At 35.8% G+C, this 56,611-nt stretch overlaps 2 protein-coding genes across 2 annotated transcripts; both read right to left on the bottom strand.

Moving 5' to 3' along the window:
- Positions 1 to 10,949: 10,949 nt before the first annotated feature.
- On the bottom strand, positions 10,950 to 12,899 carry LOC136231288 (transcription factor MYB1R1). The gene is made up of 3 exons (XM_066020625.1): positions 12,388 to 12,899; positions 11,937 to 12,145; positions 10,950 to 11,617 (listed from the first exon to the last, which is right to left on the bottom strand). Exons 1-3 carry the CDS (start codon positions 12,656 to 12,658, stop codon positions 11,204 to 11,206), a joined length of 894 nt encoding a protein of 297 aa, XP_065876697.1. The 5' UTR covers positions 12,659 to 12,899; the 3' UTR covers positions 10,950 to 11,203.
- Positions 12,900 to 35,138: 22,239 nt separating this feature from the next.
- On the bottom strand, positions 35,139 to 43,223 carry LOC136231280 (pentatricopeptide repeat-containing protein At1g74850, chloroplastic). The gene is made up of 4 exons (XM_066020613.1): positions 41,207 to 43,223; positions 37,664 to 37,978; positions 37,474 to 37,581; positions 35,139 to 35,901 (listed from the first exon to the last, which is right to left on the bottom strand). Exons 1-4 carry the CDS (start codon positions 43,042 to 43,044, stop codon positions 35,565 to 35,567), a joined length of 2,598 nt encoding a protein of 865 aa, XP_065876685.1. The 5' UTR covers positions 43,045 to 43,223; the 3' UTR covers positions 35,139 to 35,564.
- Between the last annotated feature and the right edge of the window lie 13,388 nt (positions 43,224 to 56,611).

The raw sequence follows: 56,611 nt of genomic DNA, 5'->3' as shown, positions 1-56,611 counted from the left end.
ATTAAGAACACAAGCTCTCATCATATCCTCTAAGGTCTGAATAGTTCTTTCTGATTGTCCATCTGTCTGTGGATGAAAAGTTGTACTGAAATGCAATTTTGTTCCCAAGGAGTGCTGTAAACTGCCCCAAAATCTAGATGTAAATCTAGGATCACGATCTGAAACAATAGATATAGGTACTCCATGCAATCTCACAATTTGTTCCACATAAAGTCTAGCCAATTTATCCATCGAGTCTGTCTGTTGAACCGGTAGAAAGTGAGCAGATTTCGTAAGTCTATCCACTATCACCCATATACTATCGTGTCTATGCCTTGTTCTTGGTAATCCCATCACAAAATCCATAGTGATCCTCTCCCATTTCCACTCTGGTATGGTTAAAGGTTTTAGTTTTCCCACGGGAGCTTGATGTTCGGCTTTAACCTATTGATATGTTAAACATTTGGAAACAAAATCAGATACATCTTTCTTCATTGTAGGCCACCAGTAAAAAGGTCTCAAATTTCTGTACATCTTTGTCATTCCTGGGTGCATAGCATAAGGAGAATTATGTGCTTCCTGTAGAATTTCTGATCTTAAATCTGCTACATCTGGAACACATAATCGACTACCTATCATCATAGTTCCATCATCTTCCACAGAAATATCAGGTCTTTTACCTTGTTGTACACGATCTCGCATTTTCTGTAAATAAGGATCATGCCATTGTGCTTCTTGGATCCTTTCTTTCAAATCTGGTTTTACCCGTAGTGTAGCCATCAAACCTGTTACTTCATTTACTTCTAACTGCACATCCATGGCTCGCATCTCCACTAGTGAATTTAAACTATAACTCTTCATACTAGCCACAATATCAACACTCTTTCTACTCAAAGCATCTGCAACCACATTAGCTTTTCCTGGATGGTAATCTATTGTACAATCATAATCTTTTAATAGCTCAATCCATCTCCTTTGTCTTAGGTTCAACTCCTTTTGTGTAAAGATGTACTTCAAACTCTTGTGATCAGTGAGAATCTGAAATGTCTCCCCATATAGGTAATGTCTCCATACCTTCAATGCATGGATGACTGCTGCCAACTCTAAGTCGTGTGTGGGGTAATTCATCTCATGAGGTCTCAGTTGCCTAGAAGCATATGCAATGACTTTCCCATTTTGCATTAGAACACATCCCAAACCTTGTCCCGAGGCATCTGTATAAACAACAAAGCCACCACCTTCAGAAGGTAACACTAACACTGGTGCAAAAGTCAATCTCTTCTTTAGTTCCTCAAAGCTTTGGTGACATTTATCATTCCATTGGAATACAACGCCCTTTCTCAGCAATTTAGTTAATGGACCTGCAATCAGAGAAAACCCCTCTACAAATCTCCTGTAATAACCAGCTAACCCAAGAAAACTCCTAAGCTCTGTAACGTTCTTTGGTGGTTCCCATTCATCAATGGCTTTAATTTTGGAAGGGTCGGGTTGAACCCCTTCACCTGACACCACATGACCAAGGAATACAACTTCATCCATCCAAAATTCACATTTGCTCAGCTTTGCATACATCTGATTATCTCTCAAAATTCTCAAAACAATTCTCAAATGTTGTTCATGCTCACCCACAGTTCTTGAGTACACTAGGATATCATCAATGAACACCACAACAAACTTATCTAGATATGGCTGAAAAGTCTTGTTCATTAATGCCATGAAAGCTGCAGGAGCATTAGTCAAGCCAAAAGGCATCACAAGAAACTCAAAATGACCATACCTTGTGCGAAAAGCAGTTTTAGGTATGTCAGCTTCTGCAACTCTCAACTGCCAATAGCCCGATCTTAGATCAATCTTTGAAAAATGACGAGCTCCTCTAAGTTGATCTAGCAAATCATCAATCTGAGGCAATGGATACTTATTTTTCACTGTCATTCTATTTAATTGTCTGTAATCGATACACAGACGCATACTACCATCTTTCTTCTTCACAAATAATACAGGTGCTCCCCACGGTGAAGTACTAGGTCGTATAAACCCCTTCTCAAGTAGTTCTTCTATTTGTTTCTTCAATTCTTGTAATTCCATTGGAGCCATTCTATATGGAGCAATTGATATAGGAGATACTCCTGGCATGGTCTCAATAGGAAAATCAATCTCCCTATGAGGTGGTAATCTTGGTAGTTCATCTACGAATACATCTGCAAAATCTCTCACCACTGGAATATTCTCCAATTTGCCTCCATCCTCCCTAGTGTCCACAACATGAGCTAAATATCCCTCACATCCATTTCTAATCCATCTGATTGCTTGAATTGCAGATATTAAACAAGATGGCACAATATTTCTCTCCCCAATAAATAACACAGTTGATTCTGAAGTAAAATGTAACACAACTTCCTTTGAACAACAATCAACTTTAGCTTCATATTTACACAGCCAATCCATTCCCAAAATAATATCAAATTCTCTAAACCCCATAACTACTAAATCTATAGGGAACTCACTTCCCCTCACTTTTATAGGACAATCTCTCAGAACCTGATTTACAATAACATTATTTCCAACTGGCAGGATAACTCCCACATCATATCCTAATGGTTCTACCTTCCCATTTATTTTCAATATAAACTCAGGTGTTATGTATGAATGAGTGGATCCAGGGTCAATCAAAACAAAAGCTATGGTATCAAGGATAGAAATTGTACCAGATATAACTTCTGGTGCTGTTTGAGCTTCACCCCTCGTCATATTGAAGGCTCTGTTTCGTGGTAAATTTTGTGTCTGTCCACCCATAGGAGCATCATGTCTACCCCCTCTACCTCCTCCTCGACCTCTGCCTCTGCCTCTATCCACTCCAGCTGCACCACCTCCTATATTGGACTGAGGTTGAACTCTCTCTCCTCTATCAACTAGTAAGGGACAATCATTACGATAATGGCCTGTTTCTCCACACTCAAAACATGTACCCTTCTTAAATGAACCATAACACTCTCCTGTGTGAGATCGGCCACATCTACCACAAACCAGGGAAGGTCCCCAACACTCACCTCTGTGTACCCGTCCACATGTCTGACAAGCTGGAAAAGATGTTGTCCTCGCTCCTCTTCTATACCCACTATTAAACCGACCACCTGAAAATCTCTTACTACCAACGGATGGAGCACTACTCAAAACATCTCCAAATCCGCCCCGTGATCTAGTCCCACCACGATGGATACTACTACTACCACCTCTAAATTGTTGAGAATAGCCTCTAGAAGAAACTGAGAATCCACCTCTCTTTGTTGGCCTGCTAGACTGGCCCTCTGTATCAAATCTAGCCCTTTTGGTTACAAAAAGTTGTTCTCTATCTTTCACAATTTCCTCAGCTCTGAGTGCAGATTCTACTAACAATCTAAAGCTAGTTTCATGTGCATGAATCCCAATTCTAACATCTGGGTGTAGACCATGTTCAAACCTACGACATTTTGCTTCTTCTGTAGCCACATTTGCAGGTGCATATTTGGCTAAAGTGTTAAACTTAAGCTCGTATTCAGCCACAGACATATCCTCCTGCATAAGGGTCAAAAACTCTGTTTGTTTCCTATCTTTGTATATCATTGGCATGTACTTATTAGTGAACAACTTCTTGAAAATATCCCATGTTATTTCAGTTCTAATTCTTGTCCTTTTTATAGATCTCCACCATTCTAAAGCTTCATCAGTGAAAAGATTAGAAACATATTTGACCATTGAATCTAGTCGACATTCTGTGTTCTCAAGTACATCTTCAATCTTGGCCCACCATTTATCAGCTATATCAGGATCTGTACTACCCTCAAACTCTGTTGCGCCCATCTTTTTAAGCCTTTCAAAATTTTTATCAAAGACTGGCGCATCTCGACGAGCTTGAACACGTGGCTGAGGCTGACCTTGAGCCAAATAGATTCCCATCATTTCTTCAAACTGGTTGTAACCCTGTGGATAACCTGCATGTCCTGAAGCTCCTACATGTTCTGAGCCCCCAGACTCATGAACATGACCAACTGAACCATGACTAGACACATTACCGGATTGTCCATTCTCACCATCAGACTCCATAACCCTACATGAAACATGACCATGTTAACATGCTTTAGAATAAGAAAACATGATTATGTGGTCTTAACCTAGGAATCCAAAACAAGTCATACACAACCTAATCCCTAGGAAAGTAGACCCGCTCTGATACCACTAAATGTAACCCCCTCACTTGGATCACATGATATCTCACACAATATCAGTTATATACATGCTTTCAATTCTCAATCATATAAACTTCAATCTCATATAAACTTTACATATTATACATAAGAGAAAGCATTTACAATTTACAATACACGTTTAAGTCATTATCCTACATAGAGGATTTACAAAACAAAAGTATGTCACAAGACTCCAAAATGCCTAGATGAGAATGGACTGACACTGCTGGTGCGACCTTAAGCAAGAAGAACTCCACCTAACCTGTAAAATCTGTTGGCAAGGGGTGAGTTGCCTACTCAATAAACATATTACGCATATATGTATATACAAAAGTAATGTAAAGAGCACAAATCAAAATATATCATCAATACCAAGTTAGACTTTATTCACCTGTTTCACTTATTATAGTAATACTTATTTTAGAAAGGCCTTGCTGTACTTAGACAATATATATAAAATGGTCCTTGGGCCCAATCTGTATTCCGGCTCACTAAATTCGGAATACAATCATCTGTGCTATGGAGGAGTTACACTCACTCACGTACTCATATATCTCAACACATGTGCTTCCGGCTCACAATATTCGGATAGCACTCTCAACTTGGACCATTTCACATATCCATCTAAGCAAGCTCATATTCATTTATAATCCAACCATTATTCAGTTCCAGTATGTGCACAAGGCTTAACATGCCGTATTTACGCATAACACTGCAACATACTCAATCATAACACTTTCTTATCAATCATGACGTATCATAAACACTCAAACATTATCCACATCATTCACATCAGATTCAACCACATCTCACACTCAACAAGTCACAAGGCACAATACAGTCATACACATATATAAGCAATATGCTTACCGTCGCACTTGGTTCGATCTATTCAACATGATCGGGTGTGCGTTCAATTGCACCTTGCCCTCATAATGTCACATAACATTGATCCAATTAGCCTTAACATAAACTTAATGAAAATATAAACTAAGGAATGCTATATGATTTACAAGACACTAATGCCACAAAGTTCATGCAATCTAATCCTTTTGTCTTAGATCATCACATGACCTACTTGCACACATTCTTCCATAACTCTCTCTATATAAATCCAAATTCCCTGATTCTTGAACCTACTGAAACTCGACATATATGGGTATAACATATCCAAAATTCATGTGAAGATCACTTCTACACAATATATGGCATGCAAAATGATTCTGTCCTGTTTCCTGCCAAGAAACAGACTATCCAGATTTGCATCTACCATAATTCACTCAACCTAGCTCACACTAAACACAATGGATTGTCAAATCCTTTTACATACATATACTTCAAGTAGTTAGGAAAACTTTTGTATAAAGGAACTTTCTCAAATTATGACTCTAAGGTCCTCAAAATGCTACATCAACATGGCTGCCTCACATGACATTCAATTTCGAGGCAGTCATGTTCCATCTAGGTTTTCTTCATCTATATATGGAATTAAAGTCCCATATTTTACAGAGGGTTTCATAACACATATAGAAACATATGTTATTCTTTATTTATCTTCAAATTCGAAGAATATCAATATGAAAAACATGCTCCAAAATGACTGAAAGCAGTACCCTAGATTTCTATTTAGGGCACTTGATACATATCTTTAATTTGGACAGCCTATAACCACTTTAAACAACACCAAAACTCAACAAACTCCATCACAACTCATCCACAACAAATCCTATGATCATACCTAGGTATTTCAGAATCTCAAACTCATAGAAAACAAGCTAAAACAACATACTAACCTTCAACTCGTGTCTATCACCTAGTATGCTTCCTAACTTGACTTGTTTGACTCGAAAATTGAAGAAATTGGAAGAGTTTTCTTTGGAGAGGTTTAGGATATGAACAAGGAAGGTTTTGCTGAAGCTTTGGTCGAAATTGTGGCTGGAATAGATAAAGAATGAGTTGTGCACATCATTTGGCAAATGAAGAGGTGTATTTTGTCTTAATATTGGGGTGACACCTCGTGCTTGCTCACAAACCTCAAATTCAGCCCTCCTAAAGTGTAACTTAATCAATTTAGGACATATAAATTCATTCATTCATTCATTTAAGTCCTAACTCAATTAACCAATCGTTACATCTTAACGATACACTAATCGTCTACTAATCGCACGGTAATCGCATTATGCATATAAAACTTCTAATGACAATGCGATGAATCTAAAATGTATGTATTCAATCATGAAAACATATATGAATGTGGGAAGATGTATATGTTAGGGTTTTAGGGATGTTACATATCCGCTCCTCCATCATTCCCTTGCCTTGAAGCCACCCTTAACCAAGGACCCCATTCCTTTTGTAACAACTTCCTATCCTTATCTATAGCAACTGGGCAACTACTTTCAGTATGACTCAAACAGCCACAAAGAACACAAAAAAGAATCAACCTCTCATATTTAAATTGCACCACAGATGAATTCCCATTCGGGACCTTGATTTTCTTCCACCTCTTTAAAGGAACCCTAACATCAATCCTCACTTTTATACGCATATAAGTATTCCAAATCCCCGAATTATTCGTGCTATCATATTCTAAAAATTCCCCCACAAACCCCCCCAACTGAAGACCTATTGACTCAGCCATAAAACCAAAAGGTAAATCATAGATACGTACCCAAAAATTCACATGAAAGAGCGGAATATGAGAAGGAACATCTCCGCACCTCAACCTTTCAAGAACAAGAGTTCGATTATCAAAATTCCATGGCCCAGCATCCAAAATTGATTGCATATCTTCAATAGAAAAGAATTGGAAAAGAAATCTCTGTTCCCCAATGTCTTTGATACATAAACCCTGAGAAGGATGCCAAATAATCGCTAATCTCTTTTTCATAGACTGAAAATTCACCGCCGTCTCAGTGAGAAGTCGACCAACCAAACTAAGTTCCACCAGATTTTTGCTACCTCCATCTCCATCATCAGGAACATCAAGCACAAATTCTTCCTCCTCATCATCTAGTAACGATAACTCTGAAAAGTCTTGATCCATCTCAAAATTGAAAACGCAATGACAAAACCACGGGAAAGAAACTCCAAAATTCGACAGAGAAAAGCCAAAGGGAAGCGAAAACAAGATCAATGGAAAAGAACCGGCAGATAACAAGATCGATCACCAGAAAAAACCAGAGAAAAAACCAGCGGAGAAGACTCCAGAACTCAAAAAAGAGGAAAACCAAAAGCTCTCAACGAGGAGAGAGAAATCCCATACAAATTTTTAATTAATTCCAAAGATGGAAGTTAAGGGAGAAGGAAACATAAATAAATGAAATATAATTATTCCTCGGAATCCAGCGTGGCAAATATTTCATTACAAAATTTCTAAAATTGAATAATTACTTCCATAGAAAATGTGAATGAAAGCTAAATGGAAGAAAAATATTTAAAACATTTGCAGTTGATTCTACTGAAATGAGATTAATTGAGTACAGTAAAACATTTATAAATTAATAATGTTAGGATTATGAAATCTTATTAATTTATAGAGATATTAATTTATCGAATATTAATTTATTGAACTGACCCAAGTTGAGACCAGAAAAAATTATTATTTTAAAAAGGTTATTAATTTATCGAATATTAATTTATGAAGGTTTTATTGTATACGAAATATCAAAATGATAAAAATGATTCATTAACTAACTTAGATGGAGAATTTATTAAAATGAAATTAAACTAAATTAAAATGAACTTACAAAAAAACAAAAATGAATTCATTCACAAGAAGTATAAATAAATGTGTCGTAATTAGATCTATGCAAATCCTGATTAGTAGTGAAGGGAGATTTCATACCTTTTCTTCTTCGAAAGTGACCCATCTCTCCATATTTATTTGTACTTTGCATATTTAGCGCCGATTATATGATAAGGAATTCCACCAGTAGTGGAAAATTAAAACCTATTCGGATCTGTCATGAATCCCCTATAGTTATTTTTTTTTCCATTCTTAGAGTTGACGTCATCTTCAATTATTTATTCTATTTTAAATACTCTATCTTTAAATATAGAGTTACTATAGTAAAACTTCTCCAACCATCTACTCTATTTATAACACATAAAAAAATTATTTTCAACAAACAATATTTTATTATTATTATATTAGTTTTTCGAATAACATTTATATTTTTTATATTATTAATCAAAATATCTCCATTTATTAATTTTTATCATGTTTTAGAACTTAATGTTTTTATTTTAAATTAAATAATTAAATGATAGTTCTAAAATAAAAACATTAAGTTCTAACGGTTGAAACAAAAGATGTTCTACTTCACTACGAAGAAGGTTGCTTCTGTTCTCACCACTAGATGACCTGGCTTCCAAGGGTGAAACAAAAGATGTTCTACCTCACTACGAAGAAGGTTGCTTCTGTTCTCACCACTGAATCTGTTGTTCCTAAAAACGCTACTAACACATAAACACGTGCCGCTGAAAAATGGTCAGAGATCGATTTCCTGTGTAAAAACTATATCCTTAATCGATTGGCAGATGAGCTATATGATTATTACAATGTTGAACAAAAATCTGTCAATGACATATACGATGTTATGCAAAACCAATATGACACAAAAGAGGTTGGATCGAAGAACTATGTTGCCACCGCTACCTCAAGTTCTAGGTGACCAATGAAAAATCTGTGGAGACTCAATCACATCTTTCGAATTACACTAGCTCACCAATGAAAAATCAGTGGAAGCTCAATCACATCTTGCGAATTACACTAGCTCACCAATTTACTGCGTAATCTCACAATCACCTCTACAAATTCATATTTGCTCTTTTCGGATAAGACATTTGCTTTGCACATAACATAGAATCCAGTCTTCCACAAACGCACAAAGCACATTGACTGCCATGTAATCATAGAGAGGGTTCAGTCCGGCATAATAAGTTTGATGCCCATTCTATCCGCCTTGCAATTAGCTGATCTCTTCACCGAAGCTCAGTATTCCCCATAATTGAAATTCCTGTTAACCAAACTTGGCCTGTTCAATATTTATCAAGTCAAGTTTGAGGGAGGGGAATTTACAAAAAGATTTTTAGGGTCAAAATCCCTACTTTTTCTGCTCTATTTTCCCCAATTTTCAATCACAAGAGTAACTTAGCTTTTATCTTCTAGAAACATTACATTGCACCAGCTATGCACTCGAGTCTTGCCAGATTCTTTCCTCCACGCCATCAACACCGTTCATCTTGCCTTGGGCTGTCCACAATCATGCCGCCTTGAATCTATAGATGATAAGCCGCCACATCAGCATTCTCTTAGAATTTGTTATAATTGTTTCATCCTTTTAATCTTTTTTTTCTTAACTGTAATTTCTTATAATGAATCTATATATTGTGTGATCTTGTTCAGTATTATTATGCAATGAGAGTTTAGCAAGAATTAATTCTATTCTTTATTCATCTTCTCATATTCCTTAGTTTTATCCGAAACTAGGGTTTCTAAAATGTAACGTGGATACAACTGTTTTTCATAGTGACGATTTATGTGGTGTTGGGACTGTTATTTGTCAAGATAATGATTGTTTTTGGGTTTACTGCAGTTCAAATATTGAAGATATCCATTAACCTTAAACGGAATAAATAATATGGTAGATTCACTTTTTTTACTTTACAGCATTTAATGGAAGAGTCCAATGGAAAAAAAAAACATGTTTGATCTTTTAGATTTGAAAGTGAGGATTATTGAAGCTATTACGCTTAAAAATAGTATTGTATAGGCTATACTGCTGAATCTATCCAATGTTTGTTTTTGAAATGGATGCTAAAATTTATCCAATGTTATAGGCAATAAAATTTAAATGTTAATGTTTGAAATGCCTATGCTAAAACTGATGTGGATAGTGACAACCAATAAAAAGAAGTTGTGTTCTCCAAGACTACAAAAACCTTATCAAGAACCGCTCTAATTTTTTGGTGTCTTTTTCTCCCAAATTATCAATTACTTTTTATGCTAATGTGTTTAGGGTTTATATATTTTAAGTCAGTCACAAACTAACTAGAAGTTCTATGGTGGACCAGAAGTTCTATGCACGACCGGAACTACACCATAAGTAATGTAATACATGTGAACAGTAGACTGATACGACAGTATATAACAGCTGAGTGAACAACACCAATACTAATCCCGGCTCATTGTAAAAGTTTAAATTGTGAAAAAGAAAAAAAAAAATAGCATTAATTTTAAATTCACAACAGAAACCGTTTGTTCTGCTCATTGCTACTCGATTTAAAACTTCAGTTAGTTGGTCTTCTCTCTTAAGTCTATGGTTTTGCTCAGCCTGTCCCATAAGGATGACAATGTAAAGGAATCTAAAAATTCAAAAAATTTAATTATACATTCACTGAGAATAACCAAATATTGCATATGTTTCTTGAAAGCACTCAAAAAAAGTTCATCATGGACTGAATTGAAGATATTATCAAATTCTACCAAAACAAGAAGATATTATCAAATCTGAATAAAAGTACTATCCTTCCACCAAATAAATAAATACATTTATTTAAATAATCAGATCAATAAGTGGTCCAATCCAGAGATCTCATCCATTATCAAGATTGAGGAACATATTTTTTTGTCCACTCATCTATTCAAAAAGTGGACCCTCCTCCCTACCTGATATTTTTAGGTGGCAAAAAAAATACAATCTAACTTTTACAAACACAAAATTCAACACAGCAAGCAGAACGAGTCATCAACAAAGTACTTTGGCTTATTTCTCAGTCATAATGAACAAACTACAAACAAAACAATGGTAAATACCATAACAAACCAACACCACCAACTACCAATAGATGATGACGATTGCCCCTTTTTTTCATTTTTTTACCGGTCTGTACATCAAAGAAACGATTAATTTTTAGTCATCTAATTTACTTTTAATTTTCTCTAACTCATATTAATTATCTAAATTATTCACCACCATAGTTTATTGTTCTCTTTCTCAAGCAACACTGATCATACTATCTCCATTGCTGAAGCTGCAGGACATCACCTGAAAAGCTGAATACCTTGATGGTGATTCCCTCTGATCAGATGGCAATGACAGCTTAAGCGATAGTGCTGAAGATGAATCCACTGATGAATTCAGATTTAGATTAATATCAGAACGAACAGCAATTGGACGGATGAGATTTATTGGGGGATTAGTGGATGGATTGCCTTGAATCAGTGACATGTTTGCCATTGGATTCTCAACTGCAACGGGCAATACAAGGGGACTGGTAGTGGTCATAGGGAAAGCCGCCATCACAGGGAAGTTGCTGGTTTCAGTCATCGGTGGATGCGATTGAGAGGCATTGTTCTTGTTCTTGTCATGGTGATGGGATTGCTCTTCCTCCATTGAGAACGCCGCAACCTGATTGAATATTGAAGACAGAATACAAAGTCAACGCTATGCTTTGTAAACGAAATCAATCAATAACTCTGCTGTTGAAATCCAGAAAAAGATTTTTGACATAATACAGCAAAAGATTCATATCCAACAAACTAAATCTCCGAATACGACTGGTAAAAACTTTTCCTATTTCAATCAACGAACAACAACAGGATCTAAGGAACCTACATAGTATAGAACTATCATTTTGATTCATGTTAACTATTTCATGTCAAATTTCCTCAAATGTTCTCAGGAGCCAAACAGAGATTCAGATATGGAAATTATGATAGGTTAATACCGTATCGGTGGTGATATCGAAGAGGCTAGATCGGCGACGACGGCGATTGAGATTACTTCGGCGAAGAAAGTATTTCTGAGCATGGCTAGCGACCTGCGTCGGTGTTCGAGTCTTGACGAAATTGCGAGAGATCCCCCTCCAATCTCCTTTTCCTACTTTCTGGAGTCCTAAGAGGAATAGCTTGTGTTCGTCCTCTGTCCACGGCACTCCTGCTCACCATCAACATCATTATCACTTATTAGCAACAACAAATTCAGAGGAATTTATTCATTCAACATCTATCTTGAACAACTTCAGCACAGATATATTTTTTGTAAATGAAAGCAATTAATCATTACATGCAAATCAAATAAGTATATAGCAACAGAAAACAGAGCAGAAATCAATCAAAACGGATTTCAAATTAAAAAATTAAAAGAAAACCTAATATGAGAATCGAATTGTAACGAACCTCGCTTACGCTCGCTACGACTACCAGAGGAGTGGGGAACAGCATCATCGGCAGAGGCATAACCAGCAGTAACAACATCCTCCTTACTAGAATTGTTTGCATCCTTGATCCTATCATCAGAGTTAAGCGGGTTATTCAACTCCTGAGGGTGCTCATATTGAGACAAGTTGTTCAAACTAACACTCTTCCTCATAGAATCAACCACAACTCTGACTCCAAACAGCATAATCTCTCCGGCACCTCCGCCGGCAGTAGAGCCCATGGCAGCCATCAACAGGAAACAGAGGCAGAAGAGAGAGAGCGAAAGAGGGATATGAAGAATTGACGATGAATAAGAGAGAAGAAAGAGAAGCGTGATTCCTTTGAATTCTAATCCTCGGTTTTTTGAGATTGATGAAGAGGTGTGGAGGAATCTGAAGCCGTACAATTGGAAAGATAGGGAGAGAGAAAAATAAAATAAAAATCTCTATCTTAAAAAAAAGTTTAATAGAAAGGGCAAATGAATGGAGTTGGAAAGTGCTGATGTGTGTGGGACTAGTATATATAATACGAGTGTATAACAGCGGATGAAAGGCATTTGGCACCATGTGCGGCCTAGAAGATGTGCTTCTGTCTGTGACTGAATTTCACACGTGGCACCTTGCTGTTCGTTTATCTCCATCATTGTCCTGTCATTTTATCTCGATATCTCTATACCTATCAAGATTGGGTTGATCGCTCAAGTTTTGTTCTGGTGCGACCTAGTTCACCCTGGGATCATCATGATTGTCATTCATCTTGATCATCATCAGCATCACCATCGTCAAGGGATGATAATAATAAGCTCAAGGCTTAATACATCAATTCCCCTAAACTAGAGGTGGCAATTTCTGACACGAAAACACGATTATAGAGCCAACCTGACTGACACGATACGATTGACACGAAAATCATTTTTCTAGCATTTATAACATATAAAACCATATGGAACATAAATATGAGATAACACGATTTTTTTTGACACGAAACACGATAATTGCCATGTCTACCCTAAACTTATCTAAAAGCTTTATTAACCTCTTAAATTAAAGTATATAGAGGGTCGGTCCTTACAATTTAAGGGTCCTAGGTAAAATAAGTAATAAGGGTCCCTTTAATAATAAAAAATTTATACGTAATAAAATAGGTCTTTTAATATTTTTTATCAATTGGGTTTCAGAAAGAAATAGGTCCTCCTATATAATTTTATCACTATTTATATTTTAAAAAATTAAATTTCTTTTTTTTTTATGGAATAAAAAATAAAAAAAAAATTTCATATATACATATAAAGGCTAAAAAAAAAATTTGGGCCCCCTCCAGCCCTGGACCCTAGGCCGGCGCACCCCGGACCTATGTCCAAGGCCAGCCCTGAGTATATATTATCGATATCCCTCAACTTTTATAAAATATTCAGAAAGCTCCCTCAATTTACAGAAAATATAATCAATTAATCACTAAATTGAAAAAAAAAATTATATGCTAATGATGTATTGCATGCACATTAAAATGTTATTATATAATTCAGAGAATGAATTAAAACATATTAAAAATGAAGTTCTTAATTGTCCAACTATAAAATCTATCTTCTCTAATATTAAAATTGGATATTCCAGTTTTTGTTGTTTTACTTTTTTTTTAAGTGTGTGCAATACACCTTCCGCATTTAATTTGCTTTTTTACAACTAAGTATTTAATTGATTACACTTTACGCTAGTTGAGAAAATTATCTGAACATTTGATGCAAGTTGATGGAGCTATCAGGATACTTTAGAAATTTATGGGGCTGGTTAAACTTTTTGGACAAATTCGAAGATAAATATTATATAAAGACTAAGATTAATATCAAAACTTGTACAAAAAGTTTAATTCCCTTATGAATTTTCAAAATATTACATAACTCCGTTAATTTGTTTCCCGTGTCTTAATAGCTCATTCAACTTATTTAAAATAGAATTAATTAATCTCTCAGTTATAAAAAGGTAAATTGCATGGAATGTATGCAAGGTGCACCTTAGAAAAGTCAAAATGAATTGATATGTAAACAACGCGTGGAATTTAAACTGACAAGTATGAGGGTTAGTTATAAAAAAAAATTCATTGTGAAATCCAATATCTACGGTTATTTGAACATGATTTTTGATGTTCCTTGCTTCATCTGGAACAACTCTTTCTCTCGGTGTACCAATTATTAAACCAAGCTAAATGTGAACAATGATATTACTACATAATTCATAAAATTAGGGTTTTACGGTGGAAAATAATTCCTAACCCCTTTCTTTTTTTTTATACGTATCACTCCAAATCCGACGTGTCACTTATATGTTAATTTGTTTGACTTTTTCAATATACGTGTAATACACCTTCTGTATATAATTTACTTTTTTACAACTGATTATTAACTCGCTACATTTTAAAGAAATTGATGAGGGATCACAGGATACTTTAAAAGTTCCGATGGTGAATGAAATTTTTGTACAAATTCTTGAATCAAAACAATGTATTACAAATTTTAATTTTTCCAAATAAAAAATCTTTATTTGTTGTGGTGTGTAAGCCTAGATGACTAATGAATGCATTTTAAATAAGTTGAATGAAACTTGTACAAAATTCAGAGTGATAATTGAAAAATGGTGTGGCACATATTAAGGCTATCATTATCTCATCTTTATTAGATTTTGCTATACTATTACAACTAATAGTCTCTTTTTCAGTTATTTATTTATATAAACTACAATTATTGGGATGGTTGTTTGTTCTGGTTTCTAACTTTTTAGATTGGCATTTGGCATATGCCTCTATTAGTTTTTCTAGAAACTATATTGGGCCATTTATTTTTTCCATTTTGTTGATGATTTTTATGATTTTTTTAAAAATTTGATTATACTGAACTAATAATGAATTTTAATATGTATATGGAATTTTATCAACATAATTAGAATAAGCATAATCGAAAATGTACAATAATTATGAATCTCTTTAATATCATGTAAATATTTCGAAGGTACTCGGTTACCATTCGAAATAAACAAAGATATATAGTGCAAAAAGAGTATTCAAATTAAACTATGCTAGGATAAATAACTATATGTACTAATGAGAGGCATTCTAAATCCATCCTGTAATAAAACTCTTAATTTACATTTAAAATTCAAATATTTCAGTTTTGGCACATTACAAACTACTTAAATTACAGTATACGTTTGTCATTCAGAAACCAACACTTGTCCTTTTAAGGACGCATACCTTAACCCGACTAGGGAATTGCTCCTGGTACCTTATAAATAGAACATGGGGCGTCACGCAGTCAATGTACATACACTCACCAGTTGCAGTTCTTACTTGATTGTTTGTTGCTCGCTTTCCTAAGCTCTACTAAGTGAAGCATCAGAGTGAGTTGTCGGTCACCAGGCCCTCGTTGATCTTTTTTTCTTACTTTAGGCGTAGAAGGAATCTCAATTGTCATCAGAACACTACTCATAAATTCAATCGTATCAAATCGGTACTGTAAGCGTGGATCATACAACACGCATCCATGGATCATCTTGAGAATTTGATGAATCCATCATTCTCGTGACAAATGCAAGAGCCCATAACCCTCATAGATGCTAGGGACAATGTTATGGGAATCCTTCAAATTACTACTGAACTCGATAGACGTATCGAGGAATGTTTGGGTTCGCTCGACCTTACAAATAGGGAATTTATGGACTAAATAACCAAGTAGCTCCTTTACAACACCATAATTGTATAGGAAGCTACAAACCTAAACGTGGCTGCCATGGCACAATTGCAAAAAAAAAAAGGACGCTGCAGATTAGGCATCAATCTTGAGAAATCGCAAGATTATATCACATGCTTTACTGAGCACCATAGTGTCCATAATTATACTAGTGGAAGGGACACATCCCCATATTCTAAGCTGGAAGGCGCAAAGAGGAGATCCATAAAGGAATAATGAAATCCTCACAGGTGCCGAAGTAATCACTTGCGGTCGCTCTCTTCATCTTATAGTGAAAGGAATTGGAAGGAGTCTTACGGGAAGATTACTCCCCTAGACCCTTCTGTGGAAAGGTACGACTAGATCCAGATTCCCATCGTACCAAATAAAGCAAATGAGTCTGAATTCTACCTGAATTATCATAGGCCATTAAGATGTTCAAATAGACCAAAATATCCCTCCACATAAATGTAAAACCTGGAGGTATTCTGACAGATCTTAATCTCCATTAAAGTAGGAGAAAATAAAAAGGAACGCAGCTAAGTTTGGGTCTTGGTCTCGAAGGTCTTCTAAAGATTAATAAAAAAAACTCGTTAAATGTCATTTTCGAATTGAGATGAAGATAAGAGGCATGTGGAAAATGAGACTATGTTTGAGCTCATCCAAAAAGAGATGAGGATTGCCATGGTAGACGCATGCATTGGTGTCAGGATGCCAGAGGCATGAACCAATGCTTCGAGGTTTCAAGTATCCCTTTTTGGAAAAGTACTTTCGAATAGAGATGGAAACTACTACCGCCACAGATGTCATCACGTGCCATGTTTTCCTTACCACCTTAAAAGAGGTAACAACCTATTGGTATGAGCAACTACCTATCAGATCAATTCAAACTTTCAACCAGATGGCAAACGAATTCGCTCAGCACTTCATCAATCTAATACCCAAAAGCAAAATGATCCAAGATCTCAACTACCTAGTTAGGAACCTAAAAAACCCTTCGAGAATGGGTAGAGTAATTTTAGAAAATCAAAATCCAGATCCAACACCTCAGTGTAAATGTTGTTATTTATGTCATGGTGGAAAAATTATCGAAGTGAGGCTTTGTCCTAGAACTAAGAACACAACACCCCAAAACATCCTTTGAACTCATACAACAGGATTGGGACTTTGTTATGGGATGACCACAAACTCAACCCTTTACTAAAAATTGCAAGTCCAAAGGACCGTCTTGGTCTGGATAACAATTTAAAGCTAGGGGTGGCAACGGTGCAGGGTGGGGACAGGTATGCATTTACCACTCCGTCCCCAAATGCTTACGGAACGGTTTCAGGGAATCTCCATTAAATGATTCGGCAATTTTTTCATCCCCATTCCCATACGGTTTCGGTACGGTTTTGAGAAATCCTCATGTCCAATAAATTAATAATATTAATTCTTATATATACAACAACCAAAAACATTAATCTGTATTGCCTATATATATATATATATATATATATATATATATATATATATATATATATATACACACACACACACTAATCTATTATGATACATTGATATAAAAATAAGGGTTAGAAATTAAAATTAATAATTTTATTCAGAGCTTCCCACGCGAATTTATACAATAACGGGGCGGGAATCCCCATGGGGCGGATATAGCAATCCCCATCCCTAATTTTTATGGTTATTCCTCATCCCCGTCGGTTTGGATACTCACAGTTTTTGGATAATCCCCTCCCCATTGCCACCCCTATTCAAAGCAGCTCATCGGGGAATAGACGAGGATATAGGGTAGAGATCGCAAGAGATAAAATGAGAAAACAAAGCACAACTTCATGCCACTTAATGCCACGAGAAAAAAAAATGTTGTATTAGGTAAAAAAGAGTAAGTAGCGCATCAAATACCCCCTGAAGCTCAAACATTCGGGAAGTCAGAGTAATGGAACATATTGTGAGTTCCAGAAAAGAGAAGGTCATGCTATTAAGGATTTAAAGTTATTGGTAATGTAGTTGGATAAAATGGTTGAGATGGGAGTACTAGATCGCTTTTTGAAGAAGTCATCAAAGGCATCGGCCAAAAAACAAAGTAAAGCACAAACCTCGATGTGTGCTCCTTGAGGAATCATCAATGTGATTGTCGGAGGGCCCCTAAGAGGTCATTTGATAAAGATAAAAATAGTGTATGAAGATATGCATAAACTTCAAGAATCTAGTTCAGAATATGTAGGCCAACTCAGCGGGTTGGTTTTGCCCAGCTCGTCGAAACTGCTCCCAGGGGTCCCCGAATCGCGACTTTCCACCATATTCGTCCGCGTCTGATCTGCACACACACGCATTAAACTCCAAAAATCATTAGTCCAAAGGCTAAATTGTTACACCAGTCTTCGAATTTGAGTAAAAACTCCTTTTGGTATGACTTTTAGTGAATCAATCAGTCAAAATAAATAAGGTGGAGTTCAAGTGTGTGGTGTTTTGACGATATTCCGTCTAAAAGCATTTACGCCTAAAAATTATAAAAAAAAAGATGCCAAACCTAGTGCGGAAACTAAATAACTGATACAGATGGATAAAAGTGCAAGAAATGCTTGCTTATTTGTTAAAATTAAAGTAAAACTACTCTAAAAACCGTATCTAAAGATAGAATTTTTTTTACCCCTATGAGAACCTCATATCATACAACAACAGTTGAACGTAAACCCAATTAAGTCATTTTGGCCATTGTTATGGTCGTCATCGATACACTAGCCAAAGTCAGGTAATGCATCTATATCTTTTGTATTTTTAGATAATCTCAACCCAATTCCATCATCTAAAGCGTTGTTAGAGATGATCCTTGCTCCCAAATCTTGGGAATTTGTTTTTCTCAACATTCACCTTTTTGCTTTTATTTGAGGTTTTTTTTGGAGCCACACTATTGGAGTCACTATAGGAGGTTTGATCAACAATAACAGGCGCTTGTTTGGGATAATTTTTCCTTCTCGAAACTTCCATACAACAAAGAGGAAAATCAAAGAAGAAATGAAGATTTTTAAAGCTTGAGCAAATTTGAGAATGAAGAAAGAATGTGGAAAGCTCTAAGAATGAGAGAATGTGTCGCATTAAAGCCTTCTTTTATAGAATCCATTGGCTACATGGTGAAGTGAATCCTTCAAATGGAGATCCCTATAAACAACGCTTCTTGAAACTCAAAAAGTTTTTTGGCATATTTATTCTTAGGTATGACACCTATAGAGACGTATGGAAATGAAAAATAGTGTGGACAATTGCCAAATGAATAACACGTTTCATATAAGTAATGCCATTCTTGGGGAGCACGATGGCACGTCTCACCTACTAGGAAAAAAGGATGAGGTACAATGCGAGCAATACCAAATCGTACTCGTAGAAGCACCCAATTTTTAAAGTTTGAAAAGGTCATCTAGATCACTAATGGTTGAAGCCCTAAAGAACTTCGGAAACAGAAGGGGTGACATCTGATATCATGTAAATATATCAATTATACAAGTATCACCATCCGGAACAAGTAATGACCTATGATGCAATGAGATCATGTGAATCAACCAATGTTAGGATGAGTAATCGTTAGGATACGTATACCAATGGGAGGCATTCTGAATCCACCCCGAATAGACCTCCAATTCATGTCTAGAATTTAAGGATTACGGGTTGGGCACACTACTGCCTAAATTACAACAAACTCTGTCTTTCAGAAGCCGACGTCTGTCCTCAAAAGAACCTAGGACACACACTTTTTTTTTATGAAAGCTGGGATAATACTAAGACTGAGACTGACATCCCAACTATGTTGGCACCCCAGCCGCAGGCTCAGCAAAACCCGAATATATTATATAAAAAATGAAAAGAGTACAAAAACGGAGGAGAGGAGGGAGAAAAACATTAAGACAAATGTAAGTGACAAATATTACATAAATCATCAAAAACCATTGGCTAACAGAAGTCTGGAGCCGTGTGCCACCAATTGATGTCGTTGGCACCGACACCGAAGCGTGCAAGGGCGTCCGCAGCCCTGTTGCCTTCGCGAAAGATGTGAGTGACTATGACTTCCATTTGTGAGGATTGTCGAAGACAGTTGAGCCATTGCTGATGAACTGACCATGGGACGGAATCAGAATGGGTTTTGAGCAGCGTTACCACGACCAATGAATCGGATTCGATCCAAAGGTTGGTCCATCCCTTTTCCCAAGCAATTTCGACGACAAAAATTACTGCTCTAATTTCCGCCAAAAAGGCATTCAGAGAAGGGATTGCAAAGGCAAAGCTCCCGTGTGCGAACCCGCGATGATTCCTGAAAATGCTGCCTGCTCCTGCTGCACCAGTCCCGCTTATAGCCGAGCCATCAGTATTGGCTTTTATCCACCCTACAGGTGGTCTGATCCATCTAACAATTCTGATATTAAGCTCCGGCAGTGGACGGGGCGCTAAGTGAAGATTACTGAGTATGTCATGGTCATGCCTACTGTTACAGCAGCCGCGGCCTATGCCATTCGACTCCTTGATGAGAGTATTGATCGAGTGCTACAGAATTTGGATTGAAGGGAGCTGTGAATCAAAGATGGTGTCATTCCTGGTTTTCCAGATGAGCCAAATGCATCCGACGATTGCCGAGTACCATAAGTAGGAAACTTGTGCGCCAAAACGTACCTCACAAAGGCCTGCAAAAAAAGAATTGAAATCAGAAGTAAATTCTATTAGCACGTTGAACCTTTCTCCGATGCTAGTCCATAGTGATCTGGAAATTGGACAGTTCATGAACAGGTGGTTCAGTGTTTCGCTGTCGCTAGTGCAAAGTGCACAACGCGAGGCAAGCTGCATACCCCGAACCTTAAGTTTATCATGCGTTGCAACTTTCCCGTGTATTACCCGCCAATAAGTGAAAGAGCGGGACAGCGGGATATGGGCTCCCCAAATTTTCAGGTTCCAATTGACCCCGTCCATGCTATTAGAAAGTAACTTGTAAGCCGTTTAAACTGAGTAGATGCCTTTTGGGTCCAGCTCCCAGACGCAGACGTCCTTGTTATCTAGGCCACGACTAATCGACATTACTCTTTCCTGCAACGAGTATGGTAACTGCTGCAAATTTCCCCAAACATTACCCTGAAGGAAACCCGAAACACCGTCATATTTACGTCGCTGAGCCCCCACCGAAAAGCCTAACTGATCAGCAACCGAGGGGCGTATCAAGGGGTCAGTCCAGAAGTTTAGCCTTGTCTCCTCGCTCCCAATCCACCACCGGGAGAGAGATATTATAGAGCTGTAGGTCGGCCTGCACGATGACCAAATTGAAGATGGTGCAATGCAAGGCTTAGGAAGGCCAGAGGCGGATTGAAATCTGGATCGCAGTAAATTAATCACAAAGTCGTTCCCTTGGATAAGGTCCCAGCAGAATTTGCCGAGTAGAGCGGTGTTCAAGTGTGCAAAAAAATTTATTCCCAGTCCTCCAGCATCAAGGCGTTTACAACAAATGCTCGACGGCACCGTAACCATTTTCTTACGATCTATGCACCCCGTCCAAAGAAAATTCCTCATAGCGTGGTTAAGCGATTTTAAGAGGCCTGTCGGCCACTTATAAACCAAAAAAGAATGCACCAGCGATCCAGTTAGCGAGGATTTAACAAGAGTTAAGCGGCCAGCGAACGAGAGGCTTGTACCTTTCCACTTGCTGAAATGCATCATGAATTTATCCGCGATTGGTTTTAGGTACCGTGCCTTTGGTGCGCCCTTGAAGAGAGGAACCCCAAGGTAAGTGAACGTCAAAGAGCCCTGTCTGATCCCGAGGCAGCTTACAAGCCTGTTAGCCCGTGTGCTATTGACCCCACGGCCAAAATAAATCGTTGATTTCTCCCAGCTGACTACTTGGCCGGAAATGCTGCCATAGAAGCGGAGAACCTCTTTTAGTGCCTTGATATTTCTCATGGTTGCATTCCCAAACACAAGGATGTCGTCAGCATATAACAAGTGGGTAGGAAACACGGAACCACCCGAATATCGCATGGCTGTATATTGACCCTCAACTTCAAGCTTAAAGAACCAACGGGAGAAGAAATCCTCTGTAATACCGAAGAGAATAGGGGATAGAGGATCGCCTTGATGAACGCCTCTAGAACAACCGAAGTACCCTTTAGCAGTCCCGTCAATCATGATCGAAATTCTTGCAGAAGCCAAAATATTAAGGATCCAATCCCTGAAGGAAAGTGAGAAGCCGAAGGCTTCAAGCACAGCAAGCAAAAAATTCCAGTCAAGTGTATCAAATGCCTTTCTGATATCAATCTTTAAAGCCATCTTACCGCCAAAGCTACGTTTGTCAAGCATATTTACCCCTTCTGAGGCAGCAGCGATATAGTGGTGAACGCTTCGGCCTTTAATAAACCTAAACTGGTTATCTGATACAATGCGGGAGGATATGCCTGCCAGACGGTCTGCTAGGATTTTTGAAATAATCTTAAAGCTGAAGTTGCCCATCACAATTGGCCTGAAGTTTTCAATTCTATTAGCTTCCGCAGTTTTAGGAAGTAACGCTAATAGGTTAGAGTTGAGCCCGAGGAAGATACAACCCGTCTCAAAGAAAGACTGAACCATGTTGCACACGTCATTGCCGACGATGTCCCAGAAGTTTTGATAAAACAGGCCACCGAAACCATCAGGCCTTGGTGCACTGCCCGCATCCATGCAAAAGACAGTATGATGGATGTCCTCAGGAGAGGGCATGGCCAGCAGGAGATCATTATCTGAAACAGAAACCGGATAGGGGATGGTAGAACTGACTATAGAGAGATCAGCCGGACCCATGTCGTTCTTGAAGAGATTCGAATAGTAGCTGATTACATGATTGGAAATACTGTCAGGCTCAGAAGTCGGTTGATCACCGGAAACAATTAGGGAAGTAATACCGGAGTGCGTCTTCTGGATTTGTGCCACCCGGTGGAAAAAAGAAGTGTTTCGGTCCCCCGCAGCCAGCCAGCAGACCCTGCTTTTCTCCCGGTACATTTGTTCCTGCCGTAGTAACTGTGTGTCAAGATCCTCAGTCGCTTTTTTTTCCTGACGCTGAAGATCCTCTGTTAAGCCATCCCTACTAATTCCGCTTTGAATATCCGATAGTCACCTTTCAGCGGTTTGAATGTTACTGTTCACATCCCCAAATACCGTTCTGTTCCATTCCCGAAGTATAGGGCGGAGAAGCCTGAGTTTGTGACAAAGAACTTGAGCTGGAGGCAAGGAGATTGACGAGGCAGCCCACTGACTAGCAATAACCTCACGGTGTGTGTTGTGCGTTAACCACATTGCATGAAAACGGAAGCGCGCGATGCGCGGTGCCCCAGATTTACAGCGGAGTAGCAACGATCGGTGATCAGAATGGTAACAAGTGAGAGCCGAGCAGGTAACTGAATCCCAGGCGTCTAAGAAGTCCTCACTTACTAGGGCCCGATCTAAATGGCAGTCAACACGAGCATTGCCCCGATGGCAATTCGTCCAAGTGTACTGGAACCCTGCGGTTTGAATATCCAGCAGATCGCAAGAGCTAATGAAGGTTCGGAAGTCATGGCAGGATCCCACGGCAGGGGAGGCCCCAGACTTCTCGTGTGCCCCCGTGATGGCGTTAAAATCACCCAAGCAAAGCCATGGATAACTGTTTGTAATCCGAATCTGACTGAGATCAGACCATAAATCCCTTCTCTGAAGTGTAGAGTTTTTACCATAGACAAAAGCAATCAAATGCACTGAAGTGTTAGAAGCCACCTGTAAAGTCACGTGCTGCGCGTGAGAGTGGAGAGAAATAACACCTGCAGAAGCATTAGGACGGGAAAAGATCCACAAGTTAGCAGATTCATTCTGAGCAGTAAACTGGAGGCCTAGCGAGGTCCAGAAGCGCTCAGGTATAGCGGAAAAAGGAACCATGGGTTCAACAATGCCCAATAAGTCAGGACTGTGTGTCTGGCATAATAGCTTCAGTGCTCTTTACGTGTGGGGTTTCCCGAGACCCCTGCAATTCTAGAAGAGCACAATCATTGGAATTTCAAAGGCAGACGGCTATGCCGCTGAGCACAGGTCTCTGAAGGTTGAAGAGCAGCTCTGCTCTTGCTCTTCTTCTTCTTTCTGACTGTGATCCAAAAGCGATCCTTGTCATCTGGGACTATGGCAATTTGTAAATTAGATTCAGTGAATGGAGTAACTGGTCTTGAACAGGAGGCCTCTCCGGGCAAGAATGGAACCGGATTAACAAATTTCATGAAGTTCCATGTGTCCTTGAGAACTTCTTCTTCTGACCTTTTTGACTCAACACCCTTGAATAATTGAAGCGCCAAAGGTTGAGGAGCATCGGAGTCTGTCTCAGAATCGCCCCCCGACGCACTATAGTCAGCCCACCGCGGGGATTTCCCTTTGCTGCCAATTTCAGGCTGCTGTTCAGCCGTATGTTGAGGCTTAGACCCATGTGCCTGGGCTTGGTACTTCCCCGCTTTCTGATGACTTGGTTTTATGATATCCCGTTTGGGATTTCTTCTGTAGTTGGCTGTGGAGTGACCCACCGAATTGCAGATAGAACAAAGATCTGGGAATCTTTCATACTCCAAGAGAACCCAGTGCATCTGAGTGTCTGTGTCAACCCGAACCTTGTGTTGTAAGGTCTTAGAAAGATCAACATTTATCAGTACCCTTGCAAAATGCCCAAATTCGCCTTCCACAGTGTTTCTGTCGAACCGCAGAGGGACTCCTACAGCACGGGCAATGTTGGACATAATCCGTTTGTCCCAAAACTCCCAGGGAAGATTGTAGAAACGAACCCAGACCTGAGCAGATGTCGACCTATGCGAATCCGGATTAAATCCAGGCGACCAAGGCATGAATCTCATGATATCAGGCCTGAGAGAGATTGCGCCTTGCCCCCAAACCGTCTGTAAATCCTCCACGAAGGGCATAATTATGTGGTAAAATCCCTTCCCGATAGAGATTAGACGCCCGTCAACTGTTATTCCCCAGATAAGATTCAACTTACGTTTCAGTTCCTGGTGTTTCCAAGTAGTTTCGCCCTTCGACAGGGTCACACGGCCAATGACAGAGTGCTTACATAGTAAAAGTCTTTCATTATAAACTGTTTGCTGAACTTTGACAGCTTTAAAACCCCCTCTTCGGAGATCAAAGATCGATCCGATTCCGGTATCATAGGTGAATCTCGTAACTCATTAACCACAGAGGCAAAAGTTCTAGACGTACCTGGGTTAGATTTAGAAGACAGGAGGTTCTGATCCTCTACGATGGATTGCGCGGCGTCTGCAGCTTTCTCAAACACGACTCGCGAGAACAAGTGAGCAATGGCAAAATCTTCAAAAGAGGGTGGCATGGCGGCGCACCATCGGCGGCAGCGGCTGATTACCGAGAACGTGCGGCTAGGTCATCCGGCGGCAACGGCTCCCTAATATTGCATATTTTCAAAAATTAAGTATTGATAAAAAAAACTCTGTTGTCCTTTTCAACCTAGGACACACACTTTAAATCAACTACCGAAATTATATCTGACACCTTATAAAAATAGAACATGTCATCATACAGTTAAGGTATACACATTCACTCAAAGTGATTCTTACTTGATTGCTTATTTCTCATATTCTTAAACTCTGTTAATTTAACATTAGAGTGGAACGTGGATGACCGATGCTTCTTGATGATTTTCTATCTTACATGAGGCCTAAAAGGGATTTCAAATTCCATTAGAACAATGCTCACAAATTCAATCATATCACACTTAATAAGTAATTAATTTAATAAATTCAAATATTATAATTCAAGTTCTATTTTATTTGTAATTACAAAAGTTAAAAATAGTTGAATCTCAATATGCTTTTTATTTTCTTTTTATATTACCACATGCATTACAATATAATTTAATTAATTATCCAATAACTATGCTATGCAATTTGTTGCTTCATAAAAACATAATAAAAAAAAGTATTAAATAATAAAACTCCATAGAAAGGACATGTACTGTCATTTCTATGAGCATATATCAACATAATTTAGGGTAAGGCATATAATATAATCGATAATGTCGACATCAACAACAATTATGAATCACTTAATCGATTAATTAATTTAATTAATTCAAATAATAAAATTCAAGTTGATCTATTTGCATTTATTTATATATCCCCATCTTTAAGAAATTGACCATGACTGAAAAAGAAATTACACTAAAATCCAAAAAAGTAACTAATCTTCAATTATAATCCAGATTTAAAATTAGTACACTATGATGTTATAAAATTATGATAAAATAATAAAGAAGTGTGCTCACATGGTCATCACAATAGGGGAATAAAATTAATTGCACAAGATAGAAAGATAGCTGACAAACGCACATGAAAGTAGTAGATGGAATTTCAAGGAAAATATCTTATCCAATCCTCTTTCTTTTTTATTATTATTTTCTCCCATTTCTCAATGCAGCGAGTCAATTCAACTGTGCAATTGCAAATTCATTTTCTTAAAATGAGCATGTTTCACCCATAATTGCCCTATTATTAATCTATTTAATTAACTATATATATATATTAACATTATCCTAATTATACCAAAACCTACCCACAATCCTGGACATAATTTATTTGCAAAATAAAACAAAAAAATAAAAGGGATGTCATAATAGCCAAATTAAACCCGACGTTTTAAATAAAGTACGTTTTAAATAAAGTGTAAATTTAGTCATAAAATATGAAATTGTGTAAATTTAATCTTAACATTTTTAAATAAAATTAATTTTAATTTCACATTATCGAAAATTTGAAATACTGGTTTAACTGTTATTTAATTGTCACATTGTATCTTCCAAACAAGTTTGTTAATAAATTGAAGTAGTACCATACATTTTTAGACGGTTCGATAAAAACAATTGTAATTAACTTATAGGTAACAGATTTAGTTCTTAGCATCTTAAAAAAAATTTGTAATTTTGATAGTAATATATTAAATACTTTATACATAATTGATATTTTGAATGTCTGAAGTGACATTTCAATACTAATTAAATCAGTTTTTTCTAATTTTTGATAATATAAAACTAAAATTTGATCTTATTCAAAATTAAATTTGTAGCACTTAAAATATCCAAAATAAAATGAAACAATGCCAACCCTACACTAATTAATAAATATTTATTATTATTTATTATTGTGAAAAAGAAGAAGCATATTCTATTTATAAACATATATAGAGAAAGAGAGAGGATATTTTTGTTTACCATTAAAATGGGGTTGTTTTATATCTTGTTTTTGATGCTCACCCTCCATGGTGGGATGTGTCTGTGATTAGGATAAGCCAAGATAAGGTTATGTGGGTCCCACCATTTTATTATTTTTGTATATTATATAATATATGAGCATCACATCACATCACATCATCACTTATTATCACTATAAAATTGAATTTGCATCCATTACCCATTTTGACTTCTAAAAACAAAAAGGGAGAGGTTAAGTTAAATGGGTGTGTCTAGATGCATTCTTCTTTAATTTGGAAATTTATTTACCAATACTCACAATCAAAGGAAGTTCCTTATATAGAAAAAATCAGACCCAAATGGCAACTTTGAGTTGAGGAATAATGGATGCTTTTTCAATCTAAATTGTAATTTCAGATGTCTTTATCATTCTTGCATTAATTTTCAATCCATCATTACAATTAAGTTTTCATGTCTATTCATCTTAGACTATTTTGCAATCAATACTTTGTTGAAAATATTTGATATCATGATCAAATATAATCCACTCTTAGTGAAAATGTACTGAATGAATGTAGATTAAATAGGTAACTTGGTTAAGAATTATTTGATGGATGCCATTACATCCATTTGGATCCCTAAATTAAAAGGTTCACAGTCAATTAAAACTCTAAATTATCAAAATCGCCAATCAGGTCATTGAATTGAGCAAAAACCATCAATTGAGTCATCATTCTATCCTAAAATTAGAAACTGTGATTATTTGATATAGACTGTAATAATCTATATGTTGGTTCAAAATGAGTTTGAGGAAGAGACTCTGGAACTGTTCAACTGGATGATTCACGATAAGACCTCAATTGATGATTTTTGTTTAGAATGGAGACTCAATTGGTGATTTTTGCTTAGTTCAATGACCTAATTGATGATTTTGATAGTTTAAAGTCTTAATTGACTTTGAAGCTTTAGTTTAGGGAACCAAGTGGGTATTATGCCTAAATAGATAGCAACACCCCATAACCTAATATAAAGGCGAAAACTTGGTGCATCTTATGGGAGAGAGAACTAAGTAGTCTCCTCTTCCTATGTTGTTTCTCTCCTCAATCTCAACAGTTGCTCTTAGTTCGTGGATCTATCGCGTCTTCTCCCGATTCATATCGGCGTAGTTGATCCATGACCGGTAATACGAAGATCGTTGTTTCTGTTCTTCTGATGCAACAACCTCAATGAGTTTCTGCAATAGAAGAGGTAACATGATAACCAGTATTCGTATTCGTTTATATATATGATATAAACCTCCATTGGTATCAGGGCTACATATCTCGTGTTCTTTCAGTTTTGATCCACAGATATAAGAAAATACATAGTTTTTACATGATATAACTAATATATGTTTTACATATGTAATTATTGGATATATGTACATGTTTTTCAGATTGTTTTGCTATTGAGGAGATGTTTTCTACTTACCACTAGTTATGTTCTTAACCGAGTTCCCTCCAAGTTTGTCACTTCTACCCCCATATGAGTTACGGGTAGATAACAAACTCAATTTAAGTCAACTTAAATCGTGAGATTGCACCATTTTTCTCATAATACTTCGAACAAGTTTAGTGAAACTACTCTGAGAGGTAAAAGAATATCTTTATAACATATTCAGACGTATCAAAAAGGACATGTCATAGTGGGAGAAAAAGAATAAAGAGTGACAAAATTCGGATCACAATGACGTTGTCTTATTAGAGAACAAGTTCTCTAACTTAGGCGAAATTGACCATGATCTCACTTTATTCAAGAAAATAGATTCAAATGGATTTCTCCATTCGAGTGGGAGAAATTTTAAGGAGAAATGGAATGTTGAATGTTATAATACCTAAAAACGTTATAAATTATCTAGATCCTACCTTATGTGGGACTATGATTCCTAATTCTAGTGGAAGCATATCGAACTATGACGAATATATATGATATGTTTCAGAAGATTCGGAGCCACGTCGCACTAAAAGGTATAAAGTCGAAGATCGACAATTTAGTATTGAAGGCATGACTCTTTTAGTTACTCAAGATGATGTGGAGTCTGAAAATGTCCAATAGCCTCTCTCATGTCCTAGAAAGACAAACAGATTAAGGCAGTGGAAGAAGAAATGTCTTCCATGATATCGAACCATGTTTGACACTTGGTTTGTCTACAAGAATGATACAGAATCATTAGGAACAAATGACTTCTCAAAGTTGAGTGAAAGACTGATGATAGTATTAATCATTGAGTGCTATACACAACAAGAAGAGGTAGACTTTGAAGAGACCTTCTTACCTATCGTGAGGTTTATATCAATGAGAGTAATTCTAGATATTATGACAAGTTTGGACCTAAAACTACACCAAATGGATGTAAAGATTGTCATTCTCAAATGGAGATTAGATGAAGAAATCTATATGTGTCAACCTGTAGGTTTCGTGGAACAAAGGTTGCGAACGAAAGGTTTGCAAATTGAGTAACTCAATTTATGGCCTTAAACAATCTTCTAGACAATGGTATATTCGATTTCCCAATGAGTTGATACCGAATAACTTCAATCTAATTGAAGAAGACCATTGTGTTGTAGTGGTAAATTTGTCATCTTATCATTATATGCTGATGATATCTACATAACTTGAAATGTCATTACATAAGTAAACCAAATCAAAGTTTGGTTAAGTTCGGTTTTAAAATGCATTACATGGGTTAAGCAACATATGTTTTTGGAATTATGGTTTCAAAAAATTGTTGGATTTGATTCAAGAGAGATATATCAACAAAATTAAACTCATAGATAGCTCAATAGGTAAGGGTATGACCATTAGCATTGAAATGTCTCTTTAACATAACAAAAGGATTGAACATGTGAGAAATGTTTCCTATGTTAATACCATAGGTGGTTTGATATACGACATGATGTGTACAAAACCGGATATTTGTCACACCATTGGGATAGTGAGTAGATACGAGTCCAACTCAGCACAAGCACATTGGATTGTTGTAAAAAAAGTACTAAGGTACCTTAAAGTAATTGTATTTATTCTTTGTTTTATCTAAAAGGATATACGATTAGAATAATACACAAATGCAAATTAGATAGAAGACTTAGATATGAGAAAATCCGAGTCTACTTGAGTTTTCTCATTAAAGTGCTATATTAATTAAGTAGTGAAAAAATTGGTGATCCCTATCTGCCATAGCAGTAGAGTATGTGTAATACTCATCTATAATACAATACAAGAGAGACCATGGTCAAATCATTTTGTGGACTGTTTAAGTATTAGTGACTAACAATGATAGTCAATTTGCCATGTGATTTTGAGAAGAAATGGGAAGATTAGTCCTCCATGATAAGAAGATTAGCCTCGAGGAGATTAACTTAAAATTGTCACCTTGGAAATTTGAATGAATCTTGAAAGTTGGAGTTACTCTTCAATAATAGTTTTATAATTATTTAATTGAATTATCAATTGACTATTTAGATAGTCATTCTATAAGTTTGAAAAAGTTAGATAGTATAAATGTCAATACCATTCAAAATGCACCTATATATATAGGCTTAATACATCAAGAGCTTCTTAAACTTGTTCTAAAAGATTGATTGGTCTTCTAAACTTATAAAATTGCTCGCTGTCCCCAAAATAATATTTCAATTGTGAACTAAATTAATAATTCCATTTCATTTTAAGCCAAATATTAATATAGTTCATAAATGAGACATTTGCAAAACCGTGGAAAATTTTAGAGAGAGACTCTCCTCCTTTCTACCTTTCTTCTCATTTTTTCCTTTTTTTCTTCTCAGATCCCGTCCTTCCCGCTATCGTCACCGTCACTTTCTCTATTGTAGCTCTCTAAACAAATCTAGTTAGAGGAGGAAGAGTGAAGTTTGTCTCCTGTTTTAGTTTCAAATTACTTTTTCTTGTTAGTTTGAAATCTATACATCTTCTTGAACTTCTATTTCCGCCAGATCTACAACTGTTCGCTATACTTCTTTCTTTTAGTCTTTTTTCGGTCTTAGCAAGAGCGGAAAAGCTTCATCTTGTCCGTAGATCTATAGATCTGCGTGGTTGTAAAAACAGAAAGGACTCAGATCCGAACGTCCGGAGGAGCCTAAATGATGAAGCATGGATTACAGCGGTTTTTCAACGGGATTTGACTTACGAGAAGAATATGATTTCTATGTTTGTTGTATTTGTACCTTTTATGGTTATTATTGCTCGTTGTAGTCTTTTTATTGCTCTTTGTAATCATTTTTCTTCCCTTTGTGATCTTATATTGGCTATAGCCTGTATGGGTTTATTTTCGTACTGTATTGTGTACCTTTTAAATTAATGAAATGAGATATAACATTTCTATCAAGAAAAAATAGTTCATAATTGAAATATTATTTTGAAGCAAATGAAACAGCAAGCTAACTTAATCCACCAAATTCACTATTTACCAAACAAAAATTAAGATTTGAAGAAAAGAGACAGAACAGAATAAGGCAAAGGATTCAACATATAGCATAATGATGCTCACAAAATGATTCCTGACTGACATGCTCATTTAACATTCTGAGTGTTTGAGGTCTGGCCTCAAAAAGCCACATATCTATCTATATATTCACCAAAAACACTCTTATATTTCCTTGTTACCACAACCACCACAAAAGGGAATGAATGATATAGTAATTCACTCAATATAAACTTTTGACTTTGCTGAACTTTTGGGCTTCATTTTCTAATCTCCTTCCATTATTATTCTCATTTTAAGCATTTTGTTCTATTATTACCTTTTTTCCCCCATTTATGAATCTTTGTCCTAAAAGGGGGTTTTCTTAGTTCCAAAGGCTTAGATTAAAACTTTATAACACCACAAGCATTTTGATTCTTAGCCCAAAAAGCTCTATTGGGACAGGATAAACTATTTTTTTAACACTAACTTTTGGAAAGATTTGTCAAGTTCATATTCATATATAATTAATTCAAAACATCTAAAAGTTAGGACATCATTTTATTATTGTCCTGTGACCTGTAAATATTGCTTTCCTTTACAATTTCTTTTTTGAAATACTAAGTTTACAATAATACTGTAACAAACTCTCAATTTCATTATATATATAATTTTATCTGATTACTAGATTTAATGTTTGTTATATACTATCCTAATTATTTTTTTTTCATATTAGAACTCGAATTCAAAATCTTTAGTTTAAACAATTTAAATCTTTAACCATATGAATCAACTTTAATTGTCGATCAAATCATTGATTCTGATGTTAGTATTATTCAAAAAAAAAAAATTATCAGTATATTATAGTATTCTTTACCTTTTGTTACTTTAAATAATTTGTTTAATGCTTTTCTTGATTTTTTGTTTTATGTTTTAATTTGTTATATGTTAGTAATATTAATACCATGGGATGGGGGATCTCTTTTCCATGGAGGATCTATTATCTTCTCACCTAAGCTAACCATTTCTTGTTTTGGGATCTTGAGATCGAGTAGAAGTAGATTATTAATGGATTTTCCCTAAAATAATGTTTTTTTCAAAGAAAATTCTTCAAATAAGATTCGATTAAAAAATAAAAAGAACTTATAGTATTTTTTAAAAAATTGGTGTTTACAACATCAGTTTTAAAGATAATCAACTTGATGGTTCAATCGGGTTGAATACATAATGATTGAATCATCGAATTCTTTACATTTCAAACCGTTGTTTTAAACATCTTTTTCCAATGTCTTTACTAATGTTTGGTCTTAATAACATGAGGATTTACTAATAATTTAACTAAAACACGATGACTTTACTAATGTTTGGTCTTAATAACGGAAATTATTAGAAGCACTCGATTTTCATGTCAAATGGAGGACATCTCATACATATTTTGACATATGTATTATGAGCCCACACATATTATAAGAAATATCACTATTTTTTTTATTAAGTGGGGTCACAATACACATATCCAAATATGAATTGGAATCTTCTATGCGACATGGAAGACCAAGAGAATTTACTAATAATTTAGTTAAAACATGATTTAATTTGTGTTTGATCAATTTTTTTTAAAGAGAGTTGAATTGTTGTATTGTAGCTTATTATCAAGTTATCAGTTATCAAAGATAGCCAACAATTAGTCGTTTGATAAAAAAAAATCAGGTGTTATAAATTTTTTATATTTTAGTTGAGTGCTTTGGGAGATTCGTTAGGGTGTGCCTATATATAGACACACACGCACACACGTGTTTGTCGTATAAATTCTCAATTGAAATAGGACGGATCTAAAAGGAATTTGAGCATCCATTGGCGATAGAAAAAAATACAACAAAATTGTATTGGAGCTTTAATTTTATAAATATAAGTACCCATATTATAACCACATAACATCTGAAATATCCCTCATGAGTAAATCATGCATCATGATTGTAACAAAATGAATAATGAGAAAATACTTTTCATCATCTCATAATCCTAACGTAAAGGTGACGTGCGGTCCAATTTAGATGAATTTAAAAAGTGTAATTTGTGTAAAGTAAACCACATCCACACACTTAACCAAATGGGTTGTTAATTAATTTTAAAATTGAAGTGCATAAAAAAGAATGATGTAAAAAGATATAATTTGTTGTGTAGATTGGAATATTCTATTGGTAAACTCTTTGGACCTAACAAATATTATGAAAAGCAAAAAGAAGATGCATGGTAATTGGGTAATAGGATAGTGATAGTGAGTGATGAGTGCAAAATATATAGAATAGAAACAAAGCAAAAGCAATGATTCCTTAACCAACTTTCACCGTGTGGGTGGACTCAACACCTCTTTTCTTCATTCTCATCATACTCTATACATGAGAAATAAGGCTGCAAAGTAAGTGCCAAAGCGACTTTATATTATTCACTAGTATATCATAAAATATTCTCTCCATACCCTTGTTTCTTTTCTCTTTTGCTATTCAAATTTCCACAATGTTAGTGCGTCTTTATCAGTCTAATAGATCTCAACTCATATGGGATTCTTCTTACACTGTATTTGCACGCAACTAAATATATATCCTTATTGAATTCAACTATTTAGACTTATAAAGCCATACAACATTATTTGCCACAAAACTCAGTAACCCAGTTGATATAATGCATGATTTTCTAAATTTCCATGTGTTCCTATAGGTTTTCATCAGCATAGAACCAAACATGAGCAGATCATTGCCAAAACCTTACGGAAATACATGGTGCACATGTTTGTTGATTAACCTATTAATTTTCCAATTTCACATATTAAACTATCGATCAATTATAATCATACAATCCCTGATGCCATGTAGGTTAGTAAGCTATAAGCATAACTCGTTTAAAAGAATATTATTCGTTTTATCTGCAATTACATAGTTAGCTATTGAAAACCTCATTTCATATATAATTCCAAACTCATCAAAGCTTACAAAAGCTTCTTTTGTTCCAAACCTGACTAGTCATACCGTTAAACTAGAGTAAGCACTGAAAATGAACTCAAAGCAATTGGAAAATGAGGATTCAGTGTCAGCATTAAGATTTCACAAGAAAATTGCATCTACTTTTGTACTTGACGTCTTCAGGTGCCATTTTACCATATGACAGCATTAAGTCTATTGACTGAATGGTAATTAGTACTTGCATGGAATAATGCATTTGCACAAAAGACTAGAGTAATATTCTCTTAGCTTTGAAGTGCGAAAAAAACATTTTCTAACACGCAACGCAAGACAAAAAGAATGGACTTCAGGTTATAATTGCCTTCACCATTTTGAATCCTCATTTCTCTGCCTTCCTCACTAGCAAACAAATGTCCTGTGTAGTTAGTAATCACCCAATAATACAAGTTAGGTACTCAACTCAGGTGAGTATTGACATTCTAGCTTTTCCTAAAAACAATCAAATAAGGTCCAACTCAAAAATTCCATTTACATGAACTGAAGCTACAAAAATTACAACCATTTCCATCAACTGACCTCTTCCTATTTCATCGATCACATCTCCCCATGACTCAGTCGGCATTTTGGTGAGCTGGTATCCAACTTACTACAACTGTATGTTATGTTTGTTTATCTTCTGCCTAGTTAAAACACCAGAGATATATAACAGCACATCAATCCTTGGTGTAACCTAAGTTAACTGAATTGGGGAGAGAAATATTCCAATGGCCTGAAAAGTGAAAATTTGGTCGTCTATTAAACTGTTGTCATAAGCTCTGTTCTAGTTCCTGTTCTTGTTTCAGAATCGGTATTCTCTCGTTTACTACTTCTGACATCATTTGTTGATGTTCTTGTCCTAGGGACAGAAAGAGGAGAGTTGCTTAAAGGAATAAATCTATCTTTCACGTTTTCATCTGAAATTGATGCTTTGCCTGATAGAATGCGCTTAAGCTGGGAGCGTTGGCATGTAATTCGACCTTTATTCCATCCAGGGACAGAAAATAATGATGAAACATTATCTTGCAAAAACAAATAGACTGACTTCATAATTGGGATGTTTTGGGAAACTGAGCTTTTCTCCATCCGCCCCCGTCTGTTCAGGGAAAACATAATGTCACCATGTCAGCAAAAAAAAAAATGTTTAACCAACCGAATTGACAACTCAACAAAATATAAGATACAGAAACAGAAAATAAAACCCAAAACGATTTACACGATAGCCTTTTAACTGTCTCACCACAGTAATGTTCCAAGTCTACGCACCTACACTCCATAAGCAATCATCTTACACCAACAAAATTTCTGATATTCACAGAGATAAGTTCACTTGCACTCAATCTACACTAAGAGAATATCCAGAAACCCCGTTTGAGATTGAATTCAATTTATTCAATTTTCATGTTTGGAAGCAAAAAAGAATCAAGAGAAATGAATTCATTTACATTTAAAAGTAGCTTGTGATGTGAAAATGGGAAATCATGCCAAAAATGCTTTTCAAACATGAGAAATGTTTTGATAAATGAAATGAATTGAATTCTAGTAAGGAAATTCAATACTTCTCTTGCATGGAATTTGTTCCAAACAATAGGTAAATCTTTTCTGCATCCATATGGGTAGTCTTAATTAAATACGTCCAACTGATTTGATTCTGCATAATCTTTTGCAAACTAAGAAACAGACATTTTTGAACTTAAATGGGTTGCAATCATACTTTTCAAATGCATATGTATTTACTAGATCAGACAAGGAGAAGCCATTTATTTCATTGGATTAAGTGCACATACGGTCACTCAACTATTGGTAATGTTCCATTATGATTGCAAAACTTTATTTGTTGTGCCAATAAAATAGCTGAAGTTTTATTTTGTTTCAATAAAGTCACATTCAGGGGCAGATGCAGGGAGTCATGGAGGACCGGCCGACCCTCTGGCCCGCCAGAAAGCCCCGAGTCAATGTCAGTTGAAAACAATTATGGTGGGTTCTGTGATTATGGTGTTGTCCCTGTGTCAATCTCAGTTGAAAACAATAGTGGAGGATCTTCAATTCCTTGTTCTAATCCAAGGATGGAAACTTCTGAGAGTGGCAGAAATTATGGAGTTATGGAGGGAGGGGTGTGCATATGCATCTCATAACCCTTTTAGAGTATGAGGGAGGACTATCATTGTGGATTCCATTGTGGACAAAATAGAAAGAGATAAGAATATCCATATCGATAATGAGAATACTTTTATGAATAATATGATGAAAGGGAGAAGGAGATTGTTGATGGAAAATGACACTGAAAATAAGAAAGATGTTAATGGCATGAGTTTGAAGGTGAATCTTGAGAACCAAATGGAGGATTTTATTTTTTCTTGCATAAATGATCATGGATGTTCTGTTGACAGAATACCCATGTTATATGAAGAATTTGATGATTCCTCAAGCAATAGTTGCCAACAGATGATCTCACTAGAAGAAGCTATAGAATTAGGGCTTGAAGGAAACCAGATTGATAATCAAATGCCATTTGATGCTCCACACAAATCAAAATGGTCATGAAAAGTCACACAGATAACAGCAATCCAAAATCAAGATCTAAAACGAGCCAACTTCAATTTGACTAAGTCATCCCTTCCTCTCACTCTCGGAATAAAAACATTAAACAATGGAAGAAACGACTTACACTGCAACAACTGATGCCAGATGAGGAAGATCCTCCCCCTTCAAGAACATCTCATGCATATTATTGAGCCAAACGGATAGTGCTGTGTAAGCACCACCTTCCCACATCCTACAGAAGCCATACACAAAAAAATTGATCAAAACTCACGAAATGGAAAAACAAATGGATCAAGATATGATACTCTGCATACCTGTGAACATCCACTGCCCATACAAGTTTACTCTTACGAAAAAGTTCAGGGAAAAGTCCTCGCTTTGTTGCTTCACTAAGCACTCTTGCAGCTCGTTCTTTCTGACCCAGCCACCAAAGTGCTTCTATAAGCGTATTATAAAACCTCAATCCCAAACCACATCCTTCAGAGTTTATCTTGTCAAAGACATACTCCACCATTTGCCAGTTAGATTCATCATCATAATCTCCTTTTATCATCTGCCCAATCACTTGATGAATATTTGATACCCTATTTGTGACCATCTCATCAAGCACCTCATAGGCATCATCCCATCTGGAATAGAGGATCTCAAGTTGTTAGATAGAATGCATTGTTACTCTTATATTATATTTATAAATTCCATCAACTCATGCCCATAACCAAGGGAAGCATTAATTGAGGTATGAAAAACATCTTCATGAATGCTTGAATGAATTTAGAACGTTCAATGCCCGCTAAAAGAAACTGAAATTTCACCAATGAATGATAATGAAACAATACCAATAAAAATGTTACCAAGCATATCATAAGAAAAGAAAATGGCAATGCAATTCCATGAGCAAATGGCGTGTTGCATGAATTACGAGTTGTTTTCCCCAATCCTCGTAACATAGAGAGGAAACTCGGATAAAAGTCATGTAATTAGCTCAGTTTGGCATATAATAGGGGCATAACACCAGGAGAGTCAATTTGTCTCTCATATAATCAGATACTTCATCCGTCATAGCTATTCCAAAAAGACTCTATATTTCTATTTGTTTGTCCCAAATTATAGGCCACTTTTCAATTTAAATGATAGCTAATTACTTAGTTTCTCAATATACTCTTAATCTTCATTTTATTAATAAACACGGAATAAATTTATTAGATTCTATTTGGAACTATAAATTGACCAATTATTATCAAGTAGAGGTGTATTAGAAAAGTTATATGAAAATATTTGTCCTTAACTATATAATTTTTAAACCACGTGAAGGTTGAAAGTGGAATATCCTTTTGGGATGGAGGGACTATTATTTTTGTTTAAGTGGATTTTCCAAGTAAAATTTACTTAACTTTTTTGATATAACCATAAGTTCGTTGACAGGATTCTTTTCCTTCATGAGGTAGTTGAAAACACACACACACATGAATCCATCAGCTTGTAATCTCTTCAAATCTGAATTAGGACAGATAAGAACTGTTCTTTCAGTAACCAAAAGGAAACTACCAAGGGATACTGTTATGCTCTCCTTAGCAGAAACCATTGACCACAAAAACTTTTCCTATTCAGCTACTAAGCCATTAATTAGTTTTGTTAGGTCCCCCGTAAAATGCTTCATAACACTTCAAAACTCACTTGAGAACTTTGAAATGAAACATAAAGCTGTTCTGCATGCTTAAACTGTTATAAACCATGCATATGAACAAAATGATCTGCAACAAATTATGGGAAACAGAACACAATGAAATGATGTATCCATTTCATGGTTGCCTATATTTGTTGATACTCTAAAATTAGCCTCAATCTATCAAACAGGTAATGTATCTGACACTCCAAATTCAAACTTTCAGGAATTATTCTTCCTACTATATGATAGCACTACAAGCACAACACTGCCCAAATAGACAGACGGAGTTACTTAATTGTTTTCAACTGGCAGACCACTCATGAGATGTCTGGCACCTTAGCATGTCAAATATTGTAATGACACTGAACTCAAAGTGGTATGATTTTTGTTTACACTTACCATTCAAATGTTTATCTAACTAATAATACATGAATTTAGTGGCATCATCTTCCATGCAGCAAAAGAATTGGATCACAATTTCACCTTGCCCCTACACCCTGCAGTAAGTTTTGCTTTTCTGATATCAACTTATTGCCATCCACTAACTCAAAATTGGGAAGCAGAAATCTGATCTTGTAAGTTGTATGGCCATCTAAAATTCAAACTAATGCTTAATCAGTTTGAAGGTCATTGCACTTTACTCATTCCCCAGAAAGCTCTTTGAATCTCTAAAACTATGCTCACAGTCAGGAACAAGACTACTGCAAGTGCACCAATTAACTGGTAGAACCTCAACAGCAAATGATGGTTTCAGCAAACAACTGCTATTATTCCGTAGGTCATTAAGCTGTTTGATATTCATAATGTTTTTAGTTTTTGACTATGTTGTCTAATGAAGTAAATACCTCTACTTCTAATTTAACTTCTCTTAGCAACTCATTTTTCGCTTTAAGATATCATGTAACAAAAGCAAACAAATTTATACTCCAGTAACGTAGGTTTTCTATACTATTGGATAACAAAAGCCACAAACTGGAAACGACAAGGACCTATTATTTACTGAAGTTATGGTGCTAACATTTCAGTTCTTCCCAGTATCTTTAACAAGTTCGTCTTGAAATGCAAGATTTCATACCTATGTTTCACTAACACCACTTTTAAGACAGCACTAAAATAGACAGCAAACTTTCAAATGAATGTTCTTAGCAAAATGTTAATTCAAACGAACATTCTCTACCATATGTTTTTGGCAATAGTATTTGCCTCTGCCGTGACCAAAATGAGAATATCAAGATCCATAAACCCTTTCCGCTTCAATGTATTTGACTATGCATTCTATTCTTCCAGGAACATATCCACTATTAACCAATTTATAATTGGGTACCAAGAAAAGTACAACAATGAGGAGGGAAATGAAGGTCCATTTTAAGAAGTTCCAATGACAAAGATTGAGAAACTTGTGTAACTCATGAGAAATTTGCACATCCTCATTAAGCATACTAGGTAGTTCTAACCATTTAAATTTATTCAGCGTTAATATTTTATTAATGTGAATGAGTTTGGAAAGTTCAAAAACACCATCTTAAAAGAGTCATAATATGGCACAAATAAATCATTGAAAAGGCATAAACTAAGATAAAACTGATAACTTCAAAGACAGGCAAGAATTCCAGAAAGGAAACACCTGGAAAGCATCTTGTTCATGACATTTAATCAGATCGATAGTAAATGAAGTCTATGGTGAGGCAACTTAAGTGATCACAGGTATGAACCGCAAAGAGAACAACAATCTAGTCATGGAACCAGGAAAGCAATAGAGCTGATGTTCGGCTTCATTAAGATCAAAATCTTTTTAAGCATTCACCTCCATTATAAGGTTTTAACATATAAACCTCATAGGATAAATTGTCCCAACTCCCTAGGAAGGAAATATTTTCAATTTTAAAGTAAGTTCGAAGTTTAATAACTCAAGCTCATCAATGTAATGCCAGACATCAAGAACGTTAGTTAAACTATGTCTATATACTTGTTAAGCTCAACCAAATTATACTTGTCAACCTCAAGTATCTTGTGCCAATTTTCACATTCAAACAACCTAATTGTGTTGGAATTTGACAACCTATGGGTTTTTTAGATCCTGATATAAATTCCTTATGCCCAACAGCCCAAGTATGGAACTAATGTAGCCATTGTCCTGCATGCATTAGTTTCAATTCAAGAAAACACCTTAGAAAGTTAAATGTACCCAAACCTGTTAGTCTTTGTGTAAACAGCCAGCATCATGCAGTAGCACATAACGCTGGGCAACATTCCTGAAGCTTTAATTTCCCTGAATTGCTCCTCACTCTCATCAACAAGACCTGCAGCATAGTACACACTCAAAACTGCCTCAAGGGTTTGCTCATCAGGGTCAAATCTTGACTTCTCCAAATCAACATAAGTCTTGATTGCTTCTTCAAATAGACCTCCTTGTCTATAACCTTCAATCATACCACAGAAAGAATGCCTATCTCGTGCAACCCCAGATTCACCCATTCTCCACAAAATGGCTTCAGATTCCTTGTAAAGTCCACCTCTTGAAAACATGTAAATTAGAGAATTATAAGTCTCAACAGTAGGCTTGCTTCCATTTTCGCTCATTGTATTAAACATAACAAGAGCCTCCTCATACAACGCAGCCTGTCCATAAGCTTCAATAACACCTGTATATGTTTTAGGACTTGGCACTATCCCCAGCTCACCCATATGAAGTAAGATCTTCCTAGCGTCCTGATGTAGCCCTCCTCTACCACATGCAAATATTAACCCCTCATAAGTCTCCATATTTGCCTTCACTTTCTCCTCCACCATATCATGAAATAGTGTCACCACCTCCTTAAAATACCCACCCTCCCCAAATACCTCTATAAGTATATTATAAGTGGCCACATCAGGATCTGTGTTACTGACTTTCATCTCTAAGAAAAGCTCCCTCACATCATCATATCTCCCATGCCTCCCGTACAAATTTAACAATAATCTATAGGTCAGAGCATTTGGCACACATCCTGCCTCCTGCATCTGCCTGAAAACCCCCATTGCATCCTTAATCTTCCCTTCACTCGCATATGCATCTAGTAGGACATTATAAGAGGAAATTTCAGGTAAACTACCACTAGATTCCATTTCCTTAAGTAATTCGGTAACCTTCTCTAACTTATTTAATTTCCCGAATGTTACAACCAGATTACGATAAGTTGTTATATCAGGCACCATTCCTCCTTCATTCATAGTTCTAAAAACCATCTCAGCCTCGTCTCCTAAACCCCTACCAGCACAAGCGCTGAGCAAAGTATTATAGGTAATAATATCAGGCTGTATTCCTTCATGCCTCATTTCAGCAAATAAACTTAACAAACCCTCCCAATCTAACCCACCTCTCGCACAAGAATTTATAACAGTATTATAAGTAAGAATACTCGGGGGAACCTTTTCTTTCTTCATCCTCTCTAGAAGCTCAAGCGAGACTTCATACTTGCCGTGACGCCCGTAAGAGTTTATCAAAGCTGTGTAGGAGAAGACGCTACGTGGCACGCCGTGGGTCCGCATATCATCAAAAATCTCGGCGCATTTATCGAGAAGACCTTCACGGCCTAATAGACTAATCATGATAGTGTAAATATGTTCATTCGGTTTGCACCAGATCTGGCGCTGCATATACTTAAAGAGACGAAGCGACCTCTGCCAATCCCCGCGCTGTGCAAACTCCTTGAAGACAAAAGCGAAGTCGTTTAGGGAGAGCTTGTTCTTGAACACTTCGAGGCAACGAGCAATGCTGCCACGCGGAGGGAGGCTACTGAGATTGTTAATTAAAGTTTCAACGTCATAACTGTACTTCCCTTTCTCGACGAGGACGGAGGGATTGCCGAGGATGAGTTCTTTAGCTTTGGCCCGAGCTACTCCGGCATCGGAGTAGGTTCTCCGGTCGCCGAAGAGTGAAATGAGACGCCTATGGACAGGGAAATTGGGGAAGGGGAAGCGATGAGGTTTAAGCTTGGGTTTAAGGAGTTCAGTGCATAGAGGTGAAGGATTGGGGATGGAGAGGGTCATTTTGGTAATATGAATATATCATGAGCTTTTGAGATGCAACTATGGATGGATTGAGAGCTTCCGGTACAGGTTTGTATACAAATTGAATTTTCTCGGGAAGAACTGAATTCAGAGATGGATAATAGCAAGAATGTTTCTTGGAAAATTGGTAGCTCTGAAGAAAGCGCAAGAGTTTTGATTGAAGTACCTTGAGTAAGGACACGTGGAATTTTTGTGTGGATAAACAAGGGAACCTGAGAGGGGCCGGTGTCGCGGGTGAAAAAAAATTGGGTACCGCCCGGTAGTCATAGTTAAAGGATTATTGTGGAAATTGGCGGTAAACAAGCTTTAAACGTTTTAGCTTAGGCTAACATCCTAAGATTTGGGGTGTTAACCAACGAGTCTATCGCTGAAAAAAACTGAACTGAACTGAACTGAACTGAACTGAATACTGCTGAATACTGAACTGAATTTAACTGAATACTGAAATTAACTGAATGCTACTGAACTTAACTGAAAACTACCGAACTTAACAATAATGATGATATTAAACTTTAAAATAATTTTCATGATAATATTGGACATTAATGAACTTATAATAATAATAATGGTTCTAATAAATTTAATAATATCAATAATAAATAAATATATTATTAAAGATAAAACTAAATTGAATATCAAATAAAAGCCCGGGATGATAAAATCTTGGCTCGATAAAAGCCTATGAAATTAAATAAAAATAAGTCTAATTTAAATTAAAAATACAAATTACATACAAACATAAATTTATATATAATTTAAAGCCTATGAAATTAAATACAAATCTTCATATGAATACAAACTCTTAACTTTTTATTTTAATTAAGGGTTAAAGTGCAAAAATAACGTTTTGGGTCAGAAGTAATTTTACCTCTAACGTCTAAAATTGTGGAATTTTATCCCTAACATTGATAAATTGGATAAATTTGAGAAATAATTTATAATATGGATGCAATTCCTAATTTTTAAATATGGATGCATACTTTAGTTTTATTTTTTTTATTAAACCATATATACTTTAATAAACTATCATTTCTTACTTTTATCTAATTTATTGATAATGATAAACTATAAATAATAATAAATAATGATAAATTGTAGATAAATAATAATAATAATAATAATAATAATAAATTATATATAAATAATTATAATATAATAAATAATGATAAATTACTGAATACTGAAACTGAATGCTGAAACTGGATGCTGAAACTGAATACTGAAACTGAATGCTGAACTGAATTGAACTGAACTGAACTGAACTGAACTGAATTGAACTGAACTGAACTGAACTGAACTGAATTGAACTGAACTGAACTGAACTGATTGTTACTGAAATTAAGTGATAAAGAACATGGCCTAACTCGAAAATTATTTGAACTCGGCTCTGTTAGAGTTTTATGTTGAAGAAACTCGATTCTAGATATTAACCAGTCAGTTTAAATTTTTTTAATCTTGGTTTAGAAGTTTTATTTGGAAAAACTCGATTCGAAATATGTATTTTATTATTTTTTAATCAAAACAAAATATTCAATGATCATGAGGAAAATGAGTAGTTAGTTCGTGACTTATTATTATGTTGAAAAATAAGACTGTTACAGATTTTTTCTGATTAGTCTCTATTGACGTTTTTTAGCAGTCTATACCGTCAAAGTGATGATAAACAACATTTAATATTATTATTATTATTTTACTTTTGAATATTTTCGTATGGTTATTCATCAATTATACTTATTATTTTCGGATATTTTATTTTAATTACGGTCTCTACTTGTTTCTATGATATGATTTAAGACTTTAAGAATATTGTTTCATAGCTTTTGGTGAATTATATTACCTGTGAATTATATTCTATTAATCTAGAAAAACCCCGCCTTGTCGAAGTCCCTATGGAAATTGGATTTCTCGCGAAAATTTAATTTTGTTTTTTCATTTTAAATATTAATTAAAATTAAGTTTATATAAAATAGACTTCATATTAATGAAATAAACTATAATAATTTAACACTTGAATCAAATAGAAATAATATATAAAAAATTTAATTAGTGTTATTATATTTATTAAGTATAGAAAAATTAATATTATTATTTGAAGAATATGTATAATTTTATTAATAATTTTGGGGATCCCGAAAAAAGTCACGAATCAGATCTTCATCCTCGTTCTAATTTCGAGGATAAAAAAAAATCTCAATCCCCTCTGGTGGGAATTTTTTTTTTGAGGATTTCCCATCTTCATCGGCTAGATCCCCAACGAAGATGGACAATTCATGCCCTGTTGACAACCCTACATCCGACCAACGGTAAATCATACGCGGCAATTTGTCGCATACGATGATACTGCGATAACTTTATCGCAACACTAAATGTTAAATATGTACTAGTATTTTTATTATTTTATTTATAATAATATATAAATTTTTTATTTTTTATGGATATGTTTTGTTTCGTTATTTATTGTGTTTATATGTGTACATTTGGAGTAACAATAGTAGAAAAAACGTCATTAGTAGTGCATTTTAGTAATTGGCATGTTCTGAGCGCGTTATAAAAAGTACACATGTAACGGGTATACACTAAACATGTTACAAATAGGTTGGTCAGGGGTGGGAAAAGGTGGGTTGATTTGACTATTTGTGACGGGGTAGAACTATGTGTGTTGCATATGTACTAATTAACAGAATGATCTAATGTCCATTATACTATATTTCATCGAGTTGTGGCTAAGCGACTCAGAGTTTATAATGTGGATGCAGTAAGAAAATATATCACAGGTATAACCCTGGTATCGTAAATGAAGCCTACCTTAATAGGCTTTCATGCATGGAACTATCATGACATCACGGTATTGTTTGGACTCGGAGTCCAATTTGTTGAAACACATTTCCACAAGATTTTGATTTGACAAAATCATCCATGATTAAGAGACAATTAAATTTAAGTGCTTTGATTTAATTGTACTAATCTGTTTGTTCAATGTTGAGTATAAAACTTAAATACAAAAAGATATAAAAAGTAAGACAGGACGAAGTATCAAAGAATAGAAGCCTGAAGTTCAACAAAGCTAAGTGGAATGGAACTCAGCATCAGAATTGTCTTGCAAAACAAAATTGACTTAAAGAGAACTCAGCATAGGAGTTGACAACAAACAACAAAGTAGAAGCTAAGTAATCTTCAGGACAGCATGAGAGATCCGTTCACTAGAAGACAAGTTTTGCAAACCTTCTGCACCAATAATTGAATCCTCGGAATTACGCAAAAGACACATTCCGAGATGCATGGGTCAATAGATTATTGCTAAAAGACAACTGCCACAAAAAGACAACGTCTGCAGGAAGAAGACAAGTCTGACGTCTGAAGAAATCAGAGGAAAGGATTGGCCTGCAAAACCTGAAGCTGACCAGAAGCCGTCTCCTAAAAGAGTCGTTTTGGACTTAACGGCTAAATCATTTCAAATGATCCAACTCCAGATTTTTCTCTATATAAAGACAATCAAAATCCTTGGATCATTGCCGAATTACATCAAGAAAAATACAAGAGAGAAAAATACAAGTTTAAAGCACTCAAAAACAAGAAAGAGATCTTACATCCATTTTTTATTCCTGTGTAAATGCTAGATTGATTATTTGTAATCATCTAAAGTGTTCTTCATTTGAAAAAGAACAAATTGTATCAATCGTGATATTGAGAGTATTGTGCTGAGTGTTTGGTTGTAAATACTCACTGGTAGAAAAATCTAAGTACTAGGTAGTGGTGCTTAGTAGGAGTTGAGTAGAAGAATAGAGGAAGGTACTCTTGCATATTCAACTGCCTTGTAAACGGTTTGTGCTCTACCTTTAAAGAGCTCAATATTGGATACTAAAAGCCCGGAGGACTTTGGGGACTGGACGTAGGCGGAGAGGTCGAACCAGGATAAGTCGTACTGAGTAATTTCTAACTCTCTCAATATATATATATATATGTGTGTGTGTGTGCCTGTGTTGTCTGTTGAATTTACTTAGCATATAAATCATTTAAGCTGATACTGAGTAAATTAGAGTGCTGAGTTGGAAGCTGACCACAGAAAGTGTCAATTCCCAACTCACAAGTAAAACAGCCTTAGTCAACATCTGATCAAAGCTGTCTTACATCAAGATCGGTCGTGCTGACTAAAAGCTGAGTTAACAAACTCATCAAAATTATCAAGTCAGCATAATTAAATTAACAAAAAAGTTACATTAGTTCCCAACCCCTCATTGGAACTAATCACACGGGACCAACAAGTGGTATCAGAGCCTAAGCTCACTACTCAAAGATATAACTATCTTGAGCGGATCCCCATAAATGGCTGAGAACAGCACTCGTTTCCTTCCAGGGAACCAAACAACACAGATACTCCCTGAGGGATTATCTATTAGTCGGCCTCCCCTATTCTTTGGATCCAACTATACATTCTGGAAGAATAGGATGAAGAACTTTATCCAAGCCACAAACATGAGTGCATGGCTTGCAATTGTTCAAGGCCCATACGTGCCATATAAAACTGTTGACAATGAGAAAGTTGTTAAGAGTGAAACTGAGTGGTCAGAAGATGACCTCGGAAAACTTCAAAACAATGCTTCGGCTATCAATATGCTTCACTGTGCTCTAGATGCTGCAGAATACAATAAAATATCAGGTTGCGAGTCAGCACAGGAGATATGGAAAAAGCTCAAGGTGACCTACGAAGGCACAAGCAAAGTCAAAGAGTCAAAGGTGAATCAACACATGAGATTGTATGAGCTGTTCGGAATGAACGACAACGAGGACATCTCCAGCATGAATGCTAGATTCACTAATATCATAAATGAGCTAAAAATACTCGGCAAGAACTTCACCGAAGAAGAACAATTGAAGAAAATCTTGAGAAGCTTACCCAAGAGCTGGCAAGCTAAGAAAACTGCAGTAGAAGAAGCTCAGGACCTGACCACATACAAGTATGACGAGCTAATCGGATCTCTGCTGACTCATGAGATCTCCATGCAAAACTTTGAAGCTAAAGAGAAAGAAAAGTCAGAAGACAAGAAACAAAAGTCACTTGTCATGAAAGCTGACTCGACCGAAGCTGACTCATCAGACGATGAGGAAATGGCCATGTTTACACGAAAAATGAAGAAGCTGTTTAGGAAGAATGAAAAGAACAGCAGAAGGCCATTCAGAAAAAATGACAGATACAAAGCTGAGTCCAGTGACAAATACAAGAAGGACAGCTCCAAGTCTGTCACATGTTTTGAGTGCCACCAAACTGGGCACATCAAGTCAAGCTGCCCAAACCTCAAAAGAGATAAGAAGGGAAACAAGAAAGCAATGGTAGAAACATGGAGTGACAGTGATGAGTCAACATCATCCGAAGCTGATGCAAATGAAACGGCAAACATATGCTTCATGGCCGATGATGCTGATCACTCACAACCTGAGCAAGCTGACCTCTCTGATGAAACTGACCAGGAGGCACACAACAATGAGGTAACACCCTTACTCTTGTTTAGAAATGAGATGGTAAATGCCCTGAGTGATTTATATAAGTTAACTAAGAAATGTAACAAGAAAATAAAATCACTCAGCAGGCGGTGTGATGAGATTGAAGAGGTCAAGCTGAGTGACCTCCGATATCTCCTCCAAGACAACTCAGATTTACATAGTAACATGGAAATAATGCATAAGTTTGTCACGGAGGTCCAATCTGAGTCAAAGAAACTAAGAAAGGACGTCACAACCCTACAGAGTCAAATAAAGGGCTCAAGTAAAAATAAAACCCATGCTGAGTACCCAAGTACTAGTCAGCATAAACAGTTCACTCAGTGTGACTGTTGCGGAAAAAGGGGGCACACAAGAGATGTGTGTTGGTTTAACAAGCGGATTGTCCAATGTGACTTCTGCGGAAGAAAAGGACATACCACTAAGGTATGTTGGCACGCTCAGCATAACAATGCAGACCAAACTCAGCATCACCCAAAAAGGATAACATATTGTGACTTCTGTGGTAAACAAGACCACACTGTAAAAGTATGTCATCACAAGTTAAAATATGACTTTGCACCTGTTTATACTAACAAACGAGGACCCAAAAAGAATTGGGTACCTAAAGATGAATAATCTAAAATGCAGGTAAGCCTGAGATGCGTGGAGAAATCAAAACTGTGGTATATAGACAGCGCATGCTCAAGGCACATGACTGGTGATGAAACTCAGTTCATCACGCTAGAGCTTAAACGAGGTGGAAGTGTAAGCTTTGGAGACAATAAGAAGGGTAAGATAGTCGGCTCAGGTACTATCGGAGGTAACCCAACTATTGAGTCAGTCTCCTTAGTTAAAGGTCTTAAATACGATCTGCTGAGTGTAGCTCAGCTTTGCAAGAGCGGCAGAAAGGTTGTATTTGATGATGCTAAGTGTCAAATACTCGAGGGAAAAACAAACGAATTAATTTTAACTGCCCCTCGTGTGGACAATGTATACATGCTGAGTTTAGAAAAACAGTTTTCTAAAAACATATGCTTAGTGTCTAAAGAGGATAACTCCTGGCTATGGCATAGAAGACTTGGTCATGTAAGCATGGACCTTCTTGCCAAATTAGCTAGAAAGCAACTAGTTAAGGGATTGCCCAAACTTAAATTTGAAAAAGATCAATTGTGTAAAGCTTGTCAGCAAGGCAAACAAACTAAAAAGTCATTTCAAAGTAAAAATATTGTCTCAACCAAGAGACCATTGGAATTACTACACTTGGATCTTTTCGGACCTATGCAGCCACTCAGCTTGGGAGGTAAGAAATTTTCCTTGGTCATTGTAGATGATTTCTCTCGGTATACTTGGATCATCCTACTGAGTAGCAAGGATGAAACATTTGAGATGTTTACCACATTGATTAAAAAGCTTGAAAATGACAAAGACCTAAAAGTAGCTCACATTAGAAGTGACAATGGTGGAGAATTCAAAAACCAACAGTTTGATGAATTCTGCGAAACCAGTGGTAGTGACCACAATTTCTCTGCTCCTAGAACACCTCAACAAAATGGGGTTGTTGAAAGGAAGAACAGAACCATTGTCGAAATAGCTAGAACAATGCTGAGTGAAAATAGGCTTCCAAAGTATTTCTGGGGTGAAGCTGTCCACACAGCATGCTATATTCTAAACAGGACTCTTGTTAGACCTATTCTCAAGAAAACCCCATATGAACTTTGGAAAGGACGAAATCCCAACATCGGCTACTTTTGTGCCTTTGGGTGTAAATGTTTTATACTCAACATAAAGGATAACCTTGCTAAATTTGACGCTAAAGCTGATGAAAAGCGATCTTGTTGGGATACTCAACAAACAGTAAAGCATATAGAGTATATAAAAAACGAACTCAAATAGTAGAAGAGTCTGTCCATATTGAGTTCGATGAAGCTAACCCTGCAGGGAAGTCAACCCAGCTCGAAGAAGATGAACTGGGCTCAGCTTCCGCTGACCAAAATGGTGCTCCTGAGTCATCAATACAGGGGCTGACCAAAGGTAAACAAGAAGTTGAAATTACCTTTGCTGACCAATCTACTCCTGCAGAAATTGTAGAAACACCTGTTTCAAATAACTCAGCATTGCCCAAAGAAATAAGAATTCCAGGAGGACATTCAGAAAAATCCATTCTTGATGCTGCTGAAAACAAGGTAATGACAAGAGATCAGCTTCGGAAGTATCTAAGCAATGTGGCTTTTGTCTCAATACATGAGCCAAAGAACTTTGCTGATGCTGAGCATGATGAATATTGGATCAATGCTATGCAAGAAGAGCTCGACCAATTCACAAAAAAATGAGGTATGGGATTTAGTACCTAAGCCTAAAAATCAAAAGTCCATAGGAACTAAGTGGGTTTTTAGAAACAAACTAGATGAGCATGGAAATGTAGTCAGAAACAAGGCTCGACTTGTAGCTCAAAGCTATAGTCAGCAAGAAGGTATTGACTATGGTGAAACTTTTGCTCCAGTTGCTAGACTAGAAGCTATACGTATATTATGTGCCTATGCCAGTTTTATGAACTTTAAATTATATCAAATGGATGTTAAAAGTGCATTTCTTAATGGCTTTATAAACGAAGAGGTATATGTTAACCAACCTCCTGGGTTTGAAGATCCAAAATTCCCAAACCACGTTTATAAACTCAAGAAGGCCCTGTATGGCCTGAAGTAAGCTCCAAGAGCTTGGTATGAGAGGTTGACAAACTTCCTGCTGACCAGGAACTATGTCAGAGGAAAAGCTGACACAACCTTGTTCATTAAGAAAAAGGGTAAACATACCCTACTTGCACAAATCTATGTAGATGATATAATATTTGGTGCTACTGACGAATCTTTGTGTAAAGAATTTAGCAAACAGATGCAAACTGAGTTCGAGATGTCCATGATGGGTGAACTCAACTTCTTCCTTGGACTTCAAATTAAGCAAGGTAAGAATGGCATCTCCATAAGTCAGTCCAAGTACACCAAAGAGATGTTAAAGAAATTCGATATGGAAGATTGCAAACCCATATCAACCCATATGGGTACTGATACTATCCTATGCAAAGATGAGAAAAGTAAGTCAGTAGATAGTAAACTTTATCGAGGTATGATAGGCTTCTTACTTTATCTCACGGCTAGTAGACCTGATATACAGTACTCAGTATGTTATTGTGCAAGATATCAAGCTGACCCCAGGGAATCTCACTTAATTGCTGTAAAAAGAATTTTTAGATATTTGCAGAGCTCAGTTGATGCAGGTTTATGGTATCCAACCTCAAATGACTTCACACTCATTGGATATACTGATGCTGACTATGGAAGAGATAAGCTAGAACGTAAAAGTACTTCAGGAGGATGTCATTTCCTTGGAAGCTGTCTAGTATCTTGGTTTAGCAAGAAGCAGTCATCAGTTGCTTTGTCTACAACTGAAGCTGAGTACGTAGCTGCTGGATGCTGTGTTGCCCAAGTTCTATGGATTAAGCAACAGCTTGAGGATTATGGAGTAAAAACAGAAACAATAGAGATCAAATGTGACAACAAGAGTGCCATTGATCTATCCAAGAATCCAATCCAACACAGCAGGATGAAGCATGTAAGCATAAGGCATCACTTCATCAGAGATCACGTACTAAAGGGTGAGATCAAGCTGACCTATGTACCAACAGATGAACAACTTGCAGACATCTTCACCAAGCCATTGGCTCGTGAACAATTCAACATACTAAGGGAAGCTATCGGTATGTCTAATCCCCTTCAATAATTCTATGTGAAAAATTGAATGTTGAGTGATTGCCATGCTGAGTGAATTCAAAATTAGTAACTACTACATACTGAGCTTAAAATGTAGAAAATCACTCTATGCTAAGTTAATGTACATGTTGAGTGATTATCCTGAGTAGATACACATGCTGAGTGATCACTCTATGCTGAGTAGATATACATGCTGAGTGATTATCCTATTCTAAGTTACTAAGAGATAAGAAATTCATCTACGTAGAACTAGGTACTCAGTATCACAAATGCTTCGAATTCTAGAGAAACAGTATTTGCTGAAAGAAAAGCTGAAATAATAATGAATTTGAATAACATGAAATGTTGTAAAATTAGTAAATTACCAGAATATACTATCAGTTTTACTAAGTTCTTTTATGAAGCTAAGTTTTTACCACAAGAAGGATTGATATACCAACAACTATATTATGACCACTTACCAAACCCATACAACGTAGAAGTTTCAAAAGAATATTCTCAATTAGAACCAAAAGAAAATACATTAGGAGAAAGAATTAGAGTACTACGAGCTTATCTTATGCGAAAATGTGAAGAATATAGAGTTCAACAAAAGGTTAAAAAGGATAAGAAACTCGGGTTACGAGAAATATGTGGATTCACGGAAAAACGGTTAGTTTTTGGTTGTGATGATAAAATTAGGAGAAAATATAGACGATATACTCCTAATCGCACTTATAGACATAATCCGACATATAAGAAGTCTTATACTAACAAGTATGATAATGGACGATTTCGACGAAAACGATTTAGACGATATAAAAATAATCCCGAAAATCGGAACAGATTTAGATATAAACGAAAATTTAGGAAAAGACGAGAAAGACCACTAAGGGATAAAAATACTAAACTTACAGAATGTAAATGTTGGAATTGTAATGAGAAAGGACATTATGCTAATAAATGCCCTAAATTAAAACAAAAAGGTGTCAAATATATAGGAACAACAGAATTTATAATGAGTCTAGAACAAATAAGAGCCAGCGATGATAAATGGCATAAAGAAGATGAATTTTATATTACTGAAACAGAAGGTGAGAACTCAGAAGAATTAGAACCAATAGAATATGAAGATAGTGAAACTAATAACTAATGGTAGCCATATATGTAGAAGCACCGGTAGAATATAAACCTAATAAGATTATAAAACGCCGCATATTTATAGATAGTGGAGCTGATATATGTTTAGCGAAGCAAGATGTACTAGTTCCCCATAAATGGAAAAGATCTAAAGGACATAAGGTCAGAGTTACAGGATTTAATGAACAAATGAAAGAATTAGATATTATAGCCGAAAATATGAGATTAATACTTAACAAGACAATCTTTCGATTACCCATAATTTATCAAGAAAATAATATGAAACAACATATATTATTAGGAAATAATTTTCTTGATTTCTTTAAAGTCCAGCTAATCAAACCTGAAACCATAAGTCTTTTAACTCCTTGTAATAAATGGATTATCCTTAAGCGCGTCCTACCTTTATATCCACTCACAATACATAATATCAAAACAAACAGAGATACTAATTTAGAACTTTTAAAACAAAAATATTTAGACCATTTAAAGATCAACTTTGGAGAAAACCATATAACGTTGTGGGAAAAAGAAAAGATATATGCTAAGATAGAACTCATAAACCCTAATGATGTTGTTCGCACTAGACCAATAAGATATAGTCCTGATGATCAAAAGGAATTTGAAATACAAATAAAAGAATTATTAGACTTAAAATTAATTCAAGAAAGTAAAAGCCCTCATAGTAGCCCGGCATTCTTAGTAAGAAAACATAGCGAACAAAAGAGAGGCAAAGCAAGAATGGTAATAGATTATCGAGAACTAAATAAGAAAACGATTTTTGATGGATATTTTTTACCTTATAAGAGAAATTTAATTAATAGATTATCAGGAAAAAAGTGGTTTAGTAAATTTGATTGTAAAAGTGGCTTTTGGCAAATTAAGCTTACTAAAGAATCAAGACCTTTAACAGCATTTAGTGCACCACAAGGACATTATGAATGGATTGTGTTACCTTTTGGTTTGAAAAATGCACCCCAGATATTTCAACGACGAATGGATACGATATTTAGAAAATTAAATGACTTCTGTGTAGTTTATGTCGATGATATATTAATCTATAGCAATAATATAGCAGACCATTTACAGCACCTAGATGCATTTATAAAAACAATACGACAACATGGAATCCTTTTATCTGAAAAGAAATCAGAAATCTTTAAAAATAAAATAGAATATTTAGGATATATAATAGATAGTGAAGGATTACAACTACAAGATCATATCGTAACTAGAATCGAAAATTTTAAAGAAAAATTAGATACTAAGAAAGAAGTCCAACAATTTCTAGGAATAATAAATTATGCATCAGATTATATAAAAGACTTACCAAAATTACGACAACCCTTGCAAGAGCTAATTAAGAAACATAAAGTATTTGAATGGACGACAACTCACACTGATACTATAAGAAAAATAAAAGAAGCAGTAAAAGTTCTCCCAAAATTAAGACTACCTAAAGATAATGATCAATTAGAATTATATACAGATGCTAGTGATATCGGGTGGGGAGCAGTACTCATCGCATATAGAAAAGAAGATATAGACAAAGAAACTCCTTTAATATGTGGCTATAGATCAGGAACTTGGAAACCCTCAGAGAAAAATTATCATATCAATGAAAAAGAATTACTAGCTGTTAAAAATGGAATTAAAGGATTTAGGTATCATTTGTTACCCATAGAATTTATCATAAGAACAGATAATACACAAGTAGGAGCATTTATCAGAAATAAAATAGATCCCCTACCAGAATTGAACAAAAGAAGGCATTGGCAAAGTTTTTTCAATTGCTATAATTTTGTTGTTAAACCTATCTCTGGAAAACGAAATATCTTAGCTGATTTTTTGAGCAGGAATGGAGATAATGATCCAGCGAATATCAGAAATCAGAAATCAGAACCGCCAGATGCTGGCAATGATCAGAAATCATGAGAACTTTCTGGACAACCTTGAGGAAGAACTCAAGAAACTCCAGTCTCAGAACAATCAGAATATACGAACCATGACTCCTAGATCATCTTATGAGTTGTTAGGAGATCTTCATAAGAAGCCAATTGAGCTGCCAACTTCATCTAGTGGGCTCTCAGGAGCCACCACCTTGAACCATTCTAAGCTGATTAATCAGAACTCATCAGAAATCACAACCTCCCAGGTTATACAATTCCCTCAAGAAATGACAGAAGCATATAAGAATATCATGAAATTTTTTACATATAAGAAGAGTCAAACCGTATATAGAACCATTAAGATGACCAAATACCCTAGGTATATATGCTCAGAAGACTGCAGTCCAGATGTTGTTCAGAAACTATTTCGATATGGATTTCTGGACAAAGTCATGACTGATGAGAGCCTTAATAGTGTTTCAAAACTCCCATCTATCATACCCAGATCCATTGACGAACTTGGATTAAGATTTGGAAGAGGAATATTTTGTGTTCAAATTTTTGATGCTGCTATGGACTTAGAAGGGAAACCGATAATAATTGCTCAGATTTTTAAGACTGGTAGAAACACTAAGATTGATGTAGATAATTCCGACCATCAATGGGACATTCCATGCAAATTAGAAAATTTTAAATCTTGGTTAGGAGAAAAACGAGCACATGGAATCCATACGATCAAATGTAGACTCGAAGACTATATTAGAAATAAAAAGGTGACTATAATAGCCAGATCGAATCATGGAGAAGTTGAAGAAATGATAACTATCAACTATTTAATGGAAATGGGTGATGAAACGAGTCAACAAATTTTGATAGAAATGCATACGAAATTGATGGATAAGAAATATAAACATAGTTCAGATACATTAGCCCATTATGAATCTATATATGGCCCAAGAAAATCATTAGAATTGAGCCCATAAGACCTGAGCCCATGAATATTGACTCCATAAGGCCCAAAGAAGAAGCCCATCCAAGAAAAGAGGAGGATCCATTTATTTAGAAAATGAGATAAAAATGGATAAGAAAAATAAGAAATATAAGAACGAGGTGTCAATACCTAAAGAAAAGGTGGCAATAAGATCAACACGTGGCAAGACATGAAGATATGAAGAGACATGTGTCCAAAGAAGAAGCATGAGGTGGAAACATTAGAGATTAGTGGCAAGATGTAAAGCTTGAGGTGGAAGAGCAAAATAAGAAGCATTCGACACGTGTAACCTAAAAGTTTGTACT

Source organism: Euphorbia lathyris, chromosome 1 (genome assembly GCF_963576675.1).
Source record: "Euphorbia lathyris chromosome 1, ddEupLath1.1, whole genome shotgun sequence".
Classification (NCBI taxonomy): Eukaryota; Viridiplantae; Streptophyta; class Magnoliopsida; order Malpighiales; family Euphorbiaceae; genus Euphorbia; species Euphorbia lathyris.
The sequence above is the reverse complement of the archived record's forward strand: the minus strand, read 5'-3'. Positions and strand labels throughout refer to the sequence as shown.

Excerpts from the sequence above, each read along its gene's own strand:
- LOC136231288 (XM_066020625.1), bottom strand. The coding sequence starts at position 12,658 with ATGGCTGCCATGGGCTCTACTGCCGGCGGAGGTGCCGGAGAGATTATG. Across the intron at positions 12,146-12,387 it reads TCGTAGCGAGCGTAAGCGAG|GAGTGCCGTGGACAGAGGAC; the intron begins GTTCGTTACAAT and ends GATGGTGAGCAG. Across the intron at positions 11,618-11,936 it reads TCGATATCACCACCGATACG|GTTGCGGCGTTCTCAATGGA; the intron begins GTATTAACCTAT and ends ATATTCAATCAG.
- LOC136231280 (XM_066020613.1), bottom strand. The coding sequence starts at position 43,044 with ATGACCCTCTCCATCCCCAATCCTTCACCTCTATGCACTGAACTCCTT. Across the intron at positions 37,979-41,206 it reads GTTTACACAAAGACTAACAG|ATGGGATGATGCCTATGAGG; the intron begins GTTTGGGTACAT and ends CCTCTATTCCAG. Across the intron at positions 37,582-37,663 it reads TGGGCAGTGGATGTTCACAG|GATGTGGGAAGGTGGTGCTT; the intron begins GTATGCAGAGTA and ends TGGCTTCTGTAG.